This window comes from Prionailurus bengalensis, chromosome D3, assembly GCF_016509475.1.
Source record: "Prionailurus bengalensis isolate Pbe53 chromosome D3, Fcat_Pben_1.1_paternal_pri, whole genome shotgun sequence".
NCBI lineage: Eukaryota > Metazoa > Chordata > Mammalia > Carnivora > Felidae > Prionailurus > Prionailurus bengalensis.
The window spans coordinates 65,976,091-66,046,309 of NC_057356.1; the positions used below are offsets into that span (position 1 = coordinate 65,976,091).

Here is a 70,219-nt window from a genome sequence, read left to right on the forward strand (position 1 = left end):
TACTCTCATCATCGTTTTCTTCCCTTTTCCAACCAGAAATATTCCTATTCAGTCTTCAATTCCCAGTCCAAATGTCGCCGGCATCTTTTGAGTGGAGTTCTTTGATTCTTAAGGCAAAGTTAAGTTTCCTTCCTCAACATTTCCATGGTACCTCAACTCCGACATTTTTTATCTGCTTTGTAACAAACGGGCTAATGGGATCTCTTTGCCCACCAGAGGTGGCCTTAAAATTGACCCCTCCACGGATCTTAGGCTCTGACTCAATGCCCTCATGCCAAGCCAGCAGTCACTCCATTTCAGTCTGGGGTGCCTGCTATGAGGTCAAGTGGCAGAGCTCAGAAAGCCTACGACAAATATTTTTTTTATGTTTTATTTATTTTTGAGAGAGAGCATGAGAGGGGGAGGGGCAGAGAGAGAGGGAGACAGAGAATCCCAAGCAGGCTAAGTGGTGTCAGCACAGAGCCCAATGGGGGGCTCAAACCCATGAACTGTGAGATCATGACCTGAGTCAAAGTCAGAGGCTCAACCGACTGAGCCACCCAGGTGCCCCTACAACAAATCTATTTTTAACATATATCCAGAAAAGTGAGAAAATCATAAGTGAATACTTTGTAAACGAATTTCTGATAAGTGAACATACTCATGTGATCAAGAAACAGAATGTTAGCAGCCTCCAGAAGCCCCTCAACAATTATATTTAAAAGTGCATTTCTATTTAAACTCATAATTTCAAAAATGACCCATCAAATTTCAAATATGCAAGCAGATACTTGCTTTTCCAAGACATTTTAGAAGGTACAGAAGCCAGACGCCCCTGAGGAAGCCACTCGGAGCATCTGGAGACACTGTGTCCTTTTCCAGAGCAACGCCCAGGCCCTCAGCTAACCTGCACCCCACAGTGGGCACTCCTGAGCTTTAGAGCTGACCTAGGATCAAGGGCAGCAGGTACATCATCTAATTGAGTGAAATCACTAATGACGTTTGAAGAACAAGCTCACATTGACTATAAGGACATTCCACGATAGGTTAATGGAAGTGAGGTCGTGAGCAGCTGCTGTGGGTCGCCTACCAACTCTGTGCCCATCTCTGCCAGGGACTTCCCATATACCACCCCCCAGGGAGACCATTGAGAGTGTCGTCCTATCTGAAAGAAGAGGGAGCTGAGGAGAGCTAACAGGACTTGTCCCAAATCTTCAGTCTGTCATGTTCAGAAGCCCCAGAACCAGGATTTCGATCCATCTGACTCCTGAGAACAACTTTCTAGAAGTAACAGCATAGGGAAAGGCACTGAGGTGGGAATGAGGACCACTTGTCCTGGGCACTTCCACTCTGGGGGAACGGACACACCCATGTGACATCCCACTGAGGAGCAATGAGAGTTAAGGACGGAGGGGGGGCGGAGGAGCACCCCACATCACAGAGCTGGTGGGCAGAGGGGTGGAGGAGCACCCCATTTCAGAGGGGCGTCCTGAAAATAGGTAGAGGAGCCTTAGTGAAGGGACTTCACTTGCCCCAACCCGCTACTTTGCCCCACCTGCCCTTCCGTGTATGGTTAAGAGTCTGTGGTGGGGACCTTGGTGTGTGTGTGTGTGTGTGTGTGTGTGTGTAATGTCTTAATACACATTTTTCTTCTGCATTTCTGCAGCTGTCTTGATGTTTCCCGTTGGCGTGTTTGGTAGTCCCCATTGCCCTGGTATTTTCCATTAGAGGAAGTGTACTGGCTCTGTTATCGACATATTGCCTTGGCCCCCAGCATCACACAGGGGTTAGAATGGTACCCTGACCTTCTGACCTAACATGCTTACAGGAAAAGCACAGGCCCAGCAGCCCACAAGTGGGACAACGAGCCTGGGTGGCTGTTCTGTGTGTGCCCGTATTCCAGCACATTCCTCTTCTCTCGAGAGGCCCCTGTGTTCCAGGGAGGAGTGCCGGGCAGCACGTCACCTACTACCCCCTCAGGCTGACATTCAAGGGTCTTCTGTGGGGCTTGTCCACCTGCCCAGGCGGCTTGATGCCCTGTGCTAACGGCAGCCACAGTGTCAAAGGTACCACGTGCCTTGGAGGTGGATGGCGTGGCTGGCTCCTGGCTCTACCGCCCACCAGCCCCAAACAGTTCGCCTCACCACCCCCTCTGTTTCCTCACCTTTTAAAAGGTGATGCCACCTGCAGGGATGAAGAAGCATCCGCCCTCCACCCCAGAAAAGTAGAAGTCCCAAAGGACAGAGCCAAGCAGCGGGTCCCAGCGCACGTGCTGAGTGGCTTCTTTTTTTTTTTTAATTTTTTTTAATGTTTATTTATTTTTGAGACAGAGAGAGACAGAGCATGAATGGGGGAGGGGCAGAGAGAGAGGGAGACACAGAATCGGAAGCAGTCTCCAGGCTCTGAGCCATCAGCCCAGAACCTGACACGGGGCTCGAACTCATGGACCGCAAGATCGTGACCTGAGCTGAAGTTGGACGCTTAACCGACTGAGCCACCCAGGCGCCCCTGTGCTGAGTGACTTCTGATGAATGGCTCTGCTCACTCCTCACCCTCCCTGCACCTTCTCACGGGGCCTGATGCTGGTTCCAACAGCCCCCAATAGCCACTAGGCTCTCATCTTCCCCATCACCTCTGGTAAACAAGCCCCAAGTTCAGTGTCTCCAGACCTGCACTCTTGCCCAGACCAGCCTTCCATCTCCAACTGCATCCTGGGCATTTCCACCGACCTGTCTAGACATCTCAAGCTCCCTGCCACAAAATGGACCTTACCTGCCTTTACTCTACCTCAGATTGTCATTTCAAAATTGTTATTAAAGAGCAATAGACTTATTGGAGCATCTGGGTGGCTCAGTCAGTTAAGCGTCTGACTCTCAACTTTGGCTTAGGTAATGATCTCACAGTTTGTGGGATTGAGCCCTGCATCAGGCTCTGTGCTGACAACATAAGACCTGCTTGGAATTCTCTCTCTCTCAATCTCTCAAAATAAATAATAAACATTAAAAAAAAACAAGAGTAATAGACTTCCCTTGAAGTGCACATATCGTTAGTACACAGGTTGGTGGATTTTCACAAACTAACACACCCCGGTAACCAGCATGCTGATAGAGACACAGAATGTCATCTGCCCCCAGAAGACCTTCCTGTTCCCCTTCCAGTGGTGGCTGACATACAGATTTCTCTCAGGTTAGCCTGTTTCAAACCTTGCGTAAATGGAATTACACAATCTATTATTATTCTTTTGTGTTTTGCTTCTTTTGCTCAATGCTGTGAGATGAATCCCTACCATGGCCAGGAGTTGTCAGGCACTCATTCTCTTGAGGCACAAATAGATCATTATTTATCCTCTCTACCACTGATGAACCATCGGGCTAGTTCCTATCTGGGGCTGTTACGAGCCGTACTGTACCGAACTTTGTGGTGCGTGTCTTTTGGTGTGATGGATGCACGTCTTTCGTCTGTGCATGTTGCTGGGAAGGAATTGCTGGGCAGTGGCTGTGCAGATGCCCACTTTAGCAGAGACTGCCAGGCAGTTCCCTAAAGCAGTTATAGGTACATTTCTTCCAGCAGTGGATGTGAGTTCTGGCTGCTCCACATCCTTGCCAACACTGGACGACATTTTTGATTGATTCAACTTTCACCCCGTGCCTATCTGTGTCCCTTCTGCCTTCCAGACTATCTCATATGTGCAGCCCTTTCCCGTTGACCCTGCCCTGCTTCAGGTTCAGGCCCTGTGAACTCCCGCCAGCCTCCCTAGCTTGGGCCTTCAGGCTCCGTGAAGCACTCCCGGCCAATCCTCCCTAAATGTGGCTTTAATCATCATGCTGTTCTTTCCACACACCTTCAATGGCTCCTCGTCTCCTATTACATTAGAGCTACATCTCTTCATTTGTCTGGCTTTGGACACTGTCTGCAAACCTAGTCAATGAACAAGTAGTCCCCATCTTTCCCTCAGGCCTCAACGCCACCTCTACAACTCTCGTATGGTGAATTCCAATGCCTCAGTCCCTCTCCCTGTAAGTCTGGGATGTCAGCTTCTCTGGCAGGAAAAATGTCCTCCTTGTTAGCAGTTCTGTAAGAAACCCCCCAGCTGGAGAGGGTTAGGGCTGGCAGAGGCTTAGAGAGCCTGGTCCAGCATCCCTGTTTCCAAAGAAGCCCCAAGTTATAAAGAATTTTTTTTTAATCCTGATGACTTGGCAGGTATTTTTGTGACTTTCTTAAGGTGACAGCTATCATTTCTTATTTGCTGGTAGCTTTGATCTGAAAGCAGGCAGAATTGGAGATATTAGCCGGATGGGGAGAAGAGGGGCAACAGATAGAAATTCCAAGTCAGCTCTGCTTTTAAAACTGCTTCTTGGTGAGAGAAACATCCTCACCAGCAGAAGCTCTCAAGCAGCCACCACATTTAAGGAGCTTTCTGATCTGTAGAAAGTTTCAAAACCTCCCGTCATTACAGAGAATCACAGAAATAAACGCAGAGGAAACAGAAATCAGATTTTTCTTACTTCTCCCAAATTTTAAAAAGGCAAATAAAACTATGTGTTTTGTTTGCTTACAGTTACTTATAGTTATCACTTAAATTCTTTACACAAGGGACCCCAATATACTCTAGTTCGTATTGCCCATCTTTAGAGCTTGGAGCATAATTTTGCTATTTGAAATGGCCAGAGAGGTTCATAGGCCCATCTTTTCTTCTATAATGTAGCATTTTTCTCATCTGTACTTCTTCTGATGCGGAGTCCTTCGGAAGGGATTCAATGCCTGGCTAGTGTATCCTATCGGGGGAAACCCGTGTCAGAGGACACCGTCAGTCTGGATGCCTTGCACAGATGGAGCACTGCCTTCCTTGGGGACCCGAGTGGGGGCTGGACCTGTGACCCACAGCACGCACCCTCCCGTGCAATCGTGAGGCTGTTCGCAACCCACCAACACGCCATGTTTCTCTCAGCTGACTCTCAGGTTTCTTCCTGAAAGGCTGTTCCATCTTTTCCTGCCTTCACCAAACGCTGCTCAGATGTCAAGGGCCCTATGAGGCCCGTACCTTCAGTAAAACCCCGTCTGCCTACTCCAGACACCACTGATAGTATCCAAAGTCTTCTAGCTCTAAGCTGCGTCTGCTCACGATTTAACACTTCATTGCACATCATCTTGTATCATTTAAGAGAGCCCTAAAAGCTGCCAGTTCTTGATTAAACTTGACAGGCATCTTGTCCCTCCCTGGAAGACTGCATGATGGGCTTTCTTGTGGGTTAATGATATTACACATCCCTTCTGTGCTGAAGGAAAAGTTCCTTTCTGCTCATAGCATGACCAGTGATCACATACAGCTTTGAACCTGACACTAATGCTCTCCTGTGTCTTACTGCTGCACCAGATGTGAGAACTATCTTATACTTTGTGCCATCCACTACAGTCATGAGGACTTACCTTCGTATGGCAGGATGGGAAATTGGGGATGAATAAATGGCAGATAACTAGAGGGAGGGGGGTGCCTCAGAGCATGGCCTACAGCCTGAGAGAATGCTAAGTCTGAGGTCAGCAGGAGAGCAGCGAATGGGCAAGGTGTCATGAGTATACAGCCTCAGCCCTGGGATGTGGAGAAAGGAGGAGTCAGCCATGCCCCACCCCCCAATCTTTGGAGAGCCCAGGCCTCCTGGGTTTAGGGTGAGCCCAGGTTGATAGCTGGGATTGGGGCTGTCTTATATCACAATCTCCACCATGGAGACCCTGAAGGTGCAGGCTTCCTTTCGGCTCACCCCTCCTCAGGATGACTCAGTGACCCAAGAACTGGGCAGCCTGAATGCCTGGAGATGGGGCTCAATCCTCCCTGATTTTAAGACAGTCCTAGAGTCAAGCCAGAGCCTCTGACCAGAAAGGCTGACCTGTAAGCTAGAGTGCTGGGTGCTTGGTGCCTATGGCTGGTTGACCTGTGGCAGAAGCAAATGAATAAGGGCCATCCATGTGTGTTCCAGAGGGCAGGGGCCCTGCCCCCTGGACTACATGTCCCAGTCATAATGCAGGATGCCACTCCGAGGGCTGTATTTGACACAAAACTATCTAAGTACCATACAAGAACTCACCCCAGCCTGTCAAGTCCCCACAGTCACGGGCTCATTCACCCATTTATTCATCCATATACTCAATGAAGAGCTATTGAGGATCTCTATGACCCAGACACTGAGCTCAAAACTGGGGCTACAGCAGCGAACAACATAGCCCAGACTCTGCCCTCAGGAAGCTTGCAGTTTAGTGGGCAAACTCAATGGAGCAAAAGCTCACATGATTATGTAATTACAGACAATGGTCAATGCTGTGAGAGAAAGAGAAACACTCTGGGAGATGTGTGCTGTGACTGTAGTCCTGGACTGAGAGTCACCTTCTCTCAGACAATGAGTCCCAGTGAAGGACAATTTAGCCACCCCTGCCTCCGCGTAGGAGGGATAGCAAATGGGAAAGCAGGTGTAGTTTGTAAAGTGTATTCAACATGTCTACTGGCTAGGGTAGGCTATAAAAAGTACAGTTCCACATGGGTGTTTTTGCCTTTCAGCCAAAGCAGTTGTATACCAGGGTGGGGTGGGGGAATTATTGCAGGACCCCCAGGGTAAAAAAGCCAAGGAATCCCAGATGGAGAACCAAGTGGTGGAGGCCCCCAAGGAAACTGTTCGGGGAAGATCCTGAGCCCTGGGGGGTGGGAGCTGTTCTGGCAGTGTGGGGGTGTTTGTCCTGTGGGTGGGCAGGATGCAGTGGCCTCTGGCCGGACCACAGGTGCCACTACTGGGCTCCCCAGGCAGGAGGAACATGCCCCTGTGCGTGCAAGCTTCCCCCTCTCGTGACCTGTGATAATCTCTCTGCGGTGACTGCGGGCCTCGAGGCACTCACCAAGCCCATGTGAAGCAATCGACACCAGGCAGAGGGTGAGGCCTGATGGAGTGGCCTGATGGAGTCTAATGGGATGATGAGGCTTCTACTGGAATGCTGCCTTCCAGCAGCATGGCCCAGCCTGTGACAGCATGCTCCATGCTGCCAGCTGGACCGGCACAATGACTCACTTGGGCTCTCCATGGCGTCTCCAACCAAGACGTTGGAATTTGTAAACGGTCGCCGCTCGGGGGTGGGGGTGGGGGTGGGGGTTGAATCTATCCCTTTTCACCAAGTCTCAAGGACAGGGATGTTTGAGAGGGTGCTTCCAAAACTTTAATGTGCATGCAAGTCCCCTGGGGACCTGGTTAAAATGCAGATTCTGATTCCAGCAGGCTGAGTGGGGCTGAGATTCTTCATTTCTAAAAAAATTCCCAGGGATGTCGAGGCTGCTGGTCTGTGGACACTTTAAAGACTTGAGAACATCGGTAAGAGTGAATGAAATTAAACATTCCCCACTTATTCGTAAGTGAGGAGGGTCAGATCCACCATCCATTACTCACTCAGCAAGCATTTGTTGAGCCCAAGAACTGAGGCCGTGATGGCACCACTGGCGGAAATAAGGAAGTCAGAGGTAAGAACTGTTTTAGATGCAAGTAAAGATAAAGATTACCTTTCCCTAAATGTCTTTCGTGTGCCATGATCCTGCTTAATCTTCGGATTTGGCAACGTAGGTATTGTTGATCTCCATAAATTTCATAATGGAATTAAGGCTTGGAAAGGTGAAATAATCTTCCCCAGGGTGGGATAGCTGGCTGGAATTTGAATCTGATCTGTGGAACTCCAAACTCCAAGCCATCTCACTATGACACATGTCCTTGTTTTAGAGGGTTAGGAAGTAGGATTGAATTCAGTCCAGTGGTTCTCAAACTTGCTGGCATGTTAGAATCATCAAGAAGACTTTTAAAGCTCCCACATCCCAAACCAATGACATCAGACTCTAGTATCAGTGTTTTATCAAGCTCCCCAGCAATTCCAATGTGCAGATAAGGGGGAGAGTCACTGAGCTAGTCTCGCTCCCCTTCTAATAAGTGAGACAATTTGAGAAGTTTATGGTTGAAGTCCATTCTCATCAGAACTAGTACCCCTCAATTCCTACTCCAGGACTCCTTCCAAGAATCCAGATAGACACAAAATGACATATCAGGGTGAAGCAAGACCAGAGAGGATGTAGGATGGAAGCGCTTGCCAGGGAAAACTACGTAGAAAAGAGCGGAAAATGTCAGCCGATGCTAAAGTACTATAATTTTAGTACCTGAGGCGAAAATTCAGAAAGAAAAACTCACCAAACCGAAGTCCTTGACTTATCTCTAAGTCATCCTAGCATATGCTAGACAATGGATAGATGAATGAATGGATGGAATAAGGAAGATGGGGTGGGTCCCATGGACAAGGAAATCTGAAACCCAAGTTGAGCAGACAAGTGGGGACTCATACTGGGATTAAGGGAAGGGATAATGATGGGAGAAAAGGTTTCACCTAGTATAAAGCTACCATCACAAAAGGGACTAGTCCATTAGGAAACCTTGTGTTGGGATTTTATTTTTAGGATTGGAATTGTTTTTTTAATAATAGGATGAAATGCACCAAGTGGAGGAAAAAATGGAGCAATCTGAAGCAAAAAAAAAAAAAGTTTAAAGCTTTTCTAAGACACTTGGCACATCATCTCTTGCCATAATCAAGATGAAGGACTGAGGCTGCCCACCAGCCCTTCACATGGAAATCTCAGATTCTAAACCAAGCAAAACTCTGGGTCCTCCACCTGCCCCCAAAGCTGCCTTTGGGTAACTTTTTACAACTTCCAGATTTATACCTTTACAGACTTATTACAAGTCTGTAATAGATATTAATTTGAAACTAGTTTTTCCCTTTAAAATTTTGGGGATGAGAAGTTATTGAGAAATTGGTGGTCAGGATTACATGGCAGTTGGCTCCCTCTCTGAGAGTCTGTAAACCCCAGATTCCGCAAAAGTATGAGTCAAGAGGAGTCAAAACTCCGAGTGACGTAGAATATTAAGAGTCCACCTGGGGATGTTGTTTTGCTCATCACTTATCAGTATGTTTGTTTAAATTTCTTACTGGATTTTTTCCCCTAATTCAACAGTGTTTAATTCATCCATCATTAATATCTTGTGTGGATTTAATTATGAACCCACAGACCTTCATCTTCAAAGATGACATTGCCTGAGCTCTATCTCAGGTGTTTTTCTGCAAAGAGGATGAACTTTTCCACAACCATCCAGGCTCCCCTGGCCCACTTTGTCACATTGGCCAAGGTTCCAAGAAGCTAAGTCCTAACCTGGCTTCTTCCATTTGGAAACAACATCATTGGGGTGTTTTTCCAACTAAGGATTACAATAGTGTTGAGAATTGCCATGCTTTCTTTAAAAACAAGAGTTTGTGATTAATTGTGAACTCTTCTTCTAGTCTATTGCCATTTTTACATCTTGTTTTAAATAAGAAATTGAAATTTTTTTATTTTCAAATAGCTATGTACAGAGAACAATGGCATTATAATGCTTAGGTGATATTTTTTAAGTTTTAACAAGAGATATTGCACCAAAAACATATAATGCCTTCTCCACTGGGTTTAATTTTGGTTTTGAATGAAACATGGAATCAATTTCATTCTCTAAGAACAAGGTGCAGTGTCAGACTTGCACGTGAATTCTCCCCCGTGTCTGTCATGGTATACCTGCACAACTGCGTTTCTTAAGCCAAGAATTGCTAAGGTTTGAGTTAAGGCTTCGAGTTGAGGATTGCTAAGGCTCTGATGTGAATCTGTGGCCAGTTAAAGCATAATAGCTCAACTAATCAGCTCAACTGAAAATGCAGTATGGTCCGCCTTTGAGCTGGTTGGCAGACAGGTAGCAGAGCTGGTTAGTTTGCTCTCAAGGTCCAGACTCTCCGCCTTTGGCCCCCACCCCAACTTGGCAGATGCCAACAGTGGGGAAAGAAGAGGCGAGGAGAACAGAAAGACGGGTGAGGGCCAGAAGATTCTGCATCCCTCTCTAGCTCTCAGCTGCCAGTTGGTAAGAGGCAAGGGATGGTAATAGTGTGCATTTCTGAAAACCACAGAACTGTGCAGCCAGCACTCAGCAAGCCTCCAGTTGGGACAAGCGTGAGGAGCCCGAGCCAGCTGCCACCTCCTGAGCTCCAGAGGGCAGCCTCACCTAACACGTCCACACCATCCACCATTCTTGGCGACATTCCTGCCAGGTCTCTCTGTGATGCTCTCCAGTGAGTAATCCCGATTCGGGAAGTAACCTCAGCCCGTCCCACTCAGACTCTGGTGGCTGATGTCTTTGGCAAGAGCCTGTAGCCCTTGACCCAGAGAGCCCCGTGGGCAATGGTGGTGCCAGGTCATCTCACTTTCTCTTCCGGGCCCAATTATAAAATAAAGCTCGACTCCCCAAGCTTGGAGCCAATATCACAATATCTTTAATGGTGAGGAAACAATTGAATGAGCTTTAAATTAGTCTCAAGAGAGAGTCAGGGAAACAGGGCTGTGCCACTCCCCAGCCCTCATTTTCCCCAACACTTCAATCCCTTCCTCAGTCTACTCAAGAGATTGAAAAGATTCTAATCCTACCCCCTTTCCTATTGTCTTTCATTGGGATTTGTTTTCAATCCTGGAGAAACAAAACACCAGCAGGACCATTGCTAGGTGACATGGCCCCTTTGTGCAAAGGCATCCTGACACCCTTTCCTCAAGACACTTTAGTACCCTCTGCAACAGTTTTGTTGCAATGAATACATAAATGTCTAGGATGTTAGTGGTACCACTTTAGACGTGGTGCATTTGTGCAGTGCACAACCTGCTCATCCTTAGACACTGTCTGTGGAGATAAGAGATCTACATGACAGACCTTAATGTGACCTGAGTTTAAGCTAAAATCTGGAAAGAAGGTGCTGCATGGAAAGAAGCCACCTGATAAAAGTCATGGCGGGGATGGAGATTCTCTCACCATTCTAATGTGTGCAGGAGAAACAATGAGCTTTTAAATGGAGCAGAATAATTGCATGACTGCATCTGAGAGCTAAAAATGTAGGCGCCTCACTGCCTCCTGCTTCTATCCAACCCCACGCTCCCCTGGCAAGGACAGGCAGTGAGAGAGACGCGACACTATGCGCCAGCTTGCCTCTTGGCTCTACATCTAGGGAACGCCTGTCACAAAGGGTGCCCCCCAAATGACGCTCAGGGTCAGTGTGAGTTTGGGCTCTCATCTGGTGCTTTTTGTCTGACTGTTTACCAAACGACAACGTTGTGGGCTCGGAACACACTGCAGAGGAACATTGTGTCCTGGATTTGCTGGTCCTGCTTCTCGGGGGAGGGGGGGGACAGGGGGGATAAGAAATGACTTGAGAATAAGTTTCTCCCATGCTCCCTCTGCCATTTAGAACCTGCTGCTCAGGATGCAAAAGACACTCACGGCCGGCCACACTTCCCGAGCGCGGGCACTCCAGCTGTGCTGTGCTGAAGTCATTTGTAAAGTTTAAGTGTCTATAGGTAAACCCAGAGCAAACAGCAGTCCAGACCAGGTGGTGTTGGGATAATTTCTGGGTCAAACAACACGTATTTAGAAACCCCTACAAATGCAAGACGTAGGAAACACTGAAACCATGTCATTATCCGTAACTTAGTTCTCCTTCTTCACCGTTTTTTTCACCTAGTTCCTTCCTCTTCTCACATATATTTTATGAACTTTCTCAAAACCTTTCTGGAGAGAGATCTGTTGGGAACAAAGACGACTCTTCGATCCCAACCTTGTTGTCTAGTATCTTCCAGTCCAGGTGGGATGGTGCAGCATAAGATACATTTTTTACAAAATAAAGGACAATGCCAGAGCTGTTGCGGGGCCAGGGGGTATGGTCGCCGGTCTAGTGAGGAATAGGGACATAAATTGCTTTTGGTTCCCAGGAGTGTGGCATGGACAGGAGTCTGCTACGAAATCCAAACAGAGGAAGAAAGAAAGTGGGGTGTGAGGGTTTGGGCAGAGCAGGTGGGGAGAGGAGAGAGAGAACTTTCTAGGAGCAGAAATTCTATGGAGACATTCAGAGGAGGGAAAACTCTGCATACATTCGGTTGTGATAGAGCCAGACCGAGGGCTGGCAGATGGGTTCAGAGAGCCAATGGAGGAGAGGGGCGCACACAAGGGGGAACTGGCAGGGGGACTCAGGGCAGGTGAGAAAAGAAAAGGAATGTCTGGGCTTAAACACTCAGCCAAAGATATGCTGTAAATGATAGCAGGAGATGCTGGAGAAAGAACTGAGAAAAAGGCATCAAATTCTGCAACGAGGGTTGAAAAGCACCTAAGAACCCAGGTTTGCACCCATTGGGTGCCCAATCGTCCCTCTGCTCTCCTGCTCAGGGGGTTCTCTGCAAAGCTCCTGGGTGACAGTAGACACTTGCGCCTGGGGATCTTGCAGGACAAAAACTCAGGAAGCCTCATCAGCCAGCCACCTATCCCCGAGTTGTTGCTGAACAGTGGTCTCCATGCTCATAACTCTGCCCCTTCTGGTGTCACAGCCGGGAAGATTTTCCCCGTGTCCAAGCTGGGAGGAGGGACCTTTTGGGAAAGCTCAAGGACAACCCAACCTCTATGGAGACAGGGAGGCGTTGGAATGGCAGCACCTCCACGGGTCAGGCACAGAGCTTTACCAATTATCCTTGCCAAAACTCATCACAACCTTTTTAGTGAGGAATCTCACTTTCATAAAGGGGTGCGCATGTATCTAAGGTAAAACATCTAGGAACTGACAAAGCGAGGATTCGAACTCAGGTCCGCCTGACCCAGAAGCCCACATGGGCACGCTGCCTCTTGTACACACACACCACATAGCAAGGCTGCATTTTGCAAGCGGTACGTTAGGTGTGACTTTACAGGAAGTGGGGAAGAGGATGGGGAGGGATGAGGAAGGTGGTCCTGCCAAGAAGATTTGGGACTCAATTCTGACCAAGGCCACTGAGGCAGAAGGCTGCATGGGTGCCGTGTGGAGGCGGCTTCAGGATTAGGATCGATGTGTTGAAGGCCACGTTCACGAAGTTAATCAGTGAATTAGTGAAAAGCAAAGCATGGGCAGCAGTTGGAAATATTGGATGGTGCTGAAGTACATCAAAGTACAAACTTTGGTGTTAGACTTTGGATGAGTTATTTAAACCCTGTGAGCCTCTGTTTTCTCATCTGCAAAATGGGGATAATAGCATTTAACTCATGGGGTTTTTTGCAATTTTTTAAAATGTTTATTTTTGAGAGAGAGAGAGAGCGTACAAGTAGTGAAGGGGCAGAGAAAGAGGGAAACAGAATCCGAAGCAGGCTCCAGGCTCTGAGCTGTCCGCAGAGCCCAATGTGGGGCTCAAACTCACATACTGCGAGATCATGGCCCGAGCTGAAGTTGGACGCGTCAGATGCTTAACCAACCAACTGAGCCACCCAGGTGCCCCTAATGTTTATTTTTGAGAGAAAGAGAGAGAGAGCACGTGCGGGAGAAGGGCAAAAAGAGAGGGTTAACGAGGATCTTCGAAGCAGGGTCTGTGCTGACAGCAGCAAGCCCAACAAGCCTGATGTGGGGCTCAAACTCATGAACCATGAGATGTAAGACCTGAGCCGAAGTCTGATGCTCAACCAGCTGAGCCACCCAGGCACCCCAGACTCTTACAATGTTTAAATGGCTGATGGGAATTAGAATGAAGTGATTAGCACAGTGCCCAGCACACAGAGTGATTCTCAACCACTCCCACCACGCTTACCTCTTACTGCGATCGTTATTACTGTGAGGGAAGGATTTATGTTCCATTTGCACGAGGAACTTCTAGAAACTAGTGTGATTCCTTTCATTCCCATTCCAGGCCCTCTGACTGTCCTCTTGACATTCATTTTTCCCTTTCAGGGTAACCCAGGAGCTTATTTTCTCCTTATTTTCCTATGACAAAATGTTGGAGGCAGATTTCCCTGAAGCTCAGAACTGTAATCATGAACCTGGACCTCTGGTCTCCTCCTAGACCTCAGACACACACACACACACACACACACACACACACACAGGCATGAGCACACACACACACAGGCACACACACACACACACACCCCCTGAGCTGCAGCAGGTAGGAGTGGGGGCTGCCCACAAAGGGAGACCTGTGGTTTCGTGGGTGTCCAGTGGGAGGAGCCAGAGAGTCGCAGCTGCCTCGAGGACCTCTGACTAGCCCTTCAGCTCCAACAGGAGGCCAGAGGCCCAGAAGACAGAAACATCATGACATCTGCAGGGCTTTCTGGGGGTTGTCTGGTTTTTTGTTTTTGTTTTTGTTTTTGTTTTTAATTCCGTGCTCCATGAAGTGCACCTGAGTTAGTTAGATTCCTGCCATAACAGAGAAAGCCCCAAAAACTGAAGTTTAAGAAGGATGGGGGAAGAAATAGATTTTTCACTTGAATTTTAGATTCCTCTGCTATGGAATGTTTGCATCCTGACTATTAAAAGGCAGCAGAGTTTGTCCTGGGATCCACACCTGGAAAAAAGGACATTCCAGGGAACTTTTATTTTTGGTTCCTTCTAACTGGGGAAAAGGGCAGGTCGGTTTCCAGAAAATGAATTGCATGCCCCTTGCCCTCCCCACCCTCACACCACACCCCTCGGGACTTTGCTGGATTCCTACACCTGTGCAGAAGCTGCGTGGTGTCTAAGAGAAAATTCCACCGGGAGCAGTCACGTAGCACAGGAGCCTACAGTATAGCAACCTGACCCTCAGTTTCTAGTTTTCAGGGACACTATGTTGATCTTTTTTAGTTACAAACATTCCCCGAAATATTTCACGGTGAGGGCAGGAGCTAAAGCAAGAGGGAAAAGACGAAGTTGCAGGATTATCCCTGGGCACAGATCTTGGAGCACCACACAGAGATGGCACCAAATCAAGGCCAGAGGGGGAGACAGAGAGAGAGAGAGAGAGAGAGAGAGAGACATCAGCAGAGAGAGGAAGAGAGAGCGACACAGAGAGAGGGAAACAAGAGACAGAGGAGAGACACACACAGAGAGAAACATCAGCAGAGAGAGACAGAGAGGGACAGGGAGGAAGGGAGGGAGGGAGCGAGGGAGGGAAGGGAAGAGAGAGAAACATCAGCAGAGAGACAGTGAGAGAGAGGAAGAGAGAGAGGGAGGGAGGAGGAGGGAGAGAAACAGCAGAGAGGTGGGGGGGAGGGAGGGAGAGAGAGAGAGAGAGACATCAGGTACAGGACAGGGGACTGGTCCTCTGCAATGCTTTGGCCCTGGGGCTCGAAGTGGGAGGAGAAAGCCAAGTGCAGGGGCGGGGGGGGGGGGGGGGGGGGGGGGGGGGGGGCGTGCAGAGCCAGTTTGAGTATAAAACTGTTAGGTGCCTCCTCCCAGTGCTATCTCCTCCTGAGCACCTCCCTCTCAGTCGAGCCCAGCAGGGCTCTATCAGCCAGTGCCTTCTGCCACCAGGAAGCCCGTGGAGTGTGAGTACCCTCCTCCTCCTCATTTCTATTCATTTCCAACTGCTCCTTGCTGCCGGTTCGTCTTCTTACTCCTAATTGTTGCTTTTCGCCCTTTTCTTCTCTTTAATGAAGAAATACATCTCAGATGGTTGCAACTGAGTAGAAGCAGCCAAGTCCGAGTCCTGGCAGTCTAGAAAGCAATTCACCAAGGCCGCGGGCTTCTTCCTGGAAGCCTGGAAGCAATGTCTTTGCTCATGGTTTCCAAAGCAGGGTAGAAGGAGCACCTGAGTTCCATGTGCAAGCGGGGTTTGGGCAAGCAGTCCACTGCACCTGCCGAATGACCCTGGGTTCATCAATGCTGTATGGGAGTTTCGAGCGTGTTCTTGAAATAACTGAGTAAAGTTGGAAACCTATCATTTTGACTCAAAAAAAAGTGGGGTGCTAGGAACGGCCCTTCCCAACTCTGGCTCTGTGCACCTCTCTGCCTGTGCCGTCATGCTGACGGGAGTGTGCTGGCCCATCGGAGAGCCCAGCGGCCACACTGCAACCATAGATCTCACAGCTTCTTTGCTGCTGCATTTTCTGGCGTGGAATTCAGACCTCAAGGCTTCTAGGAGTGGTGCCTTCTGAGGACAGAAGTGTTTTCCTCAGGAGACAAGAACACCTGACAGCATTTTCTTTGTTTCTGATAACAGCTTTAAAGAACACCGAGCACCTCCTACCACTTCAGACCAAAAGCTACCTAAAATCAGGATTATTGTAAGTACCAAATAAATGTCAATGCTTTCGTTCTCTTTGTGATAGAGCGTGAATGTTTAAATGTTTCCTTCTAGGTCTGTACCCAAAACTTTTCATTGTTTTTTTTTAAGTGATACTTGAGCCATAGAAAATTAAAGACTTTCGGGTCTCTCCAATTGCACAGATTTCTAATATACCCTGGCAACAGAATGAGTTTTATTTCATAGACTAAAATAAGGAGTGTTGGTTGAATTGAAATCCTGATATTGTCTTGTATTGGAATAAGTACCGCTTCCTTTCACTGGTGATTTGGGTTATGACAAGCGCTTTCTGACTCCCGCTGGAAAGCTCAACAGGTGCAGCTTCCAGAATATTCCTCAGATGTTGTGAGGATGTGTCAGTGATAGAAAAGAACGAGGCTCTCTTTGAGGTACAGGGTCATGCCTGTTTGTCAGGAGAGTCACTGTTTCCAGCAAGGGCGTGGGGTGAGAATGGGGGTGACTGGGCCCTTGGTTGTTGTTGGCCCCCACCCCCACCCCAGGGTTATTTCAAGGTGGCCATGAACACAGCCTGTGTGCGCTGCATCCCTGAGCACTCTGCAGACCTCCTCTTTGAAGAGGGGCTCCTTCACTGTTTGTTGACTTGAATAGACTCTCGGGTGGCATTACTGTGCCTGGCTCCGGGAAGACAAAAAACCACCACAGCTTCCGTGTTGCGCGAGGCTGACTCTGCCGAGTAAACTCTGATGGTCCCCACTCTGAACCTCAGTTTTCTCTTCTATAAAATGAAGGCTCGAACTACGTGCTCTTTACGACCTCACCCAGCTCTCAATTTTTCTCTCGTGGCTCTAAGAAAATACTGATGTTGAGCTCAAGGATATTGTCCTCTTAGATGTGTGTGATTTGGGTGGCAGGGGACAGGCAGGAGCCATACAGGGGCCAGAGGGGTAAAAACCGACACGGAGGGAATGTGACAGTCCCTGCTTGTCTCTTCTATTTTCTTCTCTCCTTTTTTTTAAACCACGGGTAAGATGAGAGCCCTGCCATTGGTTTTTCATAATGTCGTTCTTTATCAAACAAAAAAAATGCATAATGCAACCCACAGACACTTCTGTTTGGTACTTAACTAACCGGGTAGTTTAACCACGGATAAACCCCTACACACACAATTTTTTCTAAGACATGTCAGTAACATTTTTCACAATTGTGGCTTCTTCAAAGCAAGCTGGTAGAGGAAAGTAAAAATTAAAATAAAGGTGAAAAAAACTACCACACACACAGGCAACTTTTCTGGAACTTCTGAAGGAAGAATGATATCCCTGAATGGAATGGAAGTTTTTCTTTTTTAAAATAAAACTTAGAGGGGCACCTGGGTGGCTCAGTCGGTTAAGTGTCCAACTTCAGACCAGGTCATGATCTCATAGTTCGTGAGTTTGAGCCCCGCATCAGGCTCTGCACTAACAGTGCAGAGCCTGCTTAGGATTCTCTCTGTCCCTTTCTCTGACCCTCCCCCACTCTCTCTCTCAAAATAAATAAAATAAACTTTTAAAAATAAATAAATAAAACTTAGGAAGAGTTGCCACGCTTGTTGAATTCAACTAAGGATTGTTTGCTATTAACAAGATGATATCCAATATTTAACAATTCTTATTTTGATACAAGAAAAAAAAAATGCCACTTAGCAGTCTCTGAGACGGGGCTCTTGCTGTGCATTAAAAGTGTGGCTCATATCTTACTACAGAAAATAGAGCCCACGCCCATGCCTTCTTCTGTTTGTAAAGAACAAGGCTGAGGGAAGTTGTTACATTGGCATTGGTCCCCAAGATGGAGCCCTAACAGTTTGCCTGAAGCATGTCCCAGCCTGAAGCCCACCCCTCCCTCTAGACAGGCTTCAGATCTACCAACCTCCTGCTAGCAGAGAAACACAGCAGAACAAAGTCTGTGCGGTGGTCTCTGTGCAGGGTGGTTTGACATCATTTTTTCCTTTTATTTTAAACAAAGTAAAATGAACATTCCATGTCTGTAGTCAGCTCATTGTCCCTTCTTGTTGACGGAGAAATGTGCCTTCTCTGCTGGCAGTCTCCATCTGGGGCCACAGCTCTGCTCCCCAGAAACCCACCGGGCACCTCCTGCCTCCCACCACCCTGCATTTCACGTGCTCATCCTTCTGATTCACGTCTTTTTGCCCTCTGTCAAGTATGGAGAGAAAGGAAGGATGAATGGACAGTCTTTGTTTGGCGGCTCTGGTGATGCCCTTTGTGGTCCTCTTTGGAAAGACTCTTTTGGAGTTAAGGTCGGTGAGGCTGCGTGCAGAGGCTCCTCCTGGCACAGCTTGGCCCAGGCGCGTGGGCCACCGGAACAGGTATGATCCCTCTTTGCAGCCTCCGTCTCCAGGAACGTGGGGGCCTGCCCTCCACGCTCTGGTGTGTCTTTTCTGAACACAGCCTGGGAAGTGGGGTCCTCATGCTCTGCTGAGTGGTGTGGCTTGAGCTCAGTGGCATACACAAGAGTCATGGCCGAGAAGTCACAGGGTGCTCATCTTGGGTTAGATGCTGACTAATGAGTTTTGGTAACAGTGGAAAAGTGAGGAAACAAAGTAGTCTGGGGTTTAATCTTACCCTGCTTCTACTTAATTAGAGCTTCTTCCTTTCATTTTCTTGTCTTTTTAGTTAAATTTCATGACCTACTTAGACTTAAGAAATCTGAGTATCAGTAGAGGTTCCCTGCTGCATTCTCTTCCCGATTGGAATTATTAAAGTTCCCCCCAAGACCTGCAAATAGTCAAGCGTGATAGAATTCTAAGGTGAACTACAACCTTGAAGTTACTGGTTTCTCATGACCAGTGCTCGTGCCTGAGTTCTGGAGCAAGTTGTCAGGATTCAAGGGGTTCTGGAAGTGTTTAGTAGTTTAGAACGCATGGTTCCTGGGGTGGGGTGGGGGTGCCACAGCAGCACCTGTCTGCTTAACTCGGGAGAAGAGCCCTCTCTCTAGGGCATGGTACCCCAACAACTCATCCCAACATGTGGGTACTGGAGACATAAATCACAATAAGCCTTCTATGGCTGTGGATTTAGACAAAAAATAACCCAGGCTTTAACGTTGGGTGGCTCCGCAGGGAGCTCAGGCCATGCAGGTTCTCAATCACGTCTGGCCAGTTAGAATATCGAGTCTGGCATCTGTTATCTCCAAAATCTCTGAGGTGGTGGTGTTTTTTAAATAAATAAATAGATGCCAGAAATTTCAAGAACATGAATTTGTTCACTCTGGAATAACCTATACATTTAATTGTTTCTGTAGTTGATAGAAAACTTGTAATGTTTTCATTCAGTGCTGCATCTGTAGAAACTGACTTCCTCAATTACAGAAACTCGAAGCAATTGTGTCTGAGGTCCTTGACGTTGCCTGGGATGAATCCTGATGCCTCTCACAGATCGGTCTAGCTTTGCACGTGGGTCACTAGAGCTGAGGAAGTTACTTACTGAGCAATACGGTCAGTTATAAGATTTAAAGAGGAAGATATATGAAAATAAATGATAGGTATCACTTAGATTATAAAATAAAAGATAATTTTTCATAATTGCTTAGAATTTGAATAGTTTTCCATGTTTAACTCTGGGGCCAGCTGAGCTCCATATAGGCAAAGTTTTGATTCCTGACCTCCTACAGCAATTTTCAATTTAAAAATTTCTTAATGTCAAGGTTCATTGGAAATCTCACAAATGCTGGTGTCTAACACTATTTTGCCAAGACGAAATGAGCTTGCTCTAGAATTCGTTGCATAAATAGCTTCTTTTTTGCGTAATGATTAATGGCTGGCCATTGTTTAAAAGTGGAGCAGTTAGTTGGGCAGTGAAAGAATGGAATTGAAGTGTAATGGTTACTCAATAAAAAAATCAGTGACCCACATTGATTTCTGTACTGGAATTAACAGAAGCCAAAACTAGACAGGATTGCAAAAAATAAAAATTTTGAAAAGGCGTAACTTTATTATCTTTTAATAGGTGTTTGTTGGCTATGGTAAATGCAACAGTGATGGGGTCAAAAATAGCCATGAGAACCCCTTATGCACAGCCTGGCCACAGGGAGAAGATGAGCTGGTTTATCTGCATAGATTTGGGGTATTACATGTCTTATATGCCTGTGGCTTCAACATGCCACTTGTGCCTCCTGGGATCTGAGAGTTTTGATGTTTTCCTACTCCCTGCTCGCCTGGCTGTGCTCTTGGCATTTCTTGCATGCTCACGGTGGTCTTGCCATTGTCTTTCTCTCTTTGCCTATCTCTGGGATTACCTCATTGGTATTCTTCATTTGTTTCTACCATTGGCACGATGAAAACTTCATTGTTGTCTGGTGGGTACCATTCTGGTGATGCTGGTGCTTTCCTATCATATAGTTATCATGAGAAGGGAAGAGCCTCGTAGTGAACACAAGCCACAGTCATATTAGCATTTTCCCAAGGCACGCTGACTATAATCATGCCTCGTACGTTCTTATGTTTTACAATTCCTAGATTACAACTCTTTGGTTTTCAATAGCTTGGTTCACTTTTACCTTTTCCAGTGTCTATACTTTGTGGAATATTAACCTTGTCTGTTTTTCAACATTTAAATAACAAATCCCCAAAACAAAGAATGTCTGAGGCAGTTGCCCGATGCGGGGACATATTCAAGCAATCTTTGAGTTGGAGAGTGTCTATGAGGGGCTTTACTTAGGCTGTGTCAACGCATACAGACTGTCTTGTAAACAATTCTGCCCTTTCAAACCTTAAAATCTCCAGCAATTTTCCATTTTTTGTGTGTGTGTAAAATAAAAACTTAATTTTACAAGGCTGCTTGGGACTTCTAGGAAAAGTGGTGGAGTAGGAAGACCCTAAGCCCACCCTGTCCCATGGATACATCTAGCTAACACTCACTTCAATGTAAATAACCCAGAAACCACCCGAAGACTGGCAGAAACAAACACCACAGCTAAATGTAAAGAAGAAGCCACATGGAAGAGGGTAGAAAGGGCAAAGACACGGTCAGGAGCTAAACGGACCCACAGGTTGGTCCATGGTCATGAGGGAGTCCAGGGCACAGAGAGAGGACAGAAACAGACCCCTGGACCAGGGAGCCCACACAGGGAAGACAAATCCCCATAACATTTGGCTTTGAAAACCAGAGGGACTGAATTTCATGAGTTCTCACAATGAGCGGGACTTGAAATCTGAAACTTTAAAATCAGCAGACTTGGCACTAGGAGAGCAGAGCAGGAGAGAGGAAACTGAGGCCCTGTGCTTAAAGAGACTGCACAACAGCCCTGTAGAGGCACAGCAGAGATGCAGCAGTTTGAAAAACGCCTGGGACATGCAGGAGAAAGAGTTATCTACTCGTCTCAGAGCACGTCCTGGAGGGACAGAGATCACTGGAGCTGGCAGGTGCCACTTCCCTCCCATGCCCCCCGGCATAAAGACACCACCACCTGCAGGAACCAGAGAGGCACTTGCAGTAGCTACCTAACTTGCTAAAGCAACTCCCCTGCTGATCCACCCCCTACAGACACACCTGCCTCAGCCCCAACGATGCAGGGCCCCTTTTGGCTGGAGCCCATTCAGGGCAGTGCCACAGGCCTGGCAGAGTACAAGCAGGCCCGACAGGACAGGTGGTGGACTCCCTCCTGACCACCACTCCAAAGTGACTCCTGCCCCGGGGAAAGGGAAAGATAACCACACACACCAGTGAGACTACAGCCCCAGCAGTGGGCTGGGGGAAGACATCTGTCTGACTGCAGGCCCTGCCCACCAACAAAAGCCTCTCAGTGGACAGCACGGGGAGAGCACCCTGCAGATGGGTGCTACCGCATCTCTGGCAAATGCCTGGTCTGACTCAACTCAAGCCCCAGGTGTCCTCAGACTGGCCCACTAACACCACACGGACCAAACCCTGCCCACAACAGGCAAAGAAAGTCGCTGCAGATGACCGGACTGAAGGAGAAATCAGCTCAGTCACAAAAGCTGGATGCACACAGCACACTTAGAAGACACCCCTGGAGCACCAGGTCCTGGTGAACAGGGGACGCTGCACTGCAGGGCACTACAGGACCTCTTCATAAGGCCATTACTCTCCAGTGCAGGAGACATATCTGACTTTCCTAACACAGAGAAACAGATGCCGAGACAGACAAAATGAGGAGACAGAGGAATATGTCCCAAATGAAAGAACAGGACAAAATCACAGCAAGAGATCTAAGCTCATGGAGATAAGTAATATGTCCGATAAAGAATTTAAAGAAATGATCATAAAGATACCCACTGGACTGGAGGAAAGAGTGAGGGACAACAGTGAGACACTTAGTGATGATAAAAAAAAGAACCAAACAGAGATGAAGAACACAATAAATGAAATTAAAAATACACCAGATGGAATAAATAGCAGACTAGAGGAAGCGGAACAAATCAGTGACCTAGAGGACAGAGGAAAGGAAAGCAATCAAGCTAAGCAAGTAAGAGGGGAAAAAATTATACAAAATGAGAATAGACTTAAGGAACTCAGTGACACCATCAAGGGTAATAACATTTGCATTATAGGGATCCAGAAGAAGAGAAAGTAAGGGGGGGGCAGAAAATTTATTTGAAGAAATAATAGCTGAAAAATTCCCAAATTTGGAGAAGGAAACAGAAATCCAGATTCAGGAGGCAAAGAGAGCCTCCAACAAAATCAAGCCAAGGAGGTTCCCACCAAGACACATAGTAATTAAAATGGCAAAAAGTAGTGATAGAATTTTAAAAGCACCAAGAGAAAAGAAAATGCATACAAGGGAAGTCCCATAAGGCTATCAGCTGATTTTTTCAGCAGAAACTTTGCTGGCCTGAAGGGAATGGCATGATATATTCAAAATGCTGAAAGAAAAAAATCTGCAGCCAAGAATACTCTATCCAGCAAGGCTATCATTCAGAATAGGAGAGATAAAGAGCTTCCCAGACAAACAGAAGCTAAAGAAATTCACGAGCACTAAACCAGCCCTAGAAGAAATGTTAAGATAGGAGACTTTTTGAGTAAAAAGCAAAGACCACAAGTAAGAGTAAGGAAAGTAGGAAACACAAAAGCAATGAAAACAAAAAGTGTATCTGCAAAAATCAAAGTACTCACAAAATAAAAGGATGTAAAGTATGACACCATATACCTAAATATAAGGGCAAGTGGAATAAAGAAGAGGTTCAAACTTAAGCAACCATCAACTTAATATAGACTGCCAAATGCAGAAAATGTTAATACAAACCGAATGATAATCACAAATCAAAAACCAGTAATAGATATGCAAAAATTAAAGAGAAAGGAATTCAAGTATAAAACTAAAGAAAACCAACTAATCGTGAGAGAAGAGAGCAAGAGAAAAAAGGGAAAGAGAAAAACCACAAAAACAACCATAAAAAAGTAACAAAATGGCAATAAATACATACCCATTAATAATTATCTTGAATGTAAAAGGACTGACTGCTCCAATCAAAAGACATAGGGTGGCAGAATGGATTTAAAAAAAAAAAAAAAGACCCATCTAGATGCTGCCTGCAAGAGATTCATTTCAGACCTAAAGACACATACAGGCTGAAAATAAAGGGATGGAGAAGGATTTATCATGCAAATGAATGCAAAAAGAAAGCCAGGATAGCAACACTCAAATCAGACAGAGTAGACTTTAAAACAAAGATGGTAGCAAGAAACAAAGAAATAAACTACATAATAATAAGGGGAACAATCCAGCAAGATAAAACAAGTGTAAATATTTATGCATCCAACATGAAAGCACCCAAATACTTGAAAAAGTTAATAGCAAACATAAGGAAAATAATCAGTAGTAATACAATAATAGTAGACTTTAACATCCCACTTAACATCAATGGACAGATCATCCAAATAATAAATCAATAAGGAAACAGTGTCTTTGAATGACACATTAGACCGTATGGATTGAAGAGATACAGTGAGAACATTCCATCCTAAAACAGCAGAATACACATTCTCTTCAAGTGCACATGGAACATTCTCCAGAATAGATCACATGTCAGGCCACAAGTCTCAATAAATTCAAGAAGACTGAAGTCATACCATGCCTTTTTTCTGACCACAACACTATGAAACTACAGATCAACCACAAGAAAAAAATCTGGAAGGAACAAAATACATGGAGGTTGGATAACATGTTATCCAACAACGAATGGGTCAACCAAGAAGTCAAAGAATAAATCAAAAAATTCATGGAGACAAATGAAAATGAAAACACACACACAAAAGAAAGGAAGAAAATGAAAGCACAATGATCCAAAATCTTTGGGATGCAAACGTGGTTCTAAGAGGGACGTCATATAGCAACACAGGCCTAAATCAAGAAGCAAGAAATATCTCAAATAAGGAACCTAACATTACACCTAAAGAAGCTAGAAAAATAACAAGAAACCCAAATCAGAAGAGGGAAGGAAATAATAAAGATTAGTGCAAAAATAAATTATATAGAAATTTAAAAAACAATAGAACAGATTGATGAAACCAGGAGCTGGTTCTTTGAAAGGATCAACAAAATTGATAAACCTTTAGTCAGACTCATCAAGAAAGAGAGAGAGAGAAAGAGAGAGAGAGAGAGGGAAAGAGATAATTAAAATAAACAATATCACGAAAGAGGAGAAATAACAAGTGACATGGTGGAAATACAAAGGATGGTAAGAGAATATTATGAAAAATTATATGCCAACAAACTGGACAACCTAGAAGAAATAGATAAACTCCTAGAAACATATAACCTCCAAAAACTGATTCAGGAAGAGATAGAAAATTTGAATAAACTGATTATCAACAATAAAACTGAATCAGTAATCAAAAACTCCCAATGAACAAAAGTCCAGTACCAGATGGCTTCACAGGCTAATTCTACCAAACATTTAAAGAAGAGTTTAATACCTATTATTCTCTAGCTATTCCAAAAAATAAAAGAAGGAAAACTTTCATATTCATTCTACGAGGCCAGTATTACCCTGATACCAAAACCAGATAAAGAAACTACAAAAAACAAACTACAGGCCAATATCTCTGATGAACATGGATGCAAAATTCCTCAACAAAATATTAGCAAGCCAAATCCACCAATACATTAAAAAAATAATTCACCATGATCAAATGGGATTTATTCCTGGGATGCAAGTGCAATATTTGCAAATCAATCAACATGATATATCACATCAATAAGAGAAAGGATAAAAACCATATAATCCTTTCAATAAGTGCAGGAAAAGCATTTAACAAAGGACAGCATCCAATTATGATAAAGAAAAGTCTTAATAAAGTAGATTTAGAGAGAACAAACCTCAACAGAATAAAGGCCGCATATAAAAACCACACAGTTAGCATCATACTTAATGGTGAAAACTTGAGAATTTCCCCCTAAGATCAGAAATAAGACAAGGATGTCCATTCTCACAGCTTTTTTTTTTTAATGTTTATTTTTAAGAGATAGAGTGAGAGCGGGGGAGGAACAGAGAGAGAGAGAGGGAGACACAGAATGCGAAGCAGGCTCCAGGCTCTTGACAGCTCAGAGCCCAACGTGGGGCTCGAACTCACAAACCGTAAGATCATGACCTCAGCCGAAGTCAGACACCCAACCGACTGAGCCACCCAGGAGCCCCTCACCACTTTTTTTTTAAAGTTTATTTATTTAAAGAGAGAGTGTAAGCAGGGGAAGAGTAAAGAAAGGACAGAGAGAGAGAGAGAGAGAATGCCAAGCAGGCTCTGCACTGTCAGTATGGATCTCAATGAGGGTCTCAAACAAGCATGAGATCATGACCTGAGCTAAAATCGAGTCAGATGCTTAACCGACTGGGCCACCTAGGCACCCCCACTCTCACCACTTTCATTCAACACAGTACTGGAAGTCCTAGCCACAGGAATCAGACTACAAAAAGAAATAAAAGGCATCCAAACTGGTAAGGAAGAAGTAAAACTGTCACTATTTGCAGATGACATGATGCTATAAATAGAAAACCTTAAAGACTCTACCAAACTACTAGAACTGATAATTGAATTCAGTAAGTTCCCAGAATACAAAATCCATGTATAGAAATCTGCTGCATTTCTATACACCAATAATGAAAGAAGAGAAAGAAAAATTAAGAAAGCAATCCCATTTATAACTGCACCAAAAATAATAAAATACCGAGAAATAAGCCTAACCAAGGAGGTGAAGGCTTGTACCCTGAAAACTATAAAACATTGATGAAAGAAATTGAAGATGACACAAACAAATGGCAAGATATTCCAAATTCATAGTTTGGAAGAACAAATATTGTTAAAATGTCCATACTACCCAAAGCAGTCTATAGATTTAATGCAATCAGTATCAAAATACCAATAGCATTCTTCACAGAACTATAACAAATAATACTAAAATTTGTATGGAACCACACGAGACCCCAAAGAGCCAAAAGAATCTTGAAAAAGAAAAACAAAGCTGGAGGTATCACAGTTCCAGATGACTACAAAGCTGTAGTAATCAAAACAGTATGGTACTGGCACAAAAACAGACACATAAACCAATAGAACACAATAGAAAGCCTAGAAACAAACCCGCAGTTATATGGTCAATTAATCATCAACAAAAGAGCCAAGAATATGTCATGGGAAAAAGTCTCTTCAATAAATGTTGCTGGGAAACCTGGACAACTACAAGCCAAAGAATGAAACTGGACCTCTTGCTTACACAATACAGAAAAATAAAGTCAAAGTGGATTAAAGAACTAAACATGAGACCTGAAACCATAAAAATCCTAGAATAGAGCACAGGCAGTAATTTCTCTGACATGGGCATTTCTAATATGTTTCCTGAAGCAAGGGAAATAAAAGCCTAAATAAACTATTGGGACTACATCAAAATAAAAAGCTTCTGCACAGCAAAGGGAACAACCAACAAGACTAAAAGGCAGCCTGATGAATGGGAGACGATATTTGCACATGACATAGCTGATAAAAGGGTAGTATCTAAAATATATAAAGAACTAATAGAACTCAAACCCCAAAAAACAAATAATCCAATTAAAAATGGGCAGAAGACATGAACAGACATTTCTCCAAAGAACACATACTGATGGCCAGCAGACACGTGAAAAGATGTTCAACACCACTAATCATCAGGGAAATGCAAATCAAAACCACATAAGATACCACCTCACACCCATTAGAATAACTACGATCAAAAACAGAAGAAGCAGCAAGTATTGGTGAAGACGTGGACGAAGAGGAACCCTCACGCACTGTTGCTGAAAATGCAAACTGGTGCAGTGACCGTGGAAGATAGTATGGATGTTCCTAAAAAATTAAAAACAGAACTACTCTGTGATCCAGTAATTGCACTACTTGGGATTTACCGAAAGAATAAAAAAACACGAACTTGAAAGGATACATGTACCCCTATATTTATTGTAGTATTATTTACGATAGCCAAATTATGGAAACTGCCCCAGTGTCAATATAATGGAATATATGGTCCATCAATGATAGTAATATTCATATATATTTTTTATATATGAATGATCTTTTTTGTGGCTGAATAATATTCCATTATTGTATATATTTTATATAATATAAAATGAAATATTATTTGACCATAAAAAAGATGTGATGTGATATACAATGGAATATTATTCAGCCATAAAAAAGAATGAAATCTTGCCATTTGTAACAACATGGATGGAGTTAATGCTAAGTGAAATGAGACAGTCAGAGAAAGACAAATACCATATGATTTCCCTCAAATGTGGATTGTAAGAAACAGAAAAAATGAACAACAGAAAGAAAAAGAGACAAACCAAAAGCAGAGTCATAACTAAGGAGAACAAAGTGATGGTTACCAGAGGGGAGGTGGGTGGGGGGATGGAGGAAATAGGTGAAGGAGATTAAGAGTACACTCACCATGATGAGTACTGAGTAATGTATAAAATTGTTGAATCAATATTGTATGCCTGGAACTAACATAACACTGTATGTTAACCAGACTGTAATTAAAATTTTAAACTTAATTTTTTAAAAAAGCCTTCTTCTCTCGGGAAATAGCTGTTTGGTCTGCATTAGTGAGCACCATTTTGTAACCTGACGTTTGGCTCTTTAACTGACAGCATGAAGCTTCAGTACTTGGTCTTAGCTCTTTCTATATTATTACCTGACTCAGTATGTTGAAATTAACTATTTTTCAGTCTTTCCTATTACACTGAGCTCCTTGAGAGCAGGAGGTAGGTGCTCAATGAATATTTGTTGAACTAGAAATGGACTTACGAAATTCAAGGCCAGAACCTTCTCATGGTAGCATTAAAGGCAGTGATGAAAAAAGTACTATGGGATTTGGATGTGGACAATACTCGCCACGGCAGTGTTTCTGGAGGAAATCGATGCTTTCTTAGTCCCCTGGTATGTCATGGTCTAAATGAAGTGCTTTTAAACTCATCCTCTATAGCTACTGTAAGCAGGCCCGATGCTGGCCAGTCTCAAGTGCTCTGGCTTAGGATGTTTATGAGTTCTGTCCTTTTCTGAAGGAGCCAGAGGAAGAGCTATCCATGGAGAATAGCCCCACTATGGCTAAAATGGACCAGGGTGAAAATCAGGTTTTACCAAGTCCAAGAAGAAGACGCCTCCCCAAGGCACTTGGCTACGTCACCGGTGATATGAAAGAATTTGCCAGCTGGCTTAAAGGTATTTATGCTTCCATCCCTTGGGTTGATGGGATAGGTAGCGTGGGGTTCTTGTACTCATATCTTTCGTTATATTCCCTTGACTTTTTTTTTTAATTTTTTTTCAACGTTTATTTATTTTTGGGACAGAGAGAGACAGAGCATGAACGGGGAAGGGCAGAGAGAGAGGGAGACACAGAATCGGAAACAGGCTCCAGGCTCTGAGCCATCAGCCCAGAGCCTGACGCGGGGCTCAAACTCACAGACCTCGAGATCGTGACCTGGCTGAAGTCGGACGCTTAACCGACTGCGCCACCCAGGTGCCCCCCCCTTGACTTTTAACTATTCGTCTCCTCTCCAGTTTTTAACTGTTTGGTTTTTTTTTAAGATTTTATTTTTAACTAATCTCTATACCCAACATGGGCTCAAACTTACAACCCCAAGATCAAGAGTCACATGCTCTACCGACTGAGCAAGCCAGGCACCCCTAACTTTTTATCTTCTAACCTGCAAGCCCCTTCCAATGTTTTGCTTTTTTATGGAGATAGTGGTCAGGATCAGGGCCCTGTTCATAATAGAGGAAGGCACCTGGTTCCATCCCATAATTTCAGCACTTAAAGACTGAAGTTTTATTATTGGTAATGCATTTCTTTGACTTAAGAGTCTGTACCACTGAGCATGGTAAATAAGTGCATTCTGTGCTTTCTGCAGTGGAGATTCTAATAGAGGCAGTGTGGGTGGAGCATAAAGAAACAGAAGGGTTTCAGGGATCTGAGGGCCACTAAAAGGGAAATGACTCAGAGGGAAAAAGCTTCCAGGAATATCAAAACTTAGTTCACCTTTCTCAGAAGGGGTGTTGATTTTACTCAGGGTGGGCATTAGGCATGGAAAGGAGAATCTTGCCTTGTCGATTCCTTAGCTCTGCGTGTCTCATCTCTTCCAGACAAACCACAGGTGCTCCAGTTCGTAGATTGGGTTCTTCGGGGCATATCCCAAGTGGTGTTCGTCAGCAACCCCATCAGCGGAATCCTGATTCTGGTGGGGCTCCTCGTCCAGAATCCCTGGTGGGCTCTCAATGGCTGTGTGGGAACAGTGGTCTCTACCCTGACGGCCCTGTTACTTGCTCAGGACAGGTAGGCGCGTCCATTCAAGCCTGCTCGTCTTGCTTCTGAGAACACAGGAGCCAACCAGTGACTTTGGGAACCAGTGATAAAGTCCCACTCTTCCCAGAAAACCTACTTTTATTCCACAGAACTCTACATTTGTCTTGAGTCAGACATCAAGGGATCATCTATATCCCTTATTATTTCTCTTTCATCATTCACTAAATCATTCTTCTTTAATGATTAATCAATTTATCATGAGCATTTTGTTTGGGCATGAGTTCTTAAAAAGTCTTGATGGCTTAAAATTAAAAAAAAAAAAAAAGTGGGGCGGGGGCGCCTGGGTGGCTCAGTCGGTTAAGTGTCCAACTTCAGCCCAGGTCATGATCTCACAGTTCGTGAGTTCAAGCCCTGTGTCGGGCTCTGTGCTGACGGCTCAGAGCTTTGGATTCTGTGTCTCCCTCTCTCTCTCTCTGCCTCTCCCCAGCTCATGCTCGCATGCTGTTTCTGCCAAAAATAAACAAACTAAAAAAAAGAATTTAAAAAAAAGTCTTGATGGCTTAAAAAATTCCACTAATTCCATTATATTTTGTTTCCATGCTTAGTTTAGCAAATTCATTCTTTATAGACAGTGTAAAGGTTAGCTCAGTTTCTAGAAAGATGAATAATCACAAATTCCAAGTTAGTAAGTTCTGACTTTCTAAGTGTTTACGTGTTTTCTCAACCACGTGTTAGGTTAAAAATAGCACATACATTTTTAAGTTTACTTATTTATTTTGAGAGAGAGAGAGAGAAAGAAAGAGCAGGCAAGTGGGGGAGGAGCAGAGAGAGAAGGAGAGAGAGAGAATCCCAAGCAGGCTGCACGCTGGCAGCACAGAGCCCAGCTCAGGGCTCGATCTCATACTCGACTCAAAAATAGCATGTACTTTATAAATTGATCTGTCATTGAAGAAGTGATAAGCTGACTTCTACAATGGGAGAAGACAGCTCCTGACTTCCTAGTTTTATCAGGGAGGCCACTGGTCTTCTAGATGTCCAGGATCAATGCATAAGCACCAGTGGATGGTCATTGTAATGACTCAGCTCTTATAACACTTACCATAAATTACCTAAGGAGCTAACCAGAAAGAGAATCAGAAAAAGTTCCACTCTCCCATCAGGTCCAAAGAGCCTGATTTGTTCTCCATAGTCCTATTTCAACGCACATCAGGAAACAGTCTATTCAGTATGGAGGTGTGGTCCAAGACTGCGCCATATCAACTATTCCTTCATTGTTTTGTTCAAGTGGAAAATGACACATTTTCCTTATCAGGTGTTATTTAAAAATCAAGCCATATTTACACGTGTTGATTTTCAAATCTCTTTTACTCTCTTCAGTCCCAAAGGACCGCATTAAAATGGCAATCCTGTGTTAAGCGAATCCACATCTTCCTGAGGCCTTAAGTATGGCGTTCTGTAACTTGCAGACGTTGCCATTAAAGCAATGACAGTCAAGCATCAAGTCTCCAAGTCCCTTATTAGAAGATGAGTTTTTGCATAGCTGTCCACCGTCCTCATGTATAGTCCCACATTCTAGAAGACAGTATCACTTCTGGGGTTAAACCAGTACAAAGCCCATCACTTTCTACCTGTCCTGATACATTAGTTAGGGGAGACCAAGACATTGGACAGAGAGTCCCTCCTCTCATGCTCTCACCCAGGTGAGTGTAAGCGACACCACCTTGCTGTTGCACTGGTACCTACTGCCCCCGCTGAAGCTCTCACACCACCCAAACGACCCCTGTAGTGTGGCCTCTGGCTGTGTCACCTTCCTTCAGACCCTGCACCTAACCTCACATACTCACTCCACCATCTTTGCACCCAGGGCCCAATGACTTCATCCTTTAACTCAGCCCTTCGTGGTGTGGGATGTCAGCTCTTAGAGCCCTGGGGGGCCTGGCTTGTCAGCCTTGGGACTTATTCTGTAGAAGCTGTTCTATTTCTCACTTAGGGCTTCTAGTGCCCTCAATTATGAAACGGGAACCATTTGGGTCAGGAATAGAAAATTGCCAATAGGACAACCTTCAGAAGTGAGGTGAAATGCTGAGAAGCATAAAGAATTCGGTGCTAAATGTGCACATAAATGGAGTACCCTGCCCAGGAAAGGTAATTGTTTTTCATTGCAATAACTTGAAAATGGATATTTGGAGACGACCAAGTAGAGGTGCAGGAAGATGAAAACGTATGCTGAGCTGAAGATGAAAACGTATGCTTAATGTTTATAAGGTCACAGACACTACAGAAGTGAATTTACAAGTCGACAATCTTACACCTCTTACCAAGAGTGTCAGAATTAGGAAAGTTTCACATAAGAGCTCTGAGGCCCTTAATGATGCAGGTCAGAGGCCCTTAACGATACAGAAGAAATAACAACTTTCCAATGTCCATGCTGTGCCTCTTGCCCACAGGTCAGCAATTGCAGCCGGGCTGCAGGGCTACAACGGCACCCTGGTGGGAATACTCATGGCTGTCTTTTCAGACAAGGGCAACTATTTCTGGTGGCTGTTATTCCCTGTGTCTGCTATGTCCATGACTTGGTAAGTTATACCTGGTTTTCAAAATGCCTTAAAAAAAAACATGTATAGGGCCAAGAGAGAATGGGGAGTTAGTGTTCAATGGGTACAGAGTTTCAGTTTTGCAAGATGGAAAATGTTGTATGAATGGACAATAGGGATGGTTACACAACAATGTGAATGTGCTTAATGCAAGTGAACTGCACCCTTTAAAATGGTCAAAATGGTAAATGTTATTATATATTATATTATATATATAAATATTATATATTATACATATATAAATATGTATGTGTGGGATGGAGCCTAAAGATTTGCATCTCTAACTAGTCGCCTGGTGATGTGGCTGATCCAGGAACTACACTTTGAGAACCACTCTATGTGTGTGCCTATATGAACTCTCCCTACCCACCTGTCCCTGCTACCTTCAAAAAATTTCTTTACTGAATTCAGTTCCTTTTTTTTTTTAAACCTAAATCCTTCAATCCTTCACACTAGTTCCTTAAACCTCCTCCCCCCTTTGTTGGAAGCAAACATTTCCTTCTTATTATGACATATTTAGGATATAAAACACTGATATCCACACAAATGAGAAGTGTGGCCCACTAAGGACAGTGTCTGCTGGGCCACCCACCCTGGCTTCAACCACAGGTGTGTGGGAGAGAACTTGCTGGTAGAGCCAACCTGTCCAGGAAGTAATTTCTGACCAGTTCTGAAGAACTGGCTGGAGGACGGAAGTTGTGCCCTGCAGTGCTCCCCACACCCTTTCCCATAACCTGGAGCTCTTGACCTTAGTGATGGGCCAACACAGGAGAGCACAAAAGAGGCTCAGAGACCATCTAATCTAATCCAATCCCCCAGGCTACAGACAAGGAAATGGAGGAGTAGTTCCTTGCCAAAGGTCACCAACTGCTAAAGCTGCTGCCCCCATCCTCCATCCCAATCTTCTTCCTCCAAGCCCACACCACCATATATCCTTCCTTGGACAATTGTTTCTCTTCTTCAAAAACAGATATAGTAAACATGAAGATGATCTAGAAATTCAAGATGGTGGTCGCCTCTGGTGGGGAGGGAGGGGCATATGATCAAGTGGGTTACACAGGGGGGCTTTAACCGTGTAGATAGTATTTTACTTCATGTCTAAAATACTTCAAAAATATTTCTAAAACCTGGATTTCATAAGTCACTGTGAGAAACCCCAGAATATAATTTTTCAAAACCAAGTAAGCAAAGCATTCATTTTTGACCTTGTGTAAGAATTATTCTCTGACAGGGTTTATTCCACGTGTGTTTATTTTTTTTTGTTTCGTTTTGGTTTTTCGGTTATCTTCCCCCCACCCCCCACCCCCCCGCCATGAAAAGTTTGTTGAAATAGTACTTTAGGGACATATTTGCCCAGGAGACAAAGCCCCTCCATGCTGTAGAGATTCAGTGTCAACTGACTTGTCACATGCACGTTCTTCCATTCTGTTCTGTGGTCGTTGCTGTTGTCATTAGTCCAGTTTTCTCAAGCGCACTGAACTCCTTGTTCTGCAAATGGGACCTCCCCGTCTTCACCCTGCCCTTCAACATGGCGTTGTCAATGTACCTTTCGGCCACGGGACATTACAATCCGTTCTTCCCAGGCAAACTGTTCAAACCTATAACCGAGGTTCCCAATGTCACCTGGACTGACCTCAGTGCCCTGCAGGTAAGGTATACCGTCTTCTCACATTCCTGCCTGGCTCTGGAAGACTCTGTGTCCTCCTGGCTAATTGTTCTTGGGCATCAGAGCCTTATGGAGACTCAGCTCTAGGGTGGCCTTGCTGCCTTCATCTTGCCCTCTGAACCATTTGTCCTGCTCCAAAGCTTTGGGCTCTAAGGATTTGTGTATTATTGTTATTGAAGTATAGTTAACATACAGTGTTATATTAGTTTCAGGTGTACAATATAATGATTCAGCAATTCTATACATTACTCAGTGCTGATCAGGATAAGAGTACTCTTAATTCCTTCCACCTACTTCACCCGTCTCCCCACTCACCTCCCTCTGGTAACCACCATTTTGCTCTCTGTATTTAAGCATCGGGTTTTTTGTTTTTTGGGTTTTTTTGTTTTTTGTCTCTTTTTTCTCTGTTCTGGGGTTTGGGAATTTTTTAAAATATTTTTTTTAATGTTTATATTTGAGAGAGAGACAGAGCATGAGCAGGGAAGGGGCAGAGAGAGAGGAGGAGACACAGAATCTGAAGTAAGCTCAAGGCTCTGAGCTGTCAGCACAGAGCCTGATGTGGGCCTCAAACTCAGAGACCATGAGATCATGACCTGAGCTGAAGTTGGACACTCAACCAACTGAGCCACCCAGGCACCCCTGTTCTAAGGGGTTTTTTTTAATGTTTATTTATTTATTTTGAAAGAAAGAGAGTGGGGGAGGGGCAGAGAGAGGGAGAGAGAGAGAGAGAGAACCCTAAGCAGGCTCCCCACTGTCAGTGCAGAGCCCACCATGGGGCTCAAACCCACAAACTGTGAGACCATGACCTGAGCCAAAGTCAAGAGTCAGACACTTAACCAACTGAGCCATCCAGGCACCTCTCTAAGAGGTCTTTTAAATGACTGCTCAAAGCTAACTTTTCCTCCTCTTTTCCCAAAATCCACTCCAGAGTATAGCTCTGTTTCAAAGTAGGAGTCAACGACTGTTTCAAACTTTGGGTGGGTGTGTTGGGGGCCATCCTTTGAGGCAAGGCCTCCAGCCTGGAGTTAAGGCTTCCATGATCTGGCTCCTCTGATCAAAAGAATTTGTTCCTTCCATTAGATCTCGTTACAGAACCTCTCTATTCTGCTTTTTCATTTGGCAGATCTCATAGAATAGGTACAATAATTCATGGTTCTCAAGCTTTGGTAGGCATCAGAATCATTGTTTGTTTCTTTTTTAAATACCAGTACAAGCCCCATCTCAGACTCTCTAAATCCTAATCTCTGGGAATAGAGTCTGGGAGCCTGTATTAACAAGCTTCCCAAATAACGGTGATGTAGGCCAGAGTTTGAGAACTGCTATCATAAGATGTATTCTATGTATCTCTTTACAGATGTGCACAAAGAGAGCACCTTTTTAAAAAATCTGGTTGACCCAGGGGTGCCTGGGTGGCTCGGTTGGTTAAGTATCTGATACTTGATTTTGGCTCACAGTTTGTGAGTTCAACCCCCATATCAAGCTCTGTGTTGACAACATGGAGCCTGCTTGGGATTCTCTGTCTCCCTCTTGCTCTGCTCCTCCCCCATTTGTGCTTATGCTCTCTCTCTCTTTCTCTCTCTCTCTCTCAAAAATAAACATTAAAAAATAATAAAAATAAATTAAAAACCTGGTTAACCCAAATCACATTCCAGCTCTTCCTGTTGGTGTTTATTTAATAACTCTGTTTAAGGTTTCTTGACTATTAAAAACAAGAGAACACTTAAAATCAGAAGAGGGGTGCCTGGGTGGCTCAGTTAGTTGGGCATCCGACTTCAGCTCAGGTCATGATCTCACACCTCGTGAGTTCAAGCCCCGCATCGGGCTCTGTGCTGACAGCTCAGAGCCTGGAGCCTACTTTGGATTCTGTGTGTGTCTCTCTCTCTCTCTCTCTGCTCCTCCCCTGCTCACACTCTGTGTGTGTGTCTCTCTCTCTCAAAAATAAATAAACATTAAAAAATACTTTTTTTTAAATCAGAAGAAAACTACCACCTTTTATGATGTGAAAAAGACTGGCTTTCCCACTATCAGGTTATGAAACCCCATTTGCTGTCCTCCTTGCTGAGCAATCAAAACATGTGAAGAGCTCAGGCAGGCTTTTCTGTACATTCTTGCCCAGAAAATAAATAGGAGCATTTGGAAATAACCCAAAAAGAAAATCAAATGTTTATTCGAATCCCCTGTGAAAAATATTATAAATAATGTTAAGTAATCTATCTAAAATGTCCCTGTCCAACATAGTAGCCATTATCCCCATGTGGCTATTTTAATTTAAATTTGAAATTCATTACAATTAAATGAAATTAAAAATTCGGTTTCTTAGCCTCACTAGCCACATTTCAGGTGCTCAGTAGGCACACGTATTGGGCAGCACACATATGGAATATTCCACCTCCGTGGAAGTCCTGCTGGATAGTGCTGATCTGCGGAGGTAAGGGTCTTGCTCTTCTCACTATGAACTACGGCCCCAACATCAGCACCCTTATTTCCCATCTCACCCAGCTTCCGCCTCCCGGGCTACCCAGGGGATAGTTCTGATGTCCGGTTCTGAGATGAAAGCCTAAGTAGTCTTTGCCCGCATCAAGTTCCCTGCTCTAGAGAAACAGGAAATGATTTCGCATAGACATGAAGATCCAGTGTGGGCTGGAAATGTTAAGGTCCATCTTAGGATAGACTCAAACTCACAGTATGGTCCCGTGCTCTGAGCAAGGACTGATGCAGCATTTGGAAGCCAGCATTAGTTCCAGCCTAACGCGTGAAGGGAGAGGGCAGTTCCCCCTGCCGAGGCAGAGCCCCTGTGTCAGAGTCACTGCTTCCCCAAAGCCCCTCAGAAGGTATACATGTGACCTAGAGAAGACGGAGGGAGCAAGATGGGAAGGCATCTTTCAGTAAATGGTCTTGGTCACAAAGGAACCTAGTGTGGCTAATTATGCCTATCCTGGACCTACCGAATGTGTTGCTATAAAATGCTATTCACATTTGTTAGCTTAAATCAAACCCTGTCCCTTCCCGAAAATCGCCATTCTGTGAACACATGAGCTGAATTCAGGCCTCGGGCAGAAAGTAGACATTTACATGTATTACATGTAAATTTACATGACATTTACATGTATTTTTGTGGGGTTTTTTTGCACTGACTGGCAGTTGTTGATAACTGGAATAAGCTAAGGATATTCTGGTTTAAATAAATACATGTTCTCATTAACAGCAGAAGTGTCAATAGGGTCCTGATTCATGAACTTGCTGATAATTGCTTCTGAATTATGGATAAGAGAACCCGACTCTGGGTCTCTGGCCTTAACAACCCAATTGCAAGGGAGCAATAGTACTTCTATTGACCACAGTGTGCACTAATGTATTAGGCCTGAGAACCAATGGACAGTTAAAAGCAACACAAGTGTAAGCTGTGAGGCAGTGACTCCACCTGGGAGCTTAGCAGCCAAAGCCACCGTGTCAGTGCAGCAACAGAGCCCCAGAGTGAAGGGGGTTCTAGGAAGGTGTGCTCAGTATGCAGCAGGTATGGGCTGGTGCATCTTTTGGGATAAAGCAAAAGTGTGAGGTTTTTCTGTAAAGAGAGAGAATTTTTTAAAAGGCGGGGGGTGGGGGTAGGGTGATGGTACCTGGGTGGGCCAGTTGGTTGAGCACCCAGCTCTTGATTTCAGCTCAGGTCCTGATCCCGGGGTCATGGGTTTGTCTGGAGCCCCACGTGAGGCTCCGTGCTGAGCGTGGAGCCTGCTTAAGATTCTCTCTTCCTCCCTCTGCCCTCTCCCCCACTTGCATGCACTCTCTCTCTCTCAAATTAAAAAAAATTTTTTTAATTAAAAAAATAAAAAAATTAGTCACGCTGATCTCAAAAGACAAGCCCACTCTACCATTGCCTTGTATGTGTTTGTAGGTGTCTGTTCAGTTGTTTTAATGACCTCGTTCTCTAAATGGCTTTGCAGCTGTTGAAATCCCTGCCCGTGGGTGTCGGTCAGATCTACGGCTGCGATAACCCGTGGTCGGGGGGCATTTTCCTGGGCGCCATTCTGCTCTCCTCCCCGCTCATGTGCCTGCACGCTGCCATCGGGTCACTGCTGGGGATAGCGGCAGGTAAGCCTGAGACGGGCAATGGGATATCGAGCACCTCCTCCGCTGCATGCACCCCCTCCGGCATCTTCCATGCTCCAGACCTTTCTTGAGAGCTCTGCTTCCAAGAACTCCCTTGGTGCCTCCCCCACCCCTAACCTCCTTCCAGAGCATGCTGCCTTTTGTCCACAGCTGTGACTCCTTCTGTCTTACCTAACAGGACTCAGTCTTTCAGCGCCATTTGAGAACATCTACTTTGGACTCTGGGGTTTCAACAGCTCTCTGGCCTGCATTGCAATGGGAGGGATGTTCATGGCACTGACCTGGCAAACCCACCTGCTGGCTCTCGCCTGCGGTGAGTATACTGTACCTCGGAGGGAAGCTCGCTCATAACTATGGTATCAGCCCAAACAGTAAGATATGACTGTGTGAGGAACTGGGGCAAGGGTTCCAGTTTGGGCCCCGGCTTTCTGCGTGTGTGAGCAGGGCAGGTGGCTTCCTCTCTCTGGGAGGATTAAGCCCTGCTGGGCCTGCCTCATGGGTTATCGTGAGGACAGGAGAGCCTGTTGAGCCATATTAAACATTTGCCTTATGTATATGTTGGGGGATAGAAACTTGACTCGTCCTATGTTCTTCATACTAGTCGTTGACCCAAGAAACAGTAATAAAATGAGTCAAGCTAAACACAGAGCCATTTCTCCTGGTGAGTCAAGCAGGACTACATGTGGCCCTTTGAGAATCACAGGAACCAGCTGTTCTCACACTTCTGGGAGTGTCAGGATCACCTGGAAGGCTTGTTAAAACACAGATGGCTGCCCCCCTTCCCCAGTCCCTGATTCGTCGTTAGAGGTGGGGGAGGAGTTGGTGTCTCTAACGAGGGCCAGGTGGCACTGATGCTATTCCTCCGGGACCGCATTTTCAGACCCACTGTATTCATCCATTCAGACCCCCATATTCCAGCCAGACCCTCCTGTCAGAGCCAGATGGTTCTGGAGATCCCCACACCTTTCTTCTCATTTTACTACTGGGGTTCTGAGGCCAGAGAGGTGAAGTGATGTGCTGAAGGGCATCCAGTCAATTAGGGTAAATTCAAGCCCGGAATCTACATTCGGTAACAACTTCTGTAATTCCCCTACCCTACTCTGTTCCCAGTGGCAGCATTCAGGCCTTTAAGAGAACACACCTCAAGTGATAGAGATTTGAAAAGCTAATGGATTTCTCAGGCCCTTGTAAAGTGGAGACATATTCGCCCAGAGCCTCTGGCATCCCTAATTCAATACGAAGTAAAAAGTAAGATAATGTATTAGAGTGTAGGGATACTGGGGTATCCCTGGGTGATACTGGGGAAGGGTGGAATGTGCAGAAATTATTTGTAATCTAATGGCAGTACTTGTGTAGAGTCAGTTTATCACCAGATTAATCAATCCAAGTTACCTACACCGCTATTAAAATGGTGGACCACATACACACACACAATGGAATACTACTCAGCCATAAAAAGGATGAAATCTTGCCACTTGCAACAACATGGGTAGACCTTGAGGGCATTACGCTAAATGAAACAAGTCAGAGAAAGACAAATATCATATGATGTCACTTACAGGTGGAATCTAAAAACACAAAACAAAGCAAAACCCAGACCCATAAGTACAGAGAACAGATTGGTGGTTGCCAGAGAAGAGGTGGATTAGGAGTATAAATGGATAAAGGGAAGTACAAACTTCCAGTTATAAAATAAATAAGTCATGAGGGGTGTAATATACAACATGAGGAATCTAGTCAATAATATTGTATTAACTTTGTGCGGTGATGGACGGTGACTTTACTGAGGTGAGCATCTCACGATGTATGCAAAGATGGAAACACTATGTTGTACACCTGAAACTAATATAATATTGTACGTCAATGATACCCCAATTAAAAAAAATAAGATAATAAAATAAAAGGCTAGACCACATGTCAGGCAGAGAATTTAGAATGGATTCCTGCACTGGGCAGGAAGCAGGACCAAGGATTTCTAAGGCCTCACTCAATTTTAATTTTCTGATGCTGTAGTGAAGTTAAAAAAATCTCAGATTGTTGTGGTGTTGCCACTTTACATGTCATTTTGCCAATTTCCTTATAGTACACAGCTGTTTCACCAACTAGTCCTGTCAAACTTTTTGCTCATTTTCCCATATTTGTTCATAAGCTTAGGGCAAAGGAGAAAACTGATTACATGTCACCTGAGGTAGGCCAGGTTAGAAGCTTTACTGTGAGATTCTTTGAGATTTCAAATCTTTTTTTTTTTAAGTTTATTTTTGAGAGAGAGAGAGAGAGAGAGAGAGAGAATCCCAAGCAGGTTCTACGCTGTCAGCACTGAGCCCAACACGGGCCTCGATCCCACAAACGATGAGATCGTGACTTGGGCCGAAACCAAGAGTCCAACACTTCACCGACTGAGCCAGGCGCCCTGAGATTTCAAATCTTTATTCAAGGGGCTTACATTTATGTTTCTGTGTGGGCGGTGATAGAAAACACATATTAAACACTCATGAAACCCACGTGGCCATGGCCGGATATGATGTATCTGAACTTCCTCCCAGACAGTACTGGGAAGACCTAGGGGGTTAGCAACTTTAGATCCAGAAATTCCTGTGCGCAGAGAGTGTTATGGTCAAGGGCAGAAGCCAGGTGGGTGAGAGCAAGCCCACTGGAGACCATATGATATCTGTGACAGAACAAGGACACATCCGCAGTACCAGATTCCCTGGGGGCACATGACAGTGCAGAATCATCAAGAAGCACCTCCTAGGGGCACCTGAGTGGCTCAATTGGTTAAGTGCCCCCCTTCGTCTCAGGTCATGGTCTCACGGTTCATGGGTTTGAGCCCTGCGACGGGCTCTGTGCTGACAGCTCAGAGCCTGGAACCTGCTTTGGATTCTGGCTCTCCCTCTCTCTCTGCCCCTTCTCTGTTCTCACTCTGTCTCTCTCTCTCTCAAAAATAAATAAACATTAAAAATAAATTTAAAAAAATAAAAAAAAAAAGCACCTACTAGACACGGTGACTTTTCTGTATGTCCTAAAATTGAGAGGAGGAAGTCCTGTTGGTGGAGGCAATCTGACTGGATGGTCGGGGCCAGCATGGGCACACCCTGAGTACATCCTTCAAGATCAAGCAGAAACTGTTTTGGTCACACGAGTTGTTGCTGAGATCTTGACAGACTGTGGAAAGGGATGAGGCCAAGATGTTAGCAGATGGGTTTCCTCAAAGCAGGAATATCTTCATTATTTTCTTCACTATAGAATTAGTATGGGCTTATGGTACCAAAAAAAAAATCGATAAATACAGAAGAGTATAAAGCAGAGTGTAAAAAGACTCCCCCCTGCTCCCTCAGTATAACTTTTTTGCCTCCCTCTTATAAGGACCTCAGGTTACTTTGGGTCCACTTGGATAACCCACACTCATCTCCCGGTCTCAAGATCATTAACCTAATCACAGCTGCAAAGCTCCTTTTGACAGATAAGGTAACATATTCATGGGTTCTGGGGATTAGAGCGTGAACGTATTTGGGGGCCTTGACTGTGCCTATCACGCCTACCTTCCTTCGGACAGGTCAGATTTTCTTTAATGGCGTAGCGTAATGGATGAGGCAACGTACTGAATTAGTTGAGAACCCAGACCCTCTGCCACGTCCTAGCTCTGCCAAGTTTAACTTCAGTAGATGCCACGTTCAATAGATGCCCTCCCCCAGGGGCCATCCCGCTTTCCCCTGCCACCAGTGGTGTGTGAGAGGGCACGTTTCATCCACACTAGGTACTGGCCATCCTTTCCCTCTTTGGACATAAAGTTTTGAGGCAGACCTCCAGCCCCCTCCTGTAAGGTAAATCTCACGTGGAAAACGTAACAGCAAGTTCCAGCTTGCCCACGTCACCCTGACCCTGCCAAACCAAAGACCGACTCGGCCAGCCAAAGTAAATAAAGAACGGACATTCATTACAGAGTTGCTCGTTCATTAGATCACATGGCCTTATCAGCAAGAGGACCCGGGAAGCTCTGACAGGGCCCGGCACTGCTGCCTTCCCTGCCTCGACACCGGAAGCTGCCCACCAAGGAATTCCTCGGTCTTGTTATTTTATCAGTGCAAACTGCAAACACGTTTCGTCTCCTTTTAATGCTTGGCTTGTCACAGTAGGACTTGTACACGGTGGCCTGTGGGGACGGACATTGCCGGCCCTTCTTCTCTCGGGGCCTCTCCTCTCCCTCTGCTGCCCAGAGCTCTGTCAGAGTCATCACCTACAAACTGTGGTGTGCAGAATGTCACCTCTACCGTAAGGCTTTCCCAGTCTGATTTAGCAAATCTTAATTGATGGGCAGTTACTGTTATGCAGTCTGACTCTCTTACTATGGGGAGAAAAGTGACTCGTAATTGGAGAGCACCTGGAAACCGCATAACAGTAAGAAACCAGAGCAGTGCCTTCCAAATGTAATAAGTATCAAATGGAGAGAAGTGGCAATGAGTCTCAGGTGCTCAGGGGACATCTCCTAGAAGAGCCGGCGCCCAAGGGAGCAAGGACAGAATATTCCGGTACTTGCCCAAGGGCCGGTGAATATTTGTTGAATGAGTGAGTGAGTGAATGAACGAATGAAATAGAAAAAAAAAAAGAATGAAATTCTCAAAACCCAACAAAAAAGCTCTTCCAACCCAAGCTGTTGCTGGCTTCTGCTCAGGTCAGTATCTCACCCCCCAGGGACAGGGATGGGTTTGAGAGCTGCTCTTTGTGGAAATACAGGATTGCATGTGAGATTCATCTCCTCCCTGTAAAGAGCATCTTCAAGTTGCCCTTTGAGAAATGATAAAACCAGATTCCGAAGTTCAGGGATTTGTACAATTAAATGGCAGAGCTGGGGTTTGAAGCTTGTCTTTCCAAGACACGCCTTTCCCGCTAGCTGGAGACAATTCAGATGTTGAAAGACATACTGTTGAACAAAAAATACCAGGACAAAAAGACCAAAGATTGATAAAAGGTTGGAAGTCTGTGGTAAAGTAAATGAGGGAGGGAGTCCCTCCGCCCCCACTTCCTGCCCCGCCCCATGGTGGCTGTGTGATTTCTCCTGCTTTGGGGCAGTAGATGGTGGGTGTGCCTACTGGTGAGTGCTGCTGGGCCAGGTGGCTGTGTGGCCAGCTTATGAAGGTCATTCTGCAGCCTGCCTTGGTGAAACCCGAGGGCTTCCCTGAGCCTTCTTGAGCCCCCCCCCCCCTTCAACTGATGATTAGCTACTTGAGAGCTTTGTTTTTGTTGTTTCACATTGAAGGTCACAGATATACTCAAACTGCTACTTTAAGATTTGCGCTTGCTCAGAGTAAATAAAAACGTAGCATGTTAGTTCATTAGCCCGTATGCCGATCTTAATGGTATTTGGAAAAATGTTATGGGGAGAAATCCCAAGTTTGTGTTCCGTTTCTACTGATCTCTGAGTTAGCATCTGTTTTTTTATACCACAAGTGTTTCTAACTGTGAATTCTAACCAATACGAGAATCCTTGTGATCGTACAGAAACCGTGCTATCCGAAGAAACATTCATACTTTTCATTTTAGTCCAACCATGCTCAGATAAAATAACAGGGAAGTTTATTGGCCATGGAAAGCCTTAAGGATCAGCAGTAACATGAACCAAATAGTAATCACAGAAAAGCTACCTTTACTGAGTACTTCTTTTTAAATTTGTTTTAATGTTTATTTTTGAGAGACAGAGCATGAGCGGGGGAGGGACAGAGAGAGAGGGAGACAGAATGTGAAGCAGCCTCCAGAATCTGAGCTGTCACAAGAGCCTGATGCGGGGCTCAAATCCATGGACCTCGAGATCATGACCTGAGCCAAAGTCGGGCACTTACCCGACAGAGCCACGCAGGCACCCCTACTGAGTGCTTCGTACTGCATGCTAAACCCAAGTATTACCTGCTTTCGTGTCACACCAACCCCATGAGAAAGGAATTCCTATTCCCTCTATTGTGCAGGTGAGAAAGTGAAGGCTTAGCATGGAGGCCACCAAACTCCTAAGTGGTGGAGTCTGGATTTGAACCCAGAGCTGCCGACTCTAAGCTCATAATTATAACCAGGGTGCTGGGCTGGCTGGAAAAACATGGAAGTTTCCTTTCCAGGGGATTTATACCAGAAGGCAGTCTTCCCTGTAATGAGAAGTGCACCTACTAAGTGCTGTTGTTCCCCTTTGTTTGTAGCCCTGTTCACTGCCTACCTTGGAGTCAGCCTGTCACACATGATGGCTGTGGTGAGTTTGCTTTAATCTTGCATTGTCGTAACATGATTGATCAGTTTTTGATGATATGGAAACCCTCCCAAGGTCCCCCTGGGTGGTGTCCCATGCAGGATCCATGGCTGTGATAGCCACTACTTTCTCATATCCTGGACCTGCCTGTCCCCACTCACCTTGTAGCTTCTTCGTGAATTATAATCCAAACTACAATCACCAGGCTTGCTAAAAATATCAGATTGATAATTTAAAGAAGTGAAACTTAGGCTGTATAACATATTTATCAAGCTCATATTCTAACTCTGAGTGTCAGGGAATTGACCTTAGAATATCTTCTACTTGAACAGAAAGCCAAGACTATGTGGTGGTTGAGAAATCAGGAAAGAGAGAAAAATATAATTGGCTAATGACCCAGATGGTGCTGTTTTTTGTTTTGGGTCAAGCCATTAGTTTTTCATACCCCTTGTCTTTTTTTTTTTTTTTTAATTTTATGTTAGAATGAGAGAGAGAGAGAGAGAGAGCAAGGGAAGGGCATAGAGAGAGGGAGAGAGAATCCCAACTCAGGGCTCAATCCCATGACCTGAGCCGAAATCAAGACTTGGATGCTTAACCAACTGAGCCACCCAGGTGCCCCACACCTTGTCCTTTTTTAAATCTCCATCAGTCATAAGACTTATTCAGACTCACATCCTGGCTTAAGTATTTAAAAAAATTTTTTGATGTTTTATTTTTGAGAGAGAGAGAGAGAGAGAGACCAAGCCCATGAGCAAGTGAGGGGCAGAGAAAGAGGGAGTCACAGAATCCAAAGCAGACTCCAGGCTCTGAGCTGTCAGCAAAGAGCCTGACGCAGGGCCCAAACTCGTGAACCGTGAGATCATGACCTGAGCAGAAGTCGGACACTTAACCAACTGAGCCACCAGGTGCCACCCCTGCTGAACTATTTAGTAGGCAAAACCATCTCCCATTTAGTGGCTCCTGCCCCTCTTTTTCCTTCCTTTTCAGCACTGTCCTGCCCCTGACCTTCTCTTTCAGAACTGCATGAGTTGCCAAGCCCAGAGGAAGGACCTCCCCTCAAGGAGCTTAGAATCTATTTGGGAACTGGAACAAGAGAAAGGAAAGCCAGTAGAGTCCAAGACTAGTCTGGGTGGAAATCGGGAGGAGAGACGGCACCACAGGCTGAACTCAGCAAAGAGGGCCCTGTGGGTGTGATGAGGGTCAGGAGACATTGGCGGCTTGCTAAGTGACATCTCTAGGTGCCCCGTGGCATAGGAAGCCCACTGTATGAAAGGAAGGGAAAGATGTACAAGGTGGACAGGCAAATGACCACCCTAAGAAGCAGATGAGGGCATTTCACCTGCTAAATGCCCTGGGATCTTGGACTCCATCTTGGGCATTAGTGGAGCCTGGGTCAGTGCTCCAGGGATGCATCCCCCTGGGCTGAATGAGAATAGGATGAAGGGTGGTACTTTGTGACAGGATCTCAGAGAAGCATGTGCCTTGTCTCTTCCTCTTCAGGCGGGATTGCCAGCTTGTACCTGGCCCTTCTGTTTGGCCACACTACTGTTCCTCTTGCTGACCACGAAAAATGCCAACATGTACAGGATGCCCCTCGGTAAAGTCACTTATCCTGAAGAAAACCGCATCTTCTACATACAAGCCAAGAAAAAAAGGATGGTTGAAAGCCCTTTGTGAGAGCAACCCCACCCACAGCCATGGTCACAAGGGGTGGCTGACCGACTGCCCCAGGTGACCCCCAGGGTCTTGGCAAACTGCTGTTTTTTGCCCTTAACGACTTTCGTACTACTAACCCATTGGCGATCTGCTCTTAGGCTCATTTTGTAGCTTTCTCTTAGACTCCAGGAGCATCCCCAAACATGTGAGAGACCAGATGGTGTGCCCTGGTGGGCCGTTGGTGCTAAGACTAATATATTCATAAGGTCAAGTGCTCCAACAGAAGAAGACGTGAGACCAGAGCTAATGATTGACATTTATTGATATTCTTGGTGTTTGGTTAGGCTACGTGATGTTAACAGTATTAAAAAATTAAGCTCTACAACTAAGCCTCAAGTGAATGGAATTCATGGTCACAAAGTCAAAGTCAACCCAGAATTCTCAGATAAGCAGTGTGACTTATTTGAAATTGATACAAGTTATACATGACAGTGGTAGTGCCCACAGCTCATGCCCCAGCCCCTCAGCAGAACGGCCTAGATCCTGCCCTGTGTGGGTGGGATTCTCTTACGGGAGACGGGCTGATTCTTTCCAGGCGGACACAGCTGTAGGAGAGAGAAAGGGATTTTATCAGTCAAAATTATTCTGGAATGTTATTTTTCTTAGACGTGGCAAAGGATTTTTTTAGATAAGGTTTATTATCTTTTTCTTATGAGAATGCATTTGTGTTTTCAATGAGGTAAAATAAGAGAAGTTCCTGGCTTAACCAGTTCCTAGATATTAAAGAAAAGTTACATTTTTATGAAATATTCGGCATAGCTGTTTTCACTTTAATCCACATGTTGATTTTGTAAATGCCAGGAACGTGTAGAACCAAGTTATCAGCATCCAAGGGTCCTTTAACGCCACAATTTGCAATCCATTTGGGATGTTTTACATGTTATAAAGCCTGAAAGTTAAGTTCAGATTGTTTCTGGATGCTTGGAAGTTGTTGAATTTCTTAAAAAAAAAAAAAAATTCATGAAAAGAAAAGTCATTATTATCTGCACACTCACAATATTCTCACTCAGAACCCAAAGGTAAAGGGTTCTCCTGTTTTTCTTTGTTTTAATTTTAAAGTCATCAGTCCTATAAACATCCTATAACCAAACACACTGAGGATGCCATAGAAAGTGCCACTTGCTACCTTCCGCTGAATCTGTATGGATTCAGTCTTTTGGAGGATTCGGAAAGAGAAACCGTGGAATCCTAAAGGGTTTTTCCCCCCTTTGGGTTTGCAGTGCTCAGTGCAAAATATTTAGGTTGCTGCAGGAATAAACAGAAGAAGGGAAGCCAACCTAAAATATTTCAGGGAGAAGTCCACTTCTTCCTTTTCTCAGGAAAACAAACGTTCTGACTTAACAACCCTGTGACCAAAGCCTTTTGAAACCCTGAATTTGCAACTGTCATAGAGTCATGTGGAAAAACTAAATCTTCACCGTGCAAACGGAAATCTCCCTTGTTAGGGAATTTGTGAAATAAGACTTGGTGGGAGGGCAGGGGAGGAGGACTCAAAAATGAAAGCAGAACCAAAGATAAACCAGGAGAGAAGAGCCCAGGCTGTGGTTGAGTGAACCAGAGCCTCTGACATGCCTCCAGGCCCATCTTCACAGGAGCTGGAGTGTTCTCCGTATACCTTCTGCTGGTGGGCTCACACAGGCGTGTAAATAGGCACATTCTAAAGCCTTGTACATGGCCGAATTTAAATGGTATTAATTTTTTCAAGCTGTTTTTGTTACTAAGTGTTACCCTGAAATGAAGTGAGTATTTTGTTAGTTTCCTCAGGGATCACTTGGATTCTTTTCCTATTGTTTGTATAACAAATTTCTAGGTAAGAATATGAATAAAATTATACTCACAGCTCAGTTTTGTACAGATTTTGTTTAAAAGTCACCTATGCCTTTTATAGCTATCGTGTGTGTATATTAACAATCACATGCATAATTGTGTCTTGCTTATATGTGCTTATGTTTTGATGTGCTGGTATCCTGATTCCTTTCTTCTACTTGGTAACAGCACCAGACGTGCCTCTGAGCATACCCTATTCAAGTCAGATATATGGGCCCATCCCTGTGGGTCTCCTCTCAACTACTCATCGTTCTCCCCACTCAGGGTTGAGACTGGATTACTGAGGATAGCCATGGACGTTCAGGACATGCTCCTAAGACTTTAAGATGAATATCCCGCCAGGCAGCTCCAGGCATCCCGTCCGGGCCCTCGGTACCCCACCAGGACTGGGCCTCAGGGGGCAGCATTCTGGGAGGAACTACTTCTCAGAACGTTGCCCCTGAAGGTGAAGCAGTGCTTGTCTCTGAAACCTGCCTTCAGAGACTGCTCTCCCACCTCCCTTCATCCACGGTTAGCGTGTTTGAAAGAAAACATGGTAAGAATGGAAATTCACTCCAACCTTCAAAGGCAGTCCAAACAAGAAACAGAAGAAGGCCACAGTAGATTAGCCACATTGGAATGCCTTCTGTCAAAACAAAACCTCTTCTACCTATTGTTTCAAGATGATAAATATACAAGAGTGATCTGGTCATTAAATGCCCCCTTTGGTCTTCGGTAGAAAACAGAGAAAAGGTTTTAAGGCTCTTCAGCTAAAGACTCCAAATGCTAAATAGTTACCTATGACATCTGATTAGCATGAAATATGTCGAGATAGGAGGTTAAGTTCGAGATCAGGATTTTCCAAGGGGGGCCTCTTACAGACAATCTTGCAGAAATATCTTTGAGGTTGTTAAGTATAGCAAAATGTTTTATGCATATGAATGTTTTCAGCCTTCCTTTTATCTAACAACCTCCTTCCAAAAGGCTTTCATCTTTAGAGTAAAATCTCCTTTTTTTTTTTTAATTTATTTATTTTGAGAGACAGAGAATGCACACGGGGCAGAGAGGGAATCCCAAGCAGGCTCCATGCTGTAAGCACAGAGCCTGAGGCTGGGCTCGAACCCAGGAACTGTGAGATCATGACCTGAGCCAAAATCAAGAGTCAGATGCTTAACCAACTGAGCCACCCAGGTGCCCCTAAAATCTCCTTCTTGAACCTGCTTTGACAATCCCCCCAGAACATTAGAAGGCTTATAATTTCAAGGCTACAGAGTGCCATTTGCTAAAACAATTAGCAATATAGATCCTGAAGGAATTTAAACAAATATAGTAAATAACAGACTTTTAAAGAAGTGGATTTAAGTCCTCTATAGTCTGCTTTCACAGCTCTTAAAATCGAACTATAAAACACATGTAGTAGATCAAAGCTGACATGTGAAATCGTCTAAACGACTGCTCCAAGGTCTGACCTTAACCTTACTAAATATTAACCAGATAGGTGTTAACATAGCTAAAGCAACCTTACATCTGAGGGGGACCAGGTCAGCCACTGAAGCTTAGGAGTTGAAGGCAGACACAGTGGGGGGGGGGGGGTCTCCAGTCTCCAGCACGGGGAGTAGTGGTCTAGGAACAGGTGTCTAGGGAGACCCTTGTGGTAGAAATGGGCACACTGGAGGAATCATGGCTTAGCAAATATAATCATTTAGATCAAGCAGCTAATGTTCCTTGTCTGAGCCCGTACTCACAAGCTATTTGGTTTCCTATGTAGATTTGCCTTCTAGGGGAAACAATGCACTTGTCCATACTCGTGAATTCCTGACCCTGGATAGTTACAGTTCTCATTTTAATTAATAATTCAAGTTTGATAATAGGGGTTTTTTAAGTTGTTTGTTTCTTTGTTTATTTGGTTGGTTGGTTCGCTTTTTTGCCCATACATGTCACCAAAAGCCAAATCACCCCATGGTGTTCCAACAAACTTAAATTTCTGAGGCTACAAAGGTGCATGGGGTCGGGGGTATGTGAGGTTGTGAGGTTTAGGCCAAGACCTAGAGTCGACCAGAGATGGGCAGGTGGAGGAAGTTGGAGGATGGAGAGAGCAGTGTTCTTGACAGATGGAAGCTCATGCAGAAAGGCCTTGAGACAAGGATTGGTGCTTTCAAGGAGTGAGAGAAGGGGCACCTGGGGGGCTCAGTCGGTTAAGCATCTGACTCTTGGTTTCAGCTCAGGTCACGATCTCACGGTTTCGTGAGTTCGATCCCCACATCTGGCTCTGCGTTGGCAGCATGGAGCCTGCTTGGGATTCTCTCCCTGTCTCTCTCTCTCTCTCTGCCCCTCCCTTGCTCATGCTGTCTCTGTCTCTCTCAAAAAAAAAAAAAAAAAGAAAAATAGGAGTGAGAGAAGACTGATGTGGCTGGACTACAGTGAGTGAAAGGGCTTGGAGTGGATTCAGGAAACCAAGCAGACCACTGCAGTAGTGCAGGGGAGATGTGGTTTGGCTTGAACTCTAGTGGTAGCAGGGGGATGGAGAGAAGTTTATGGGGGTGAGAGACAAGAAGTGGAATCATGGTAATGGATTCACGTGGGAAGGGAGGGAGAGGGAGGTGTCAAGGATGACTTCCAGAATTCTCACTTGGGTAACAAGGTAGATGGCAGTGCCACACAATGAGATGGCAGCACCCAAGAATCACTTCTCTCATGCTATACATCTTCCCGTCCAATCCCATCTTTCCAGAGCTTCAATCCAGACCTGGTGTTCAACCGTCTATGGGGACTGTTCCAAAAGTATCCATCTCAACTCATCCAGGGCAAAACTCATCTTCTTCAATGACTCTGCTCTCCACCCTGTGCTAACTTACAAGGTAGCACCCTCTCGCCAACCGTACAATCCAGAAACAGTTCATCATCCTTAGCTTCATTCCCTCACCTCTAGGCAGTAGCCAAATTCTAAGGATCTTACCTCCTTGATAGCCCCCATTGGCTCACGAATTGGCAAATATTTGTTGAATGACTATCACATGATGGAACTGGGCTTCCATAGTGAACCTGGCCAACGAGGTTGAAGGAACAGTGTTTCAGTGACTTCTTCCTTCTAAGAAACAGAAGACAAGAATATATCACTAAATGCCAGGCATCCATACCAGTTAGCATGCTTTTGGCAGCAAGTAAGAGAATACCTGCCCAAAAGTACTTTAAACAACAGTAGTTTCATTCCTAAAAGTAGAACGTTCTGCTCCAAGTTTGGTGCAGCTGCTCAGTGATGTCATCAAGGATGCAGTCTCTTTCTATCCTCCTCCTCTTTCACAGCATCCTCAGAAGACTTCATTTTCATCCCCGGGCTTGTTACTTCATGGTCCCAAAACTGCTGCCTTGTTACAAACCTCACAACCACATCGGGAAGAAGGAGGCAACCAGAGTTGCAAGACAGTCATTCTTTCATGTCTCTCTCTCTTTATCAGGGAGGAAAATCTTTCCCCAAATGCTTTCACTTGTGTCTTTTCGGCATAAAAGGGTCATAAGGCCATTCCTGGCTGCAAAGGAGTCTGTAAAAGCATGCATGTGGCATTGTCAGCCCCTACTGTAGCAGGTGAGCTCCACCATATTGCAGGGAACGCAGGAAGAATGGCTATTGGACAAGCAGACAAACATGTCTGCCACAGTGGTACAGAGTATACAATACCACACAGTATACAATACCGTCGTGCCCAGACCACACTGAAGAGAGCTATGTGGTGACAGACAAGATTATCTATTGTGGGATTTACAAGGGGGTTTGGGACAGAGACCTAAACCAAGACCTTTTACGCAGAGATGCTTTGTGGAATAGTTGCTGGAATATTCCCAGAGTACTTTAGGATACCCCAGCCTCTGACTAACAAGAATCTTGTAGCCTCTGACTAACAAGATGCTAAGCAAAAGGTGAGGCAGCCAGTGATACTGACCAGAGCAAGGAAAGTTTAGGGTCAATTCATGTTTTAATTAGCCCTCTCGATCTAACAGTTGAAGCTTCTAAATCATTCCATGTCAGAAGGCCCCACTGGAAATAGTTAGTTTCAATTCAGTTCCAGCTCAATGAAGCATTGAAAACAAGTGTCTGACATTTTATGCTTTATGGCTCCAAATAAACAATGAGAAAGCCAGTTTCCTGTTTGGGTTGGGTCCATTGGATCCTAGCCCTTACAAGCTTTGAATTATATCACAGTGACATGCAAGGACTCGCAGGGGAAGAAATGAAGCAGAGAGGAAAGTTGGCACAGTGTCAGGAAATCTAGCTAGGGTTAGGTCCCTCGGACCGCAGGAAACAAACGGCAGCTCGAGCATGAGTCAGTGACCCAAGAGCAAGCACATCTTGGGGGAACAAGAGCACACACGGGCAGGTCGTAGGAGCGGCAATTCCACACTCTGAGACCCCATGTTGGTCTCTCAGCCAGATTTGTGGGAGCGAGTAGCCACACGCAGCACCTGAAATAAAGCCAGCCCAAACTGAGGTGTGTTCAAAAGTACACATTGGATTTGAAACATATACGACCAAAAAAAACCGCAAAATATCTCAATAATTTTGTATATTTATTAAATATCAAGATGACAATACCTTGTATACATTGGGTTAAATAAAAGATATTATTAATTTCACCGTTTAAAAAGTTTGTAATTTGGTCACAAGAAAATTTTAATCGCATATATGACTTACATTTGCGGCTCATATCATATATCTATGGGACGGGGCTTGGTTAGACGAGTCCCAACCCTGGGCTCTTAACAGGCTACAAGGTCTCCATGACAACTCAGATGGCACCGAGCTGTTGGAACTCAAACTTCTAGAGAATCATTATTTCCTGAATGAATGGGTAAGAAGCCTTTCCTGTATCACACTGTGGAGACAGAGTTAGCTAACTCTGGAGTGTCAACTTCAGGTAAAATTTTACACCTTTCCAGGAAGACCTTCTGGGAGAGCAGGGGAGGGGCTGAGAGAAAGGGAGAGAGAATCCTAAGCAGGCTCTGCACTGCCAGTGCAGAGCCCGACATGAGGCTCGAATTCATAAACCATGAGATTGTGACCTGAGCCGGAACCAAGAGCCAGATGCTCAACTTACTAAGCCACCAGACCCCCCGAGGATGTCATTTTTAAAGAATAATCATAACATGGCTACAGAGGGAGAAGACTGATTTTCTTGTGTGTGGAATAAAGTTATGGTGAAGGCAGTACCTAAAAAGCAGCCTCAGAAACACTCGGGGCTGGGGCAACCCCACTGGGATAAGCGGGCTGCCGCCCAATGTGTCCATGTGAAGAACAGTGTCCCAGATGTACAAGTGCTCATGAGTCACAAGCGATGAAAAAAAGCAAAGCACCTGGTTATGAAGTAAAAGGGAACAGTGGGACTGTGGATAATTGAAAATTGCACACCCCACCCCAAGCCTACCAAAGCATTCACGTTTCAGATTTTTTTTTTTTTTAAGTAGGATTCACACCCAGGGCAGAGCCCAACCCGGGGCTTGAACTCAGGACCCTGAGATCAAGACCTGAGCTGAGATCAAGAGTCAGATGTTTGAGCCACCCAGGAGCCCCTCAAATTTTTTTTTTAATTTTTTTTTAATTTTTTTTTCAACGTTTTTTTTTTTAATTTTTGGGACAGAGAGAGACAGAGCATGAACGGGGGAGGGGCAGAGAGAGAGGGAGACACAGAATCGGAAACAGGCTCCAGGCTCTGAGCCATCAGCCCAGAGCCTGATGCGGGGCTCGAACCCACGGACCGCGAGATCGTGACCTGGCTGAAGTCAGACGCTTAACCGACTGCGCCACCCAGGCGCCCCCCCTCAGATATTTTTAAACACTGTACTAGCCAAACGAAGCCAGTATGAGAGTTAGATTTCTTGCAAGGGCTCCATATTGCAAGTTCAACTCCCAGGCACTCTTATAAGTGTCCCATAATGTTTGTCAACCAAGTGCATTTATCAGAATTATGCACAAGGATCTTTGAAAAAATACAATTGTCCTATCCCATCCTGAATCTTTAAAGGCTCTCCAGACGATTCTAATGTGCTCTCCTACATAAAAGCAACTGCAAGTTCAGAAATCCCAGAGACTAACAGAAGCTGGATGGCTTCCTGGAGGAGGTGAGACTCTGCCGTTGTTCTGACACATTTTCTCCCTGGGTCATCGGGACTTGGCTTTGGAGGCTCATTTGGGTTCCTCCTGGGTCCCCTGACTACCACCCTTTCTAGAACCACTGCTAAGGTCCAAAGAAATGAGCCATGTCTTGGTGGGCCCTGAAATTCACAGTGATACCAGAGTACAAAGAAGGTGGTCAGGGGCAGAAGGAAGGGCCTGTGGCAGAGAATCTATTCTTTAAATGCCCAAAGCTTTGCTATGTTGAGTCAGTCCTTCACAGCCACCATCTCCCACCTCACTCCCACCTGTCTCACTGCCAAGGCCATGGTACAGAGTTCACCTTAGCCATCCTCATGGGCTGCCGTGTGATTATTTCTTTTCACCTGTAGGAAAGACTTAGAAATGGCTAATTAGATTTTTCATAGACACAAAAAACCCAAAAGAAGAAGGATAATATTGTTAGCCCCCAGGCCCTGCCCCGCACCCCTCCACTCACTTTGTGAGGACAGCTTTGCTTCTCTTTCTGTCTTCTGGGGGCCTCCTCCAATGTCCACACGTGCACCACTTGTCCTGCCTCTGACCTTCACATTCCTCGTGGAAAGTATCCTGTCACCTGCAGCCCTGCCCCTCACAGCCTGTCACAGCCCCAGGCATGGGGAGCCCCCTTCCTCAGCATCCTGGATCTGATTGGTCAGTATCCTTGCCAGAGCAGTTAAAGTTTCTGAATGTCACCCCCGTGTATATTTGGCCAACTGATCCATGCAGACAGACTTTGTATGCTTAATACCGCTTGTAATTTATCGTAAAGCAGTATTTCTTTCCAGGCTGCAAGGTGGGCTCTACCGTCCCAGGACTCAGTGTCAGGTCCATGAAGGAAGTGCATGCCCTTGGTGTCAGAATCAGCACAGCCACACCTGGGCCAGATCAGGCCACCACCTGCATGATCTGAGAGGTACCAAGGCCCTATGATGGCTTCGCCAGCAGCCGCCCACGCAATCAAAAATTTCTCCCTCCAATTCTCAGTGAAAGAGCATTATGTTGTGACAGCTGCAACTCGTTAAGATCTCAGACAATAAAAAACTGGTGGAATTCGTTTATCTGGATTCTTCCCACCTAATAGTCAGCAAGAACAAATCGTATAGGAAAGGGGTTCTAGAAAGACCAGTTTTGGTGGACGAATCCAAGAAAGGCGGTCATCCGGCACTAGGGGAGCTGTCACGCAAAGGAAAGGAAAGAGGAGGGGGCTGGAGGAGGAGGGATGTACAAGAGGAAGCCAAGGACAACGCATGATTAAAACACATTCCATGCTGAGCACATGGAAGCGAAGCGAGAAGCCAGCCAGCGAGGACCAAGGAGCCAAGTCAGGTGCGTGCCTGTGCCGCCGGGCAGGCTGTAGGCTTCCCTCCTCCATGCTATTTAGAATACAGTTACTTCCTCTTCCCAGAATCTTCAAATCCCAGCTTGCCTGCCCTAATGGCCATTTTTGTTTTTATCTTCCCAACATACTTCCTACCTTCTTCTGGTAACAGCACCTCCCTTCCCTTGAGAGATCTGCTCCTTCCCATTCACTGGGTTCTCTTGGGGCCGCCAACCTCAATACCTTACACGCAGGCACCTGAGAGTCAAGGGGCTCCGACCTGGCCAATCATTGGACTCTAATCCCTGGTCAGAGGGATTGGCCCAAAGGAGAGCCACCTGACCCAAACTGGGCCAATCAGATTCCTCCCTGCAGGAATTTGAAATTTGAGCAGACATCCAGGGTAGAAGGGAGATGGAGCTGGGTCTGACCGCAGTGGTGTGGAGAAAGGCCATGCAACCCTCATGCGATCTTGGCTTCTTCCCCCAGGGCCTACCCCCCACCCCCTCCCAAGGCCAGATTACTATTAACTTTCATGCAGTGAACTAGCCCCATGACTTTCCAATAAACGGGTACTTAAATGAGTTAGAATCAGTTTCTGTTGTTGTGACCAACAACCAAAACTGATATAGAAGGGGCGCCTGGGTGGCTCAGTGGGTTGAGCCTCCAACTTCAGCTCAGGTCATGATCTCGTGGTTGGTGAGTTTGAGCCCTGCGTTGGGCTCTTGTGCTGACAGCTCAGAGCCTGGAGCCTGTTTCAGATTCTGTGTCTCCCTCTCTCTCTGCCCCTCCCCTGCTTGCACTCTGTCTCTTTCTCTCTCTCAAAAATAAAAACATTTAAAAAAAAACTGATAATGGAATATTCAAGTGACACACTTAGCGGATGGAACAGGCTGAGTCAAGAGGGGGTGGGGAACCAAGGGAGGACATCCCTGCCCCCCCGCCTCCCGCCCCATCCCAGGCTGGGAATCTGATATTACTTGCTACATGGGGTTAAACTACTAACTGATGTTATGACCCAAACTCTGCGTCCCCATGGCTAATGCTTTGGGACACACATGGCAGAAAATGCCAGGCTATGGGAGGGCTCTGGCTGTGCTCCTGGCTCATGTTAACATGGGATGCATGGGCATGTTGAGAATCTCTTTCTGCCTTCAGCAGTTTCTCCTCAGCCTGTTAGCTTCTGCTAATAGGTTGCACCAGAGGGAGACTCAGAGGCAGGAGGCAGGATGCAGGGAGAGGGATTCTGCCAATTTCTGGTGGTCACTGACTCACCACACCCCCCTCAGAAGTCCCAGGTGTAGGACTAGCCCGGAGGTCCCTTTCTCAGCTGAGTTCTGTCTCTGCGCTAAAATTAATGTCCTGACTAGGAAGCAACAATCTGGGAGGATGATGAGAAATGGGGGAAGTCTTATCCCCAGGCCCTTTCCAAACACATTCTAGTATAAATTCACTCCTTACCAAAAGAGACAGGCAATTCCTGGCCACGATTAAATGTCACTTTCTGGGGAGCAGCCTGGAGACACAAGAAGAACACGTTTTCGAGCTGGGCAGTGAGGGCCCTGTCCTGACCCTCTATGCTTTAAAATGTCCTAATCTGACTTCCCTCTGGCCATGCCCTTCCCTACAGGATGAAAAGCCCAGGGGACCCAGAGGATGTGTCCACCGGGAGCCTGGGACCCCCTTCTAGACCTTGCTTTGAACACCCACGATCACAGAATGTCCTGCCCAAATGGCCAGAGCCTGCTTCCTGGGCTCCCATAAGGACCCCTTCCCTGAGTCATTCTTCTGAGAGGACCCTGTGCTTGCAGGTCACAGACCTTTGGGCCCACGGTGCTACTAAGAGACAGCTGATAGAGGTGGGGGTGACCAGAGCTTGGATATGTCCCCTGACTTGCCCGTGTGCAAGCAGGAGGCCCTGTTGTGCAGGACAGAACTGAGATGGGGTCTACCAAAGCCCTCTTTTCGTGCTCTTGCCCCAGCCCCATAAATGTTGGGGGAGGGCCTGACAGGAAGCAAATCAATTCTGCTCCCTGGATCTCAGCCATTATGTGTGTCTGGGGGGGGGGGGGGGTGGCTAAGAGGCAAGACTGGGTCCAGATTCAAACATCATGACTTAACAGTCAATAAATCTCCCCTACATGTAATCAGGGAGAGTTTCATTAAACTTTATTTGCAGAGATACTCTAGGCTGGACACTCAGGAGCTCACAATTATATCAACCCCAAGGCAAACCCAGGCCCCAAGCCCATTCCAGGAGGGAGCGGGCCTCAAGGCCCAGCCCCAGAAGCAAAATCTTGACCAGCACGCCTCAGGTGTGGCAAAGGCGAACCCCAAATGGAGGCTCCAGCAAGCAGAGCACAGGGAAGCCACAGTGGCCAACCGAGGACTCACCCGTTGGCTCACCTGGGGTAGTGAGTTGGCAAACGTGTCTGCCTGCTTACTCACTGTTCCTGACCAGCAGGACATGCATCCTCTGGGCCAGTGGCTGTCATCTCCTGTTCCCTTTCCCCTTTTTTAAATGGAAGCTTCTATTGTTATTCTGTCCCTCCCCCAAAAAGATTATATATAGGGTGTGTTGAGGGGCACACTTCTCTTTTCACAAGGTCACACAGTGCACATCCAGCCCTGAAGGCGAAGGGTATTCAATAGACTTCTGGTTGTCTCCCAGGGGGAGGTGTGAGCAATGTGGTATTATCTTAAGTAGGAACATTTTTGAAGTTGTGTATATGGGGAGAAGAGGGTGTGTGCTCTGGGCAACAAAGTAACTGTTGTCTTTGTTCAGTCTGCACCCACCTCCCACCCCTGACACTTCCGGTCACAGACCTTGAACCTCTGACTGCGGAGGGAGGCCCATGAGCCAGGTTAGAACAATCACTGCACTTTACCGCAGTGATTGATTCAGGAAGGTCATATGACAATGACAATAGCTGCCAATTTCAATTCTTCTGGCTGGAGCCTGTAGAAGTCCTTTCTTGGTGACACAAGAAAATGTGAGTCCAAGGCTAGAATGTGAGTACAAGGCTGTCAGTGGCCATGTTCCCCTCTGTGTGGAGAAAGACCAGATGAAGTAGGAGAGAATGAGGCAAAGAGAAGAGAGAGAGTGTGTGTGTGTGTGTGTTCTGGAAGGCCCAGGTGTCCGGGTCTGGTCCCTGAGGTGCCCATAAATTCCCTGATTCCTGTGTGTCTTCTTTATCTATTGATTCTCTGAACTTACACCTTTTCTGGTTAAGCTAGTATAGAAAGTGTAGTTATCGGGGCACTTGGATGGCTCAGTTGGTTAAGCATCTGACTTCAGCTCAGGTCATGATCTCACAGTTGTTAAGCTCAAGCCCTGCATTGGGCTCTCTGCTGTCAGCGCAGAACCCGCTTCGGATCCTCTGTCCCCCTCTCCCTCTGCCCCTCCCCTGCTCCCACGTGCTCTCTCTTGCTCTCCCTCAAAAATAAATAAGCATTTTTTTAAAAAGGAAAGTGTAATTCACCTAAAAGTCCCAACAAACCAACCATTTCTGAACATTTGAGTTGAACTCTCTCAAACCATGGCCTTTTACAATACTTTCTGGACTAATCCACATAAGACACAATGGACAGAATGGCATTGGATGGGAGAGAAGTAAGAGACTCTAAAGCACTTTGGGAGATGGAATTAGGACTTAGTGGTTTACTTCACATGGGGAATAAGACCAAGTCAAGGATGGCCGTCTTGGGCAGCCGAATGGTGGCGACAGTCACTTCTGTGAAGTGAAACACGGAAGAGAAGCAAGTTGAAGAGTTTGGAGCAGGGGAATCCAAGTAGAGGCTCCAGAGAGGCAGGCGACCACAGTGGTCTGGGGCTTGGAAAGTGACTCAGGCTGCAGATGATAATTCACCCCATGAGTTAATGAAACGACCCAGGAGAGCATAGGGAGTGAGAAGATGAACACAGGACCCAGAGAAAATCCACTGTCAAGCCGCAACAGAAGAAGAAGGTCAGGAGAAAGGCTGAGAAGGAGTAGCCAGAGGGGCAGGAAGAAAACCAGGAGGGTGGTACCACAGAACCCAGAGGAAGGACAGATTTATTTATTTTTTCTTTTTTTTTCTCCTTTAGAGAGAGTGAGGGTGGGGGAGCTGGGGGGTGGGTGAGGGGCAGAAGGACAGAGAGAGAGAGAGAGAGAGAGAGAGAATCTCAAGCAGGTTCCATACTCAGCGTGGAGCCCGGTGCAGGGATTGATCCCATGACCCTGGGATCATGACCTGAGCCAAAATCAAGAGTCAGACGCTCAACCAACTGAGCCACCCAGGTGCCCCATAAGGACAGATTTCAAAAAGAAGGGAGTGCTAGTGGTGGCTGCTCTCCCAAGAGACTGATGGTGAGATCCCACAGTCAGGAGGTCTCTGATGACCTTGGGATGCAGACCTTGGGGTGGTGGGAGCAAAAGCTGGGGAGTCTTGGATTCGGGAGAGAACAGGAGGTAGAAGTGCAGACAGCGGGTTAGGAAAACTTTGCTAATCTTTAAAGAGTTAAGAAAAAAGAGAAGAGCTACCCGGGAGGGAGATGGGAGGGATATTATTTTAAATATGGGAGCCACTTGGGGTCGTTTAAGTGACTTCAATTTTGTTGCATACTCCTGTGTGATCTCATTTGCACCATATAATAACCCTGTGAGGAAGTTTTCCCGTTCTACAGACATGGCAACTGGAACTTAGACCACATGAATGTCCCGGGGAATGGTGGGAAGTTTGGAAGAGAAGACACGGCCATTCCTTCCCTCCCTTTACACTCACTGCCATCCCATCATACTAAGGCCCCTGAGGCTGAGAAAGGTTACGCCTTGGCCAGGGCACACAGCCAATAAGTGGCAAAGCCTGGATTTGAACTTGTGTCTGCAGATGTTGTGTCTGTGCTCACCACTTCCAGGGAGCCCTCATCACAGGTTCCCAGGGCCTCTCCTGTGCCCTCTCGAGCCCTGAGTGGCCCCGTCACACACCAGAGCCCGCAGTGCCACAGGAGTGCAAGGCGATATGCCTGGGGGAAGGGAGCCTGGAGAAGAACATACCAGGTCCTTCCCTTTCACTCAGTGATAAGTAACTTAAAATACTTGTAATTATTTTATTATAAAAATAATAATATGAAGTAATATAGAAGTCATATAAAAATGCCTTTAATAATTTTAATATAAAAGATGATTTTTATATTAAAAATAAACACAGAGACATTGTTAAGCAGGACACAAGAATCACATGAATTTCCAAGATGAAACATGAGACTTCTATGAATTGTCTTGCTGGCAGTTGCCAGTTTGGACTCCAACCAGCTCCTGTTTAGAATATTTCCAAAGAAAACTATGAAAAACAACTGACAAACAGGATGAAGGGCTTAGTACGGAATGTCAGATTTCTGGTCTGTCCCACTCACCTTCCAGGCTCAGCTAACCCCACTGCCGCAAAAGAGCCTCGCTGGATTCCCCCTCTATATCCCTTGGCTTTCCCCCATCTGCTTGGTTTCCCCTGCGGTCTGGGATGGCTCACGAAGCCCTCCAGGACGGCGGTATCTCCCTCGGCTAAGCCCCTGGATTAAGCCAGTGGGCTCACAGCTACGTGCATGGTTGTATTATCCAGCTGTGGCGTATGGAGGGTTTGCCTCATTAAGCATCTTGAGAGTACGGACTGCAAGTTCCACACCTCTGTGGCCCACACACGGAGCAAGATATCGTTCCCAGGGAAAACAATAACAGCCACACCAACGTAGATTTAATGAAGACTCGCATATGTGGTCCCATCTGAACCCCATAATAGCCCCACGAGGAAGTTTTCCCATTTGACAGATGTGAAGACTAACACTGACAGGCTAATTGTAAGGTCATGTAAGGAGGAAGTGATGGCACCATTGTCAGGCCAGAGTCTGGGCTCTCAACTGCCATGAGACCTAGGTGCGCAAAAATATTTATTGGTGTTTTCTTTTTCCTCTTCTTCCTCTTAAAATGTTAGCAGAGGACCATGGAGTGATCTTCATAGACTCTATCCAGAACAAAAGAATCACCTGGCAAAGCCCTTCTCTCATTTCTGATCCACAAAATCATTAGATGAAATAAAATGGATGTTGACTTAAGCCACCAAGTTTTGGAGAAGTTTGCTAGGCCGCAACAGGAAGCTGGGACACCCTTACGGGTCTCCAACAGCCTCCTGCTCAGAGATGGCATTTCACCCTTATTATCAAGGCGCATTGGGCAAGTTTGTATTGAATGCCCTCCAAGCTACCCGCAGTGTCCTGTCCTAACATCCAGGGCTCTTTAAGGTCCTCTGCCACACCCAGGTATTCCTGAAGATCCCCCCGAAGTCCTCCCGCCCCCAAGATGCCCCAAACCTGCTCCCAATCCTTCACTCCCTTCCCAGCCCTCCCTCTATCCTTCCCTCTAACGTGTTCAGATGTGTTAGTGTTTTAAAGGAAGCATCTGGAAACCCCAAAGAAACTTCAAGGTGACGACTAGAAAGAGATCAACTAAAACAGTATCTCTGGGGGAGGCTTGGGAGGAGAGAGCCTGAGGGTTTAGCCACCCTCCTGATATTTTTCTCCATCTTACACCCAGAGCCTCCTACATGAACCAGACGAAGACCATCCACTTTACAGCAGGTGTGGGAAGATATCCACCCCCCCTCCACCAGCTTCTCATGAATAGTTGCTACCTTTTAAATCTAAAAATGACTTGACATTTCATTTCCTTTGGAGCTATGGCATTACAGACCTCATTATCTTTTCAGGGAGAAAACTTCTGTCACTGATGTAATTTGAAGGTTGGGTTTGAGAGTGAACGGCTAAAAAAGAATTCTTGAGACATTTTTGATGCAAAAAGGTGATTTTATTATAGCACAAGGACAGTACCCATAGACAGAGAGAGCTGCACTGGGGTTGTGAGGACTGATGGATTATATACTTTTATGTTGGTGGAGGCAGTGGGGATAAAGGAAGTTTCTAAGGAATTTTGAAGTAATCCTTTCAGGACCTTGAGGGGCTAGCTGCTGCTAAGGTAAGGTCACTTTCAGTCTCTAGCAAAAAACACATCAACATTAAGGCAGCTATGAATTCTCTGAAGAAAGTCACACTCTGCATGTCTCAGGTCATATCAGCAGAGATTTAATTTAAGCCATATTTGTCTTGTCTTTGTTTTCTTCATCATTTTCTTCATCATTAGGATCAATAAAACATTAAGGGCACCTGGGTGGCTCAGTCGGTTAAGCATCCGACCTCGGCTCAGGTCATGATCTCACAGCTCATGAGTTCGAGCCCCATGTCAGGTTCTGTGCTGACAGCTCAGAGCCTGGAGTCTGCTTCAGATTTTGTGTCTCCCCCCCTCTCTACGCCTCCCCCGCTCACACTCTGTCTCTCTCAAAAATAAACATTAAAAATTTTTTAAGAAAAAATATTAGTATAGGTACGTTTCTTTCAGAGCCTGTCATAAACATCAGACCTCTACCGTGAATCCTTTCTCCTTCTGCTCACCACAACCCATCCTTCCCTTCCAGCGCTGTTCTGATTATTAACCAAGAACCCATTGAAACTGGGATTTCCCTCAGCCCTGCCCAACTGGGTTTTTTTTTTTTAATCGTTTTAATGTTTTTATTTATTTTTGAGACAGAGAGAGACAGAGCATGAGCGGGGGAGGGGCAGAGAGAGAGGGAGACACAGAATCCAAAGCAGGCTCCAGGCTCTGAGCTGTCAGCACAGAGCCAGACGCGGGGCTCGAACTCACGAGCTATGAGATCATGACCTGAACTGAAGTAGGATGCTTTACCGACTGAACCACCCAGGCACCCCCAGCTGGGGTTTAAATAAGCCATTAACCACATCTAACCAGGCCTTCTTTTTTTTTTTTTAATGTTTATTTTATTTTTGAGACAAGGAGAGACAGCATGAACAGGGGAGGGTCAGAGAGAGAGGGAGACACAGAATCTGAAACAGGCTCCAGGCTCTGAGCTGTCAGCACAGAGCTTGATGCGGGGCTCAAACTCGAGGACCACGAGATCATGACCTGAGCCGAAGTTGGACGCTTAACTGACTGAGCCACCCAGGCGCCCCTAACCAGGCCTTCTTAATAATAAAAAAAAAAAAAAAAAAAATCACCCTGGAAGATCAATGTCACTGTCCTATTATGAGGCTGCCCATAAAACTCCAGACAGCTTTGTTTCCACCTTTGGATCTCCTGTACCTGCCCAAGGCTTTGCGCCATTTTCCAAAAGGCTCTGAGGAAAGCCGAAAAGCCAGAGTTCACAGAATTGCATGACTCAGTCTTTGTCCAAGTGTGAGGCAGCACATCCTGTGTCCTTACCAAGGCGGCTGGTCACTGAAGTATAAAGGTCTATGTAAAGACCGTATCTACTGGAGGAGAGGAAGTTTCACGTGCCAACTCACACCTCCACCTATGGGAGCCCTCCCTCCGCCCCCTCCACCATGCCATTCCTCAGGTCACTCCCTTCCCACAACAGAGAAAGGCCTCTCTCCTGTCCAACCCTCCCAAGTCCACTTCAAGCCCACCTCCTCTCTGAAGCCTCTTCTGACCACATAAGTGACTTTTTTTTAAGTGTATTTATTTATTTTGAGAGAGAGCACAAGGAGGGGCAGAGAGAGGCAGAGAGAGAGAATCCCAAGCAGGCTCCACGCTCTGCCCTGAGGCTCAATCTCACTGACCAGGGGATCGTGACCAGAGCCAAAATCAAGAATCCAACGCTTAACTGACCTAGCCACCCAGGCTCCCCAGTGACCTTTCTCCATACTCACACTGCAGATGCCAACATGTGTTCAACTTGTATCAGTCCTGGAGGCGCCTCCACCCTGGGGGAGTGAAATGTTTGTGGATTCTGCCTGTCGTCCTGGTCTCCCCAGCATTACCTTGAAGTTCTGGAGGGCAGAAGGTGTGTGCCTGCCACGTTTGAATGCCCCACAATGTCTAGCAAGGGGCAATGGGAATGGCAGACCCACGATAAATACCTTCTAAATACATGGAAGGGAAGGGGCCCCACATGGCTCTGTCACTAGTTAATGATGTAACAGACACTAATAGTTGCCTTTAGTAAGCCCGTGGGGCCCTGCAGACAGACACGGAGACACGTTCCAGGCTCCAGGACTCCCAAGAACTCAACAAGCCGGAGGGACCCCAGTTGGGAAGGAGACTGTACTTGGGGGGGTGGGTAGGAAGACCCCCCCCCCAGCTTGAGAACCCTCGAGGGGGAGGGGCTGCCGGCAGCGGCTGCCCCCATCTCCACCCCAGGCCCCTCGGGGAGAGTCGTTTCCGCGGCGGGATGGGAGGACACAGTGCTCCGACGGCACCTCGCATCGCGCACCGGCGGCCTGGGGGACCCGACCGTCGCCGGCGCGGCGGGGCTTCTCCCCCGCGCCCCGGGCCACCGTGCGCAGAGCGAGGCTCCCTGGACAGAGATGGGCCGCTCCCGCGGCGGTGTCGGGAGGCGCTGCGGGGCCCGCCTGAAAATCCGCGATTAAACTCGCCCTCCGTTAGGTTAAAACGGTGCCTTCCTGAAAAGTGGGTCGCGGAGTAAATTGGAACATGCAAATTTCTCTGCCTCACAGGTGGCTGAAAGGGGGGCGCTGCGAGCGGAGGTTCCTGCGGGGAGGGAGGGAGGAAGGCAGGAAAGGCTGTGGAAGATCCTAGAAGGGAGGGGCTCCGCTGGGAGGGGAAACAGCTCCAGTTGTTACTCTAATTGGCCCGACATCGGTGTGTGACCTCGGCTAACAGGCTAACGCACTTCCTTCCCCTCCAGGTCTCAGCTTGTTGGTCTGCAAGAAAAAAAAGTTAGGGCCAGAGTAGTGGTTCTCAAAGTGGTCCTCAGACCAGCAATAACAGCAAGTTCCCCTGGGAACTTGCATTTCTGCCCCCTCCCCTGACTTACCAAAGAGGAAGCTCAGGGCAGAGCCCAGCAGTATGTCTTTGAATAAGATCTTCCAGAGATTCTGATTCATGCTGGAGTTTGAGGGCTGCTGGACGATATGATCTAGAAAGTCTCTTGGAGAGAAGAGAGCGGTACTTAGAGCGGTGCATGAGGCCGCCCCAGGGCCTCACTAGTGAGGTCCTCAAGGCTCCTAAGGCAACAGGCCTCCTCATCTGCATAAAACTGCTAAAACTTTCTTTAAGGACTCTGTGCCTTTACACCTGCTATTCCTTCCTCTTGAAATAGCTTTTTTCTTCCACTGCCTGTTTCCTATTTGTCCTTCAGAACTGGTTTTAGTGGTCACCTCTTCCAGGAAGGCCTCCTAATTAATACCTCTCTTCTCAAGTCAGGTGACTCCACTCCACACTGTTTTAGCATTTTATAAATATCTCTGTTATATCATGGGCCACCTTTATCTGGTCTCCCATCAGACTGAGCTAGATGTGGGCAGAAACTTTTATTTTTGTACATTCAGTGCCTGACACAGCGCCAGTCATAAAACATGTCCTCAGTAAACATCGCTGCTGAAGTGAGAGAATGGATGATTTGAATCCTGGTGTGAACCACCTGAGGGCTCAGATAGGACTTTGGATTCTTCTTAACCTCTCATCAGTGATAGCTGAGTCCTTGTGTCATAAATACCCAGCGATTGCTTGGCCATCAATGCTTCTTACTATTAACAATTCTCTATAGCATATTGCGTAATCCAGGTTTTTCCATGTCTATTAGCCCATTTGGGCCTCTCAGCAATCTTGTAAATTAGGTTAGATGAGATACTGTTTTCATCCTTTTAACAGCTGAGATCATAGATATTAAATGGCTTTCATGGTTACCTTGAGTTACTGTCTCTCTCCCTCTCTCTCTGTCCCTTCCCCACTTATGAGAGCGTGAGCACACGTGTGTGCCCTCTCTCTCAAAATAATTCTTAGAAAAAAATTTTTAAAAAAGAGTGTGTAATAAATTCAATCTGGGGTGTGTCAGTCTATTAAGGCAGTAGGAGACTTGGGAGACAAAGGAGTCATGGGTGACAGAGTCACTAGGGGTGACATCACTGTGGCAGATGCAGAAATTGTACAAAGACTGGTTAGCGGAGGCCCCCTGGGCAGACCGAGCCCTGAATGCCAAGCTCACCTCTTTGGATTTCTGTCTTCTAGATTTTGGCTTGCTAATCACCCACTATCTTATTTTGATGTTTTAGGGAACATTTTTTAAAATATTTTCTTCAGATCGTTTTAATTATTTTCTGAGGGAGGGTTGGTCCAGATTAGCTGGTCTGCCTCTACTAGGAGCAGAAGTCTGATATGAGGTGTGGATAGAGATGAAGATCGGAAGTCTCCAGCAAAAGAGGGACATGAGTAGAGATATTAATCAAGTATGGGGTTGTTTGAGGGAGTAGCTGCAGGGGTCACTAGAGGGGTGGGAACAGAAGAAAAAGAATTCTTTTTCTTGATATCCTTCCCTTGCTCCAACCAACTTAAAGAATGAAAGAATTTATTGGGTTAATTCTTATATTGGTACTTCTAATCCTACTTAAACCCGTGGGATTTCAAAAACAGGCAGCATTGTCCGACTTACTTAATTACTTCCTTGTTGGGGAGCCTTCGATTCCAACTGCCAACTGTCCCGAGAGGAAAGGGAGACCTAAGCCACAGAGAGATTAATCCTCCCCCCTGCCTGGGAGCACTGAACCATTGTCCCTGCTCCAACTCGAGTGCCCGTGCCCCCCCACCCAGGTGCGTGAGCTGGGCTGCCAGCCGTCCACAGCGGGAGGTGCTGGAGACCTCGTGGACGGAGAGGCCCCGAAATCCTCCGAGATGCCAGCCCTGATGCTGTTTTCTTATATGAGAAAGAGAAACCACTGTTTGTCCAAGCTGTTGAGGTTGGGTGTTCTATGGATTGCAAATGAAACACTCTTCACTGAGACAGGGAGATTGAGAGAGAGACAGAGACAGAGACAGAGAGAAAGAGAGAGAGAGACAGAGACAGAGAATCCCAAGCAGGCTCCACACTGTCATCACAGAGCTCGATGCAGGGCTCGGTCCCACAACTGTGAGATCATGACCTGAACTGAAATCAAGAGTCAGATGCTTACCTGACTGAACTGCCCAGGAGCCCCCAAATCTGCTTCTTTTCAGGAGAATTGGTACCGGGGTGCCTGGGTGGCTCAGTTGGTTGAGCATCTGACTCTTGATTTCAGCTCAGGTTGTGATATCGCAGTTTGTGAGTTTGAGCCCCATATCAGGCTCTGCATTGACAGTGCAGATTATGATTCTCTCTCTCTCCCTCCCTCTCTGCCCTTTCCCTGCTCAGGCTCACACTCTCTCTCTCGAAATCGATTAATAAACTTAAAAAAAAAAAAAAGGAGAATTGGTACCTAGAAACGTAACCAATTGGCCCCTCCATATCTTTTATGATGGATGGTTGAAAATTTCTGACCTAGCATTGCATTTGATTTGACAGTTGAGGAGACGGGGTCTCCCTGGCCGAGTGGAAGCAGCTCGTTCTCGGAGAGGCAACAGGCTTGCTGGGTGCTTGAGTGAAATCTACAACTTCAGGAGCATTTGGAGGCCTATCTTCTCACAGAGATCAAAAGAGGAGAGGAGAAGGTTACCTGCTAACTGGCTTTGCAGCAGCAATACCTGGTCTGCGAGACCCAAGAAAGGGGGAACCCAAGTGAGCAGAAGTAGCTCAAGCAGGCTTCATGGAGGAGGTGACACTTGAATAAGGTTGTGAAATATGGATAAAGACAAAACAGATCAGTGGTTCCATTGCCCCCCCCCCCCCGCAGTGGGCATTTGGCGGGGTCTAGAGACATTGTGGATGTCACAGCTCAGGAGGGGCGGTGGCATCTAGTGGGTATAGGCCAGGGATTCTGCCAAATGTTCTATGATGCACAGGACAGTTGCCACAACAAAGAAATATCCGTCCCCAAATACCAACAGTGCTGAGGATGAGAAACCTGGCCTAGATGGAGAGAAGGGGAGAGGAGGGCAGGCAGGGGGTAGTGTGAGCTGATACACAGAGGCAGAATGCGCAATAAATTGCTTGAAAGCAGAGACTGCCCTCTTTTCTGTATCCCCAGCACACATCAGTAGCTGCCCTGTGAGTAGTTGTTGGATAAATGAATGAACACTGGCCACCTTTGAGTTCTACCCTGGATCTTTGGCAGGCAAGTGCTCTGCTCAGGGTAAAGAAAGAAGTCAGCTTGGTTGATCCTTTTTTTCCTCCTGCCCCACCTTTTCCCTCATCCTACATGTTCGGAATCGGTTGCCTCTCTTACTTGCTTATTCATCCTGCTCAACTTTCTAACATTCTTACACCAAGCCTGCTCTCAGCACTCACCAAACCAGCTGCCTGGTGTCATCCTGCAGGGTCTCGGGAGCTGGAGAAGGTGCCAGTCCTCACCCTCACCGAGCAGGCAGCTGCAGGAGCTGGGAAACAGTGTGTCTGGTGTGTCCATTTGTATTCAACAACCGTCAGTCCTCTGTGACTCCCCGCAGCCCAGCCCGACCTCCCAGCTGTCCCACCTGTATGTTCTCCAGGGACCAGCATGTCCCCAGGATGGAACCTCTGGCCCTGGAGAGTCCCACCCTCTTCTGGAAGACTCTCTCAAGTAACTGATAGGCGCCTGTGAGCCCAGGTCCATTACACATCTCTTTATGCATATCCTAATGGGAGACATCTCCTTGAAATTTAACTGCTTCCCAGACCTCAATACCATCCATTTTATTTATGCAAAGAGCAGCTGGTGAGACTGCTCAGGACAACAAATGTGGGCAAGGGCGAGCCCATGCCGCAAGGCATCTGGCTCGACAAACAATGTGTCTAAGAGACAGCAAAGGATTAAACAACCATCAGAACATCCGAAGCCAGGACTGTCTGTGGCCTGCCTCCACCCTGCAGCCCTCTTTCCTGCCCCTGCCCCAGCCTCAGTCTCCTCCTTTTTTCAGTCCCCACTGGCCTCAAGATCTCTCTCTCTCCCCTTCAATCTGTATCAAAACACTTTCAGCATATTTGCTATCAGTCACTGACCCTTCCATCTACTATAGCTCCAAGGGGCCATATATATAGTCTCTTCTTATCTCTGGTTCTAGAAGAAAAAGAGAAAAGGCTTAACCTCTATAAAATTCATTTCAGGCTCTGGGGCACAGGGGAGGGCGGACTCTTGCACGGTGTTTATGCTGGGGTGTGGGGGGCTCCTCCCTGGGATTCCTGAGATAACTGAGCATTATCACCTCCTTCCGAGAAGACCAGCTCTGCCCCTTCCAGATCAGCTTATCCCTATTCCTCAGATGAGCTATAGCAGAGCCAAAAGGCTAAGTAGCTTGTCCGGGGTCACATAACTGAGTCAGTGCCAAGGCAGTATTTAAATTTTTATTTTTTTTTTCAACGTTTATTTATTTTGGGGACAGAGAGAGACACAGCATGAACGGGAGAGGGGCAGAGAGAGAGGGAGACACAGAATCGGAAACAGGCTCCAGGCTCTGAGCCATCAGCCCAGAGCCTGACGCGGGGCTCGAACTCCCGGATCGCGAGATTGTGACCTGGCTGAAGTCGGACGCTTAACCGACTGCGCCCCCTAGGCGCCCCCCAAGGCAGTATTTAAATCCAGATGTGTTCCACCCCAAAGGCAGCGGCCATAACACCCCTAAGCAGGAGGGATGGGAAGTGGCATCAACGTGTGGAGAAGTGTGCACGCAAGTGGAGATCTGCGCCCCGGCAGAAGCCGGGCTTCTCAGCAAAGGGAAGTGGACAGAAGCACACTCGTGCTAGAAACACACACAGCCGGCTGGAGGCCTGGAATGTTCTCCCCTAACAGGTATCATAAACCCCGGTGCAGCACCCTGAGCGATGGGGCGG

At 46.1% G+C, this 70,219-nt stretch overlaps 1 protein-coding gene across 6 annotated transcripts; it reads left to right on the forward strand.

The window, feature by feature from the left end:
* The first annotated feature begins 7,249 nt into the window (after positions 1–7,249).
* On the forward strand, positions 7,250–48,016 carry SLC14A1 (solute carrier family 14 member 1 (Kidd blood group)). Of its 6 annotated transcripts, none has more exons than XM_043558712.1 (11): positions 7,250–7,471; positions 16,037–16,100; positions 18,276–18,440; positions 28,626–28,782; positions 29,704–29,893; positions 32,311–32,439; positions 33,913–34,105; positions 38,065–38,212; positions 38,409–38,543; positions 44,410–44,459; positions 45,957–48,016. In XM_043558712.1, the coding sequence occupies exons 3-11, from the start codon at positions 18,294–18,296 to the stop codon at positions 46,131–46,133; spliced, it is 1,326 nt and encodes a 441-aa protein (XP_043414647.1). In that variant the 5' UTR covers positions 7,250–7,471; positions 16,037–16,100; positions 18,276–18,293; the 3' UTR covers positions 46,134–48,016. The 6 variants fall into 6 exon arrangements, with proteins under 6 accessions (XP_043414647.1, XP_043414650.1, XP_043414645.1 ...); XM_043558710.1 differs by lacking the exon at positions 7,250–7,471 and adding an exon at positions 15,228–15,362; XM_043558711.1 differs by lacking the exon at positions 7,250–7,471 and adding an exon at positions 15,233–15,362 and having other exon boundaries at positions 15,474–16,100.
* The last annotated feature ends 22,203 nt before the right edge of the window (positions 48,017–70,219 follow it).

Excerpts from the sequence above, each read along its gene's own strand:
- SLC14A1 (XM_043558712.1), top strand. The coding sequence starts at position 18,294 with ATGAATGGACAGTCTTTGTTTGGCGGCTCTGGTGATGCCCTTTGTGGT. Across the intron at positions 34,106-38,064 it reads CTGACCTCAGTGCCCTGCAG|CTGTTGAAATCCCTGCCCGT; the intron begins GTAAGGTATACC and ends ATGGCTTTGCAG. Across the intron at positions 38,213-38,408 it reads ACTGCTGGGGATAGCGGCAG|GACTCAGTCTTTCAGCGCCA; the intron begins GTAAGCCTGAGA and ends CTTACCTAACAG.